This window comes from Chenopodium album, chromosome 11, assembly GCF_948465745.1.
Source record: "Chenopodium album chromosome 11, dcCheAlbu1.1, whole genome shotgun sequence".
NCBI lineage: Eukaryota > Viridiplantae > Streptophyta > Magnoliopsida > Caryophyllales > Amaranthaceae > Chenopodium > Chenopodium album.
In genome coordinates, this window is record NC_137844.1 from 5,355,125 (window position 1) to 5,427,213 (window position 72,089).

At 36.0% G+C, this 72,089-nt stretch overlaps 4 protein-coding genes across 4 annotated transcripts in view; 2 read left to right on the plus strand and 2 right to left on the minus strand.

Moving 5' to 3' along the window:
- Window positions 1-7,276: 7,276 nt before the first annotated feature.
- Window positions 7,277-8,246, minus strand: LOC145566119 (polyamine oxidase 1-like). The gene is made up of 3 exons (XM_081625651.1): window positions 7,962-8,246; window positions 7,736-7,817; window positions 7,277-7,362 (listed from the first exon to the last, which is right to left on the minus strand). The coding sequence occupies exons 1-3, from the start codon at window positions 8,244-8,246 to the stop codon at window positions 7,277-7,279; spliced, it is 453 nt and encodes a 150-aa protein (XP_081481777.1).
- Window positions 8,247-11,430: 3,184 nt separating this feature from the next.
- On the plus strand, window positions 11,431-21,727 carry LOC145568349 (uncharacterized). The gene is made up of 2 exons (XM_081627779.1): window positions 11,431-12,676; window positions 21,381-21,727. The coding sequence occupies exon 1, from the start codon at window positions 11,545-11,547 to the stop codon at window positions 12,184-12,186; it is 642 nt and encodes a 213-aa protein (XP_081483905.1). The 5' UTR covers window positions 11,431-11,544; the 3' UTR covers window positions 12,187-12,676; window positions 21,381-21,727.
- A 9,215-nt stretch (window positions 21,728-30,942) lies between these two features.
- LOC145566120 (uncharacterized) lies at window positions 30,943-33,262 on the plus strand. The gene is made up of 3 exons (XM_081625652.1): window positions 30,943-31,713; window positions 31,818-32,577; window positions 33,135-33,262. The coding sequence occupies exons 1-3, from the start codon at window positions 30,943-30,945 to the stop codon at window positions 33,260-33,262; spliced, it is 1,659 nt and encodes a 552-aa protein (XP_081481778.1).
- Window positions 33,263-68,117: 34,855 nt separating this feature from the next.
- The window catches only part of LOC145566122 (polyamine oxidase 1-like), an 8,595-nt gene continuing 4,623 nt past the window's right edge, over window positions 68,118-72,089 (minus strand). The window contains exons 4-9 of the mRNA XM_081625653.1: window positions 72,038-72,089; window positions 71,104-71,247; window positions 69,221-69,370; window positions 68,842-69,096; window positions 68,422-68,503; window positions 68,118-68,194 (exon numbers count right to left, since the gene is read on the minus strand). The exon at window positions 72,038-72,089 is cut by the window's right edge and continues 192 nt beyond it. Coding sequence (XP_081481779.1) covers window positions 68,136-68,194; window positions 68,422-68,503; window positions 68,842-69,096; window positions 69,221-69,370; window positions 71,104-71,247; window positions 72,038-72,089 — 742 coding nt within the window. The 3' untranslated portion in view covers window positions 68,118-68,135. The remainder of the gene's footprint in view (window positions 68,195-68,421; window positions 68,504-68,841; window positions 69,097-69,220; window positions 69,371-71,103; window positions 71,248-72,037) is intronic.

A 72,089-nucleotide genomic window follows, 5' to 3' on the forward strand; every position in this document is an offset into this window, starting at 1 on the left:
GACACAAAACAAGTTTACTCAAGAGTTGTTGTCTGACTGCAATTTTCCCTTAGATAGAAGTGATGTGACACCTTTGCCTTAGAATTTGAAACTTTTAGCAGAATTTGGAGATTTGTTGTCTGATGCTTCCTTATACAGAAGTTTAGTAGGAAAATTGAATTTTCTCACTAATACTAGGCCTGACCTTGCCTACATAGTTCAACATTTGAGTCAGTTCATGCAGAATCCTAGAACTGCTCATTGGGATGCATTACAACATACCCTGAGGTATGTTGCTCATATTGCAGGACAATGGATATTGTTAAAGGCTTCAAATGTTTTAACATTACAAGCATTTAGTGATTCAGATTGGGGAGCCTGCCTTGATTCCAGAAAGAGTGTTACAGGTTATGTTCTACAGCTTGGTGCTTCACCTATCAGTTGGAAATCAAAGAAACAACCAACCACTTCAAAGTCTTCATCTGAATCAGAGTATAGGGCGATGGCATGTGCAGAAGCAGAGGTAACATGGATGGTTAGGTTACTGCAAGAACTGGGTGTGGCAAATTTGCTTCCTATCACTCTGCATTGTGACAACCAGTTAGCTCTACACATTGCAAGAAATCTAGTATTTTATGAGAGGACAAAGCATATAGAGATAGATTGCCACTTCACAAGGGAAAAGGTATTGGAAGGATTAATACAATTGACTTATCTTCCAACCAAGTCTTAATTGGCTGATGTCTTCACTAAGATCTTGCCATCTACTCAGTTTTCTGATCTTTTTTCCAAGCTAGGACGGTTCAAACCACAGTCTAGCTTGAGGGGGGGTTTTGAGAATACTCTGGATCAAGCCCAAGCCCATCTCACAAGTGAGGTCCAGTCCACATGTTTTTGATTAGTCAGCATAAGTTTGTTAGTTAGTTATAACCACTTTTTCTATTATTTTATTATTTTCTGATTTTATTAGCTGGCTATATAAATGCCATTTATTGCTGTAATATAGAGTTAGTTGTAATAATTTCTCTTCTCAGGAATTATAAAATCCTCTTTTCTTCTCTCCTTTCTTCTCTCTTGCTCTAGCATTTTAATGGCAGATTGATAGTTTTGACAGACTTTAGCCTATATAAAGGCCTTCGATGTACGTTATTATTTGCTCATGAATGTAGTAGCTTTATTTACAACATTTTATTCTTATATTTGCATTCTTAGTGCAACACTAGCAACTTCAGATATTCTACAGTCATAGAAAATTTACTGTGCTGTGTGCAGGAGAGATTATTGGATTCATGATGCGCCAATTTTCCATATTTTGCGTGCATCTTTAAAGGGTGGTTAATGAATTTCAGACGGAGGGATGAAGTATCATTGAAAGTTTACGGATTATATCTTATAATTAATCCCGAAATTATAAGATATAATCCATAAACTTTCAAGAATGTAGATAATTAAATTGATTGCAAACCCTGATTTTAAAAATCGAAGCATATATTAATGATTATACATTAATCTTATTGAATTCATATAAATTTGGTAATTTTTAGATGTGTGTTGGATGAATAATGAAGGTTGAAGATGAAGTGTCCATAAAAATAGGTTGAAGATGAATTGCATCATTGAAGATACGTGAAGCTATCAAAATGGAGATGAAGCTGTACAAATGTTTTTTTTGGACGACTTTTATCAATTTTATAATTTATTTGGATGGTTGTTTATAATATTATAATTTGAAAAATAAAAAATTACCCTTTAAAAGTAAGAAAACAAACAACACTTTATTGATTGGTCATGGCTTAAATGATGTGTAAAATAGATTTTTGTTAATTTTATAAAAATAATAATACTCAAAGGCTAAGATTAAACAACAAACATAATAAACGGTTCAGATTTAATCTCTTAACATAGTCGAACATAGTCGTCCATAGTCGACGACTATACTAGAAGCTTCCTTAAAAAGTGGGAAAATGAAAAGACGTAATCAATCACAAACACAACTTAATTTGGAAACTTAATCTCTTGCTAATGAAGTAGGGGGAAAGCAACAACCCATATAACTAAAAATAAAATAAAAATGTGAGCAACTTCAACAATGTACTTACTGTTTAGAATTATTCGACTAACTCGATGATTAATAGGGTTTCTGTTTTTGGATTTGATTCCAATCCTCTTTGCTATTTTAAGTCGGTTAAATTAGTTATTAGTTTAATGAATGTCCGGTTTTTTTTTTTTTTTTTTTTTTTTTTTTTTTTTTTTTTTTTTTTTCGTGCTCAGGTAAAGTACATATGGATTATTGTTGGTTTTGCAAAGTGTACATTGTGGGTTTCTCCAATTAATACGACGATAAGTGATCGGAGAAGGATTCTTAGCTTAGAATACGCGCGTCTAGAACGATCGATGAAGAATTTCAGATTTCTTCAAGAGTGAGGGCACAGTACGGTGCGTCTTAATGTTAAGGAGTGTTAGGTTTTCATGGTTGTTGGGTTAGTTGTTGTCTTCAATTTAGAAAAACAGATTTTCTGTGTACCTAACTCATTTTCGGCCTTTTTTCAAAATTTACTTGGTACTCCGTATATAGTTTCTCCATTTTCACACTTTATCACGGTATTTATAAAAATGTATCTCATATGATATAATACATTTAAAAAAAAATACACTTAAAATGGGGTTAAGAAGTTATTAAGAGTATAATCAAGTGGGCCATGAGTTTTTAAATAAAGGTAATAATATAATTTTCACTATAAAAACCTTTCTTTTATAGTGTGTTATAATTATTATAACATTTTCATTTTAGGAAAGTGGTGTGAGTATAAAGAAGCGGAGGAAGTATAATAATGCATGTCTTCATACTATTACTCAGTAAAGTAAAGCTAGTATTTTAGATTAGAATTTAGCTAGCAAGAGTACTCTCCGTGGATTTAGAAACTTAAAGGAAAATATTTCCTAATATGGTTGACAAATAGGAAATACAATACCAAGAATTATAAGCAAATAATTAGAAAGAAAAAATTACACAATTTGAACGGTAAACAGGCTTAACTTCGAATGAAGTACGTACATTATTATTGTGCATGACCGATCTAGTACACTACACAACCTTAGCTTTAACTTGTGGTGTATCAGAATCAGTAGCATAATACACATTCATGTTGTATAAGCACCACTTGATTTTTTGTTGTTTCATTTCGTTTTCACTTTAATTTGTCCATATTTATTTGTTCGTACCGGACTTGAATTGTACCTTTTTCCATTTTTTCTTACTACGTATTTATTTGTCCATACATATTTGTACTTGATATAATTTGAAACTGAACCTAAAAAAAAAAAAAAAGTAAAGTGGAGGTATTAGTAAAACCTTGTTTGATTGAACTTATTTTAAGACATTATTATTTATTTTGGATTTTTATTACTTTTTTACTCATTTGATAAGCCAGTAATAAAGTAGTACTCCCTCAATCACTTTAGTTTTGCCCTTGTCATTTTTTGAGTCAAATTTTGAAAGCTTTGTCCATAATTACCGTCAATCTATAAAAGAAAATATAGTTATGACTTATGAGTAGTCTTGTTAGATTCATCTTATTGTATGCTTTATTATTATTATATTTTTATACTCCGTAATTTTTACGTATAAGGAAACATAGATATAAACGTATTAAAACGCGTCTTGAAAACCATTTATAATCGAATGGAGCAAAAAAATTGGAACATAGGGAGTAATAATGACGACAAAAAACACAAAATTTATGGTCGATTATTATCATAATTTCTCAACGTGGACCATGCATAATAACCTCATCTACGTTGTTGATTTGACGTGTAACGCTATCAATAAATGCATAATAACCTCATCTAGGTTGTTGATTTGACGTGTAACGCTATGGATAATTTGCAAAGCTGGAATTATTGATAAAATAATAATTGTAATATTTTCATCACGTTTCCTTTATAGTAAGTAATAATGTAAGTTTGTTATGCATTTGCAAATACTAAAATATTGAAAATTACATGGGGGTGAGAGAAAGGAGGAGAGAGACGAGTAATTGAGACGAGTAAAACACAACTTAATTATGGGGCGTCTCTTGAATCGTTGAAGTAGGAATAAACAGTGTGACATTTGACATGAAATTCAAACTAAGGTGGCACATAATTGATCAGACATTGACGATGAGGTCTACGACACTATCATTGAAAATTATGTGGCTACTCGCTCCCTCCATTTCTTTTCTATAGTTAAGCTTTCATTTTTTGAGTTTTCTTTTTATGAGCCCTTTCCCAATAGTAAATAAAATTTGTTATATACACACTCATACACTCGGGTAATTTGTTCATTAAATGAGCAAAAATTAATGAATAAATTACCCGAGTATACGGTACATTCGGGTATACAGAACAGGCTCTCTATAGAAAATGAGTACTCCCTCCGTCCCTAAATTACATTCCTACTTCTCACAATTATCATGAGTCAACCTCCTGTATAGATGACTTGGACTATACCAATTGATTGTTGGTGTAATGATGATTGGGCCTACAGTTGGTAGAGAGGACTGCGTGTTTGAGAGGGGACTGGTACCTAACTACATAGAACTGATCCTCAAATCCAAATTAGCCCAAAAGGTGGAATGGGTAGAACACACACACACAAAAAAAAAAAAAAAAAAAAAAGAAAAGATGACTTGGGCTATGAAGTTTCCCAATTCCACCTCTATGATTAAACTATTGCATTAATTCATACGTTTCCTTCCAAAAGTTTGGAGAGTTTACTCTCAAACAAATAATTATGCATGTTTTAGTGGATTCATGGTCCCCCAATCCAACCTTTATTATGGCTTCAAGCCTTCAACTCAAGAAGTGTAAGTAACATCGTCCTATACTAGTCTAGTAACTACTACACATTTTCTTAAAGACAATGGTCCTAAGCCGTGGTCCTTTTGACGATATGACCTGAACCCGTCTAGAAAATGTTCCACTTTAATTGTCACGTAATTATTTTGATCATAGTATTTATATGAGTATAAGAAAATCAATTGTATTGGGTGGGAAAGAGTTCATTTAAGGCCACGTGACATGGTCGAACGTCAGAGGAATTAGTCAACGACAAGATTCCAACCTATGAAAGTCTTTTACAACATTTTGTATTTTAATATACAGATAGTTTTTCACAATAACTGGTTTTTAACAGGTAGTTATTGACAAAAAATCCTAAAGAAAGTTCATAAAAATCTCATTAGTAATTGAAATTTGAGACGAGACATCTTGTTTTTATGCACGAGACACCTACATTGGCTCATCAAACCTCTTTTCCAACTGACATAATTGAGATTAATTACACTTGCTGTGATATTTTTTTGAATTAGTAATCCAACTTGAGATTAATCACTCTCTCTGTCACTGAAAGAGGATTATATGTTTATCATTTTAAGCGTTCTCTAACAAATTACTCCATTAGTCCTTCAAAGATTAATTGCATTGTGTAGTTGAATCAGTTGTTTGGCCAGAAAAACCGCCGTGCAATAGAAGAAGTAATATAACTATATATAATATATAATTATATACCATCTCATATAATCGACATTTGCGAAACAACCAGTCAAGGTGTATGTTCTAGCAACTTCAGATGTTCTACAGTCAGAGAAAATTTACCGTTATATTCCGTGTTGGTATAGGTTGAAGTATATAAATGTACTGTGCTGTGTGCAGGAGAGATTATTGGATTCAATGATGCGCCAATTTTCCATATTTTGCGTGCATCTTAAAAGGGTAATTAAAGAATTCAGACGGAGCGATGGAGTATGATCGAAAGAGAGGAGCACGGATTGGAGAAAGCATCGGAAGAGAAAGGGACGAACGCCATGAACAAGCAAGAGGGAAAGTATGTGACTAATGAGACTGCTGAAGTCTCAAATATTTCCTTGTTGATTATCCATTTTTATCTTGATTAATGAATAGATTGGGATAAACTAATACAAGTATGAAATAATGGAGATTGAATTTGAAGTTGGGTTTATTTATATTATTAGAAATGTTCAGAGTTACAGTAAGAAATAGTCATGAACAATAATGTGAATTCTAGGACTAATTTTTTGAAGTTTTTAGGAAAATTTCTGGAAAACTGCCTTATAAAAATCCATTTTTATGAAAAAGTTATCTGGATTAGCTATAATTCTTGGTATGGTGACAATTTTAGTAGTTTTGCATTAGCTCCTAAAGGCTTGATCAATAATGTATTCCACTAGAAGAGTATCAAATATTTTTAATTTAATTATTCAATAATACACATGCTTAAATTTTAGTTTCTTCTTTTACTCTTGTCATTTAAGTTTGGTAAGGAGTATTGTTTACTTGACATGAGAATTAATTCTCATAGATAGTTGTATTTCATTGGAATATAAATCGTACAATAATTTATCTAGAGATTGGCTAAGCCTATTTGTTTGTTAAGAATATATATACTACTCCCTCCATCCCCGAAAGAACGATCTATTTGGGTTGATTTCGCGGGTATTAAGAAAGTTAAATAAAAAGAAGTAAAAGTATATTGAAAAGATAAATTTACATGAGGTTTATAAAAAAAGTAGAGAGAGAAAGTAATAAAAGTACATAGAGAAAAAAATTTTATATGGGGAAGCTAATTTTGCACAATTATTATTGCAAATTGGTGGGGATTTTAATGTAAATGGGTCATTCTTTTTGGGACTAAAATTAGGCCAAATGGATCGTTTTTTCGGGAACGGAGGTAGTACAAATTATGAGAATTTTGCTTTATCAAGGGTAGCTTATTTGTAATTAATTTCTTAAATTTTGTGGGGTTGATTAATCAAAAGAATCTATCATTTTCACTTTTTTATGGTCAACCGACAAATCCCTATTTTCGATTTTGTATAATTTTCCAATCAATCCTTTTCTTCTTTTTCAACCAACAATATCAAATGTCATTAAATAAATGAAATGGATTTGTATAGATCTATTTAAAAAAAAAAAAAGAAGACAAAAGAAAATAATTAATGCGAGATTCTAAACGTTCTAAAATAAAAAACCATGTGGGTCCACAAACACCTCAATTTTATTTTCCAATACTCGAATCAGTCGAATGTTGCAATTACAAACATAAACTTCCAAAAGCCACAATGAAAATGAAACCTAAATAAAGAGTCCACTCAATTTGCAATTCCTAATCAAAACCCCAATGATTTTATCTCTTATTCTTTGAAATTAAATTTCAAAAGAACATAATCTAAGTTTGGATTTTCATAAGCAATTGGACAAAACTTTATTCTTAAAACATAAAACTCGGTACAATTAATTACATCCACCAATAATATAAAGATCTCAGATTTGGTGACTTCTTTTTCTTGAGCAAGTTGTTGACATCATTTGGTGCCCTCTTACCTACAATGATCTACCCGACAAATTTAGATTCATTGAATTGAAAATGTTAAAGTTTTAAACAATGCAAAAAATGTCTACATAATAATCATGTACTTTCGTTTTATACGATCTTAACTTTTTAAAAATGACCTCTTATCAAATGTGCCCTGAAATATTTAGGGACGCCAAAAGGAAGAGGCGGCCGGAAGAAATGTCTATATAAGAATGAGGCTACAGTCTTGTGATTGATTGTATTATTCGTTTTTGAAGTGAATCAAATTTTGCTTAATTATTTGCAAACAAATTCAATTCTTGAAAAAAATGACCTCTAATAAAATGTGTTTAATTATTCAGGTCGGGATGCGAAAAGAAGGGGGTTCGACGAAAGAAATACCTGCATAATAAGCACCATCTGCATATCCAAAGAGTTGTACATGTGTATGCTCTCCAGTGAAGAAGACATTTTCAACTGGAGCCTGATACATTTGTACAGGATCATATATATACATTCATTATATAGTCTTCCAAAATTTTGTCGTATGAAACTGATTACTTTAAGGACTACATAAAGCAAAACCCTTAAAAAAACTTATATATCATGAGGTACAAATAAAACCTACCTTAAGGTTGTTATGCTTTTCAATTGAGTATCCAACAGGCCAATTAGTGAAAGTGCCCCTGTATAACCTATCAGAATACCATCTTGGGATCAAAATATCAGTAGCATCAGGAATGTCATCTCCAAATATTTTGCGCAGGACTTCCATTGCTTCGGCTTTTGTTTTCTCATCTGGTTGTGCCTCTATCCTCTTTGACTCGTCGTCTGTTACTGTAACGAACATAATGTTGGATCCTGGCCTGGATACTCCATCTCTAATTGCTGCGATTATACAAAAGTTATACATGTTATTATTTGAGAAATATAAAATATTCCAAAGTTGCAACTAAAAAAAATCGGAGGTAGTAGTTATTGTGTAGTGCCAAATAGAGAGGTACAGTAGAATGCCTATCATTAAAACAAAATAAAAGATAAAAATTGATCTTATTTCACTTAGCTTTTTTTTATTTTTTTTTATTATTATTATAATAGTTCGACCCTTTTACAAAATATTTTCCTTACATAAATTTCTCAATGTAATGTGCAAATTATAGCATTAATTATTTCGTTACTTCAAACTACTATTTAGGTTGTCCCAAAAGTAACATATAGAGTACGATTAATTACTTTGATTTGTTTAATAAAATTATGTGTAAGATTTACCTAAAGCATACATAATTAATAAGGTTATATCAAACAACATGTTTTGAGTTTGGCTAGCCACACCATGTGGACAGTTGACACACAAGTAATCCTTGACCGATCGAGTAACTCCTCGAGTAACCCCTAACTGACCGAGTAACCCTTCGCTTTTGAGTAACCCCTGACCAATCGAGTAACCCCTGACTAACCGTGTACCCCTTTGAGTTACCTTTGACCAAGTAACTCTGACCAATCGAGTAACCTCGTGTGGGTGTAGCCAGCCACATATGAAATTCATAAAGGTGCCATTGTTGGTAAATTGTTAAAAATGCAATTTAATATCAATCCCTCTTCATCGTACCTTATAAGGTGGGAATATCCGCCCATGATTTGGGATCACAATTAAAGTGATTTGAAAATCCCTAATTATATATATATATATATATATATATATATATATATATATATATATATATATATATATATATATATATATATATATATATGTATGTATGTATGTATGTATGTATGTATGTATGTATGTATGTATGTATGTATGTATGTATGTATGTATGTATGTATGTATGTATGTATATATATATGTATGTATGTATGTATGTATGTATGTATGTATGTATGTATGTATGTATGTATGTATGTATGTATGTATGTATTTTTAATTTTTTTGAGGATGAATGGATTTAGGCATTCCATGTAATTGTTGGCATTATTAAATTGATAACATATGTATAAATCACTTGACATTACATTTCAACTTATTTTTATAACATTAATATTTAAGAGTGCCCAAATAAAATTTAGGCATGCCTAATTTTTATTGCTGAATAAATAGAATTACCATTCTCCAATCCTAAATAATTGTTAGGTGTTACTAAATGAATAACAAATATATAAATTACATGACATTACACTTTTTATATGATATTAATATCTAAGAGTGCCCAAATAAAATTTAGGTCTACCAGTTTTTTATCGATTAATAAATGGATTAACCATATATTAAATACTATTGGGTTTATTTTAGACAATCATTAAGTATTTAAATTAATACTACATTAAGTAAATTAAATTGAAAAAATAATATGTCGTCCACCAAATGATAAAAAAAAAAAATGAAATGTTTTATGAAAAATTAAATGGCTTAGGCCGTCCCAAATAAATATTAGGCAGTTCCAAATGAATAAAATATGATTATTAAGCTAAAATATGACTTAGGTCGTCCCAAATAAATATTAGGCAGTTCCAAATGAATAAAATATGATTATTAAGCTAAAATATATGACTTAGGTCGTCCCAATTCACAAATAAATATTAGGTAGTTCCAAATAAATAAAGTATGATTATTAAGCCAAAATCTATAAAATAATTTAATATAGTGTTTTTTTTTTCAACATCCAATTATAAGCTTTCAAACCCCTTATTTTAATTTTAGGATTAGAGATGGCTACATCATATGGAGTAACACATAAATATGGTGTAACTTGTAATATCAAGCAATCTACATACGTAGCTTTTTATTGGATGGAGTAGTGTTGTTTAAAAAGGTGTGATTTTTAAGCAAAGTAGTAAAATTAAGATATTCCAAAGCTCATGTAAAAAACAAAATGCTAAAGCTTTTCTTTTTAATGTATGTTGCTAGGTGTGCATATGAATGTACGTATGTTGTTTTGTATTTGTTAAAAAATTAAATATAATCATAATGAATATACAGAGTAAAAAACTTAGAGAGATGAGAGAGAGAGTCCTAGATAAAGAGAATGCTCCCTCTGTTTCCCTAGCCCCAAATCGGCCTCCTCCTCTCTCGCCGCCCCCATCCACCAACTCCGATAAAGTATCCCCTTCAATTCCATCCACCTTAACACCAATCCCACAACCACTCCATCAATCCACCCTTTCTCCAAACCTAATCCAATCAAACAAATCCTTCCTTCAATTGCTAAAAAAACAATCCCCCAAAATTTCATCTCCGCCATCTCCTCCTCCGTCGCCCCTCCGCCAAGCTTTGACCCAAACTGCCATCTCTTCCTTGCTATCAACCCTGTTCATACCCTATCCCTGGTATCACCTTGGATACACTCAATCAACTTCAAAGTCATAGGGAAATCCTTCTCTTTCGACTATCTAAAACAAAAAATTGTTGACCTTTGGAAGTTACAAGATTCAATGAAGATAAACACTCTTGGGAGGGGTTTTTACAACCTATGTACTCCTTCAAGTCATGAACAACAGCAGATCCTAGCAGGGGGTCCCTGGTTTATTGAGAAATCCCGGAAAAAATGTGAAACAAGGTGGGTACCTTCATCAAAGTGGATACTTACCCACAATCATCGAACAGGTTCCTCTTTGCAAGAATTCTGGTGCTTCTCGACCTTGCAAGTACCAAAAAATTCTCAATCTGGATCGGTAACTTCAAACAAAGCATAACTTATGAAAACTCTATTCCGATGCGCACCACTTGTGACTCCATTGACCACGACAGGTTGCACTTTCCCAAATCGGAAAAGCCTCCCTCACCTCCATCTTCGGGTCCAACCCAAGATAAGCCTACGCCGGAACCAGAGGACGGCGAATGGATTCAAGTCACTCGGAAAAAAGCAAAAATTCAAAAAAGAAGGTGAAAGGTCTAAAACACCCCCCTAACACAACTATGGGCAACGCGCCAAAACCCGTGTCTCAGCTTGGGGGACAAGTAAAGTTGACTCTCCCAAAAGAAAAAGTAAGTGACGTGGCAACTCCCCAGTCATTCGATGCCACTGCATCACCTTCAATCCAAGCGGTTGAAACTGAGGTTCAAAATGAAATCTCAGCGGTCCCCCCCCCCCCCCCCCCCACTAACCCTATTTTATTCACAAAAGCCACCCAAGTCAATCCTCAAAAACCTTCTGCTAACCCTTCCACTTCCACCCCTCAAAATTCAACCAGTAACTCTCCTTCAACCAAAAATGGTGTCGTCCAACGGATCGAAACAGTTTTCGGAGAACGAATGTCCTTTCCAGTTCGGAAGCGACTCGGAAGAAGAATCCGTCCACTACACTCCTTCGCAACTAAGATTGCTTCATATTCGGGGCTCAATCCCAAACCCTCGATACACCACTACCACTCCCTTTACCTCTTCCGATTCTCGACGAACGTGCCATCCATGCACCGAAGGAAATAAAGTTCCTGGATTCGTCGATTTCTCATTACCTAGAGTCGAATGTCAACGAAAAGAAATTCCTGTTGAAAACTTCGTCGCGCTGGTTTCGGGTCTCCCTCAAGGAACTTCGAATGTTCATCCTCGACCAACTCCTAGTGTCACCCCCGTAACAAGAACTGTTGATGGTAGAAAAAGAGGGAGGGAGCTTATATCCAGTTCACCTTCCGGATTTGAGAGATCTCAAAAGTCCGTGTCCTGTCTTGGAAGCCCATCTCATCTGGTGGCTTCAAAAGGCGCAAAGGGAGAACCTCCCCTGGGTCATTCACCCACAGCTGGCCATCTTAGTGGACCCAACTCTAATCGTCCCTCAATCGCAGCCAATCTACACATTGACCTCTGCATCTATGAAGATGATTATGGCTTCCTTCGCAAACGCCCTTGGTGGTAGCTCAAACCCAAAGGGAATTCAAATAGATGGAGATATCAGCTTAGTTCCTATTCGATGTGGATCTCAAAATCGACGTCATGGAAGCCACTCTAACTCCACATACCAGCAGCCTACACAACAGGACCTAATGGAAGTTCGTGGAACTGGGAAGCAACACTCCACAGGAAGTGAGGAAGGAATTCTTTAAGGAAAAGCCAATCCCTAAACCAATAATATTGTTGCTTGGAATGCCCGGGGTATAGCCAGAGATGGCTTCTTAACTAACATCCATCATATCATCAGTGAACACCAGCCTGATATGCTCTTTCTATCTGAAATCAAAACTAGCCGATCCCATACTGAACACATAATTAAGGGTCTCCCTTTCGATAGCTATGCTCTTGCGGAACCAAGGGGCTTTTCTGGGGGTGTTCTCCTTCTGTGGAACAAAGAGGTTCTCCATTTCCAATCTATTAGTCGTGACATTCATGGTATTCATGGCATAGTCAAGGTAATAGATTCTGACTTCTCTTTCTTTCTTTCTTCTATTTATGCTAGTCCTAGATATAGAGTAAGACTTGATTGTGGGCTAACCTAGTCAATATGTCACACACTATCTCTGTCCTTTGGGTATGCATAGGGGACTTTAATGAAATTTGTTCTGCAGCTGAAAAATTGGGGGGTAATCCTATCAGACAAAACAGGGCTAATAAATTTTTAGATTGCATTGACTTTGCAGGCCTCGTGGATTTGGGCTTGCATGGTAACAAATTCACTTGTCCAATAAGAGGAAAAGAAGCCCTGTCATGCAAAGACTTGATAGAGGCTTGGTTAATTTGGCCTGGATTTAAAAAATTCTCTGATTCCTCTATAACTCATCTCCCTAGGGACTCTTCTAACCACTCACCAATCAAGTTAAGCTGCTTTAATTCCCCCCTACCATTCCTGTAACAAAACCTTTCAAAATGGAAACCCACTGGTACTTTGAACTTTCCTTCAAGCCTTTCATTGAGAACTCCTAGACCCTCTCTGTAGCAGATTTTCAAGACAAGCTAACCTCCTTAGCTCCTCAAATTACTACCTAGGTGTAAACAAATGCTCCTGACCCTAAGGGTAAAATCTAAAAGCTCAACAAGAGACTTCTTGGAACCCAAGCTGCCAGAGAGAGGGAACCTAATAATGCCTTCAATTCCTCTATCATTTAAAAGCTTCTGTTTTAGCTGAACTGTCTAACCTCTATATCCAGGAGGAGGCCTTCTGGGCCATTAGGGCTAGAGTTAACTGGCTTACTCAAGGAGATAGGAATACTTCCTTCTTTCACCAATCTGTCCTAACTAGGAGAAGGAGAAACAAAATCCAAAACATGAGATCTGAAGTAGGGGAACCAATCCTAGAGCATCAAATTCATGATCATGATGCTGCCTATTTCTCCTCTATATTCACCTCTGAACTCCCACAAGACCAATCACTTACCCTTAACTACTCTCCTGACATCTGTGTGGCTGATATTCCTTCCCTTTCTGAAATCCACCAAGCTATCTTCACTACTAGAAAACAGCCAAATTACGACGGAAAAAATTCGTCGGAAACTCCTTGTTTTCCGTCGGAAAAGTCGTTTCCGACGGAATTTCCGTCGAAACCGGTAGTCACAACATAGTTTGTAGGAAAAATGACCTTTTCCGACGGAAATTCCGTCTGAACCACTTTTCCGACGGAAATTTCGACGGAAATCAGTCCGTCGGAAGAGGTTTTCAGGCCCAGAAAAGTCCGTCGGAAATTTCAAGGGAAAAAATTAAAAAAAAAACCACCCACCACCGCTGCCAGCCCCATCGCAACCACGCCTAACCCACCCCCCAGATGCACCGCCTTAACCCACCATTTCCACCGCCTTAATCCACTTATCCCAAACCTACCACCCTAACCCAAAATTCTCCACCACCACAGCAATTCCCCCACCTACCACCGAAATTCACCACCACAACCTAACAAAACCCTAACCTAAACATAAAAAAATCCGACCTAAATAAAAACAAATGAAACATAAAAAAAACGTCCAAAATTTTCAAAAAAACCCCTAAAACCCGAACTTGAACAGCCACAACCATCAATTTTTAAAAAAAATCGAAAAAAAGACAAATAAAATCAAAATTAAGAAAAAAAAGAGAAACATACCTGAATTTGACCACACAAAACCATGAAATTAGGTTTACAAGAGCAAATTCGACCATGAAAACTCTAGATCTAGAGTTTTCAAGGTCGAATTTGACCTTAAAACCTTTGTTTTCGGCATGAGAAGAGAGAAAAAGGGCGAAAATGATAATTGTTGTTGATGTTGATGCCGGTGATGGTGTTATTGATGTCGGTGTTGCTGGTGTTTTTGTTGATCTCGGTGGTTAGTGGTTAGAGAGAAGGAGTAGGTTAACGAGAGAGAAAGAAGAAGAGAACGAGAGAGAGGAGGAGCAGGAGAACGAGAGAGAGGAGGAGCAGGAGAACGAGCGAGAAAAAGAAAGAGAAGGAGTGCGAACGGGAGAAGAGGAGAAGGAGAGGAGAGAGAAGGAGAGGAGAGAGAAAGGGGCGGCTAATAAAGAAGAGGGGGAAATAGAACATGGGTGTTAGGGTTTTTAGAGATTTAAGTTTTTTTTTTTAATTATATTCCGACGGAATTTTCCGTCGGAAATTTCCGACGGACTATAAATCCGTCGGAAAAAGTAATTTTCGACGGAAATATCCTTCGGAAAGCACATATATTCCGACGGATTATTATTCCGTCGGAAATTTCCGACAGATTTAAAATCCGTCGGAAATTTCGAATTTTCCGACGGAATAATGGGTCCATCGGAACCAATCCGTCGCTATTTACCTGTTTTCTAGTAGTGCTTTTCCATGGGCAAATTTAAAGCCCCAGGTCCAGATGGGTACCACCCTTTTTTCCTTCAAGACCATTGGCACCACTTATGGCCATACATCCAACTCTTCATCTCTAAAACCTTCTCTGAAAAAGCTGTTCCTCACTCCATTAACCAAACCTCCATCTGCCTAGTTCCCAAGGTCTTTCTCCCTGAGATTGTTAAGCAATTTAGGCCTATCAGTCTCTACAACTCCTCTTATAAAATTGTCACCAAAATCTTGGTGCATAGAATAAGACCTCTCCTAAATGGAATTATATCCCCTACCTAGGGGAGTTTTCTGCTAAGTAGAGGCTGTCAACATAACTTCATAACTGCAACTGAGATATTGCACTCTATGAAATTAAAGTCTAGCAACAAGTCCTGGTTTGTTTTGAAAATTGACTCGGAAAAGGCCTATGATAGGCTGGAATGACCTTTCATAAGGTCATGCCTTGTGAGGAGTAAAAATATAGAAATAAGAAAAATGAAAAAATATCCCGTAAAAAGAAAAACGGAATATGAAAAAATATCTACCCAACTAAATTTTCAAGTAAACAAAATATTTTTTTTCTAAAAATTGTACTCAATTGCTAAAAACAAGGGATTTTTTTTTTTTTTTTTTTTAAAAAATATAGTTTAAAAAGTAAAAGAAAACAAAAACAAACGTGAAACTAGGTAAAATTTTAAAATTGTTCAAAAAAAAGGTAATTTTTTTTTAAAAAGTGAAAAACTTCTTTTTTTTTTTACTAAAAAAAAAACAAAGGTTAAAAAATGATTTTTCATTTCAACAATTTTTTCATTAAAACAAGTTTTTTTTCTTAAATTAAAAAGGAGATGATAAAAAATACAGTGAAATTCAATCAAAAATAAATAAAGAAAAAGATGATATTGAAAATTATACATCCTTCTTCTAAAACCCTACCTTCCAAAAAAAAAAAATTATTGATTACCATATATCAGAAATAAATATCTTGCAAAATTGATACATGTGAAGCTTTTACAATTGGTCTACTTATTATAAAATTTATTCGTCGAATAATGCTGAATCTTCAAATTAAACTGTTGAACAATGCTGTCCCCACATTACAATTTGCTTTAAGCTTAATTGTGATGAATGAAAATAAGCGAATTGAAGGAGATAGGCAAATCCGCAGAATGAGTGAGCAGATAACAATATAAAGAAGAAAAAAAATGTGAAAAAAATAAAAGGGGTAAAGTTCATTTTTTTAATTATTTATCTATTTATATAATTTAATAGTACATAGCGGTACATATCATTTACAGTACATAAGCGGTATTTATCATGTACTGTAGACTCTCCCATAAATTACGCTAATTGGTCAAAACCTTAAATTGAATATTTACATTATGTTAAATCTTTTAAATTAATTGTCTTGGCTAAAAAAATCTAAATATGAATATAATCATAAATTTGTAATTATATATATAAAACATTTTTTTTAAAAAAATATTAAATGTAAACACACAAATTTGGTGTAAAAATCAATTTTTAAATATATTGTAACAAATTATTTGTTGGTAAAGAATATTAGGATCCCTTCAAAAAGGTAAAGTATATTAGGATAAATTTAGTCAAAGCTATCCCCCAAAATCCCCAATTCACAGCAACAGTGGCGTAATTATTTATTTATTTATTTATTTTATCTATTTTCATTATTTCTAAAACCAATATTATTATTTTTATCAAAAATCATATGACCACCTTCCTATTTTACGGTTATTATCTTTGAGATCTTGAACCTTCAACAATGACATATTTATACTGAAAGCTTCAATTTTCAACAATGGTGGATAAATAAAAAAAATATAATTAAAATTAAATAAACAAGAAATCATAAGATATAATATAATACAAGATTCTTTAAATGAAAATATTCATGAAGATAATCATATTGATTATAATCTACTATAAATTAGTTTGACGTGAAATTGAAGAATAATCATGATAGTTATACATTAAATTTATTAATTTCATATCATTTTGGATGTGTTTTGGATGAATAATTAAGATTAGAGGTTGAATATGAAGTGTCCCATTAAAATATGTTAAAGATAAATTGCACCATTGAAGAGGGATCAATTTTATAATTTATTTAGGTCGTACTTTATAATATTATAATTTGGGAAAAAAACTACCCTCTAAAAGAAAGAAAACAAACAACACTTTGCTAATTGGTCGCTGACTGGTCATTATTTAAATGATGTGTAAATTAGATTTTTTTTTTTTAATTTTTTAAAAATGTAATATTCAAAGGCTAAGATTAAGCAGCAAACATAATAAACGGTTTAGATTTAATCTTTTAGTGTAGTTGACCACATATAATGATTTATAGGTAAAATAAAATATAGTCATGTGGGGTCTTGTTAGATTCGTCTTGTAAAATAGTTTCACAATATCAACTTTTTAAAATTTTTACTCTTATATATTTATGAATATTTAACATAAAAAATATGTTTTACAATGCGTAATTTCATCCTTATTGCAATATTTGTAGTATAAAATATATACTTCGTAAATGCTATTACGTACTCCTAGTATATACTACCTCCGTTTTTTATCAGTTGACACATTTTGACTTTAGCACTATTCACACACCTCCCTTTGACCATGTTTTGTAATTTATATATAAGGAAAAATATAGTCAAGTGGGATCTTGTTAGATTCGTCACAATGTATATTTTCAAAATATCAACTTTTTATAATTTTTGTTTATCGGTAATTAAAGATATTAATGATTTAATATGTTCATTAGCAAATGTGACTAAAGAAATATGTCAAATAAAAAGAAACGAAGGAAATAATATTTCAATTCGTATATCATTAAATTAGTCACAAAATTTATTTTCATTAAATATGCTAATTAAAAACAAAATATGGAGTAGTGGGATTATCTGCAAATAGTACTCCGTAATATTGTGATGTAAGATCGGCAGAAGTGTGAATTAAGATCACGCATGTTTCACGAGTAGTGTACATTAGGTAGGGTGTAGGTAGGGGTGTCAATTCGGTGAAACAGTTCGGGTTTGGGTTGGGTTTATCAGTTTCGGGTTATAACGGGTCGGTTTATAACGGATTGAAATAATAAGCGGGTCGGTTTGGGTCGGTTTTGAAAAATTATCAGGTCAGTTCGGTTTGGTTTTTTTAATTGCAGTTTCTATTCGGATCGGGTCCTTATCGGGTCGGGTTCTAGTCGGTTCGGGTCATAATCAATTTGGGTTGAACTGAGTCGGTTTGAAAACGGGTTTAGCCCATTTAATGTGGGTTTCGGTTAAAAACAGTTCGGGTCTTAATCAGGACGGGTCGTAATTGGTTCGGGTCATAATCAGTTTGGGTTTAACTGGGTCGGTTCGAAAATGGGTTTCGGTTCAAAATAGATCGGGTGAAATCGGGTCCAACCATTATTGTTTCGGTTATAATCGGTTTAGATTGAACTTGGTTGGTTTGAAAACGAGTTTACCCAATTTGAAACGGGTTTCTAATCAAAATCATATCGGGTTAAAATTGAGTCGGATGATTATCGAGTCGAATTAGTCAGATAATGGGTAGGAACGAGTCATGTTATAATCAAGTCAAGTCATAAATAAGTTGGGTTTATCGAGTAGTGGGTTGAAACAGATTAGATCATAAACATATTGGGTAACAGGTTGTAAATGACTCAGTCATAACGGGTTACGGGTTTTAAACGGTTTGGTCATAACAGGCTACGGGTCGTAAACGGTTCGGTCACAACGGGTTACGGATTATAACCGGTTCGGTCACAACGGGTTACAGGTTGGAACGATTTAGGTTTATCGGATTTTTATCGGGTTTTAACGGTTTTCGGTTTAAAACGGGTCGGGTTACTATCGGGTTTAAACGTAATCGGTTTGGGTTGCTTTCAGTTTCGGGTTGTAACGGTTTGGCTTGATAACGGGTCGGGTTAGTAACGGTTTGCACACATTCGGTTTAGTTCAGTTTCGGTTTGGAAAAAATTGGGTCGGGTCAGTTTTCGATTTCCAAAAAACGGGTTTTAAACAGTTCAGTTCCTTTTCGGATCGGTTCGAAACAGTCGGGTTTAACGGTTCGGGTCAGAAACTGACAGCTCTAGGTGTAGGGCTTTTAAATTCATCAGTTGATCACATGCTTTTCATCGACGAGTCGATGTCACCTTTCACCATACTTTCGCTTTTCTGGAAATCACAAAGTTTGTTACTCCGTAGTACAGACTACAGTCCACAGAGGACGTAAATCAAGTTGGCCAGTTTACACCATCTTGCCTTCTCCCTTTTAATTATTGACGTACTACATAATTCCTCCATTTTATAATACTTCCTCAATTTTATTTTATTTATTTATTTATTTATTTTTTTGCACCACTTGGAGATACACAAAATTTTAAAAGAGTAGTATAATATTGTGAGTGGGTGAAAAAATTACGGAAATTTCATCAAATTACCGATCCGCAAAACTCCCTTTCTCCCTCGAAAATTCCTCTCCTTCCCACCAATGTCGTCCAAACCCCTCTTCCTGCACCGGCAAACAATGGTCGACCTTCAACCTTCCATCTCCACCCCTTGAGCCACCATGCCGGAACCCTAAAATAGAAAAACCTAAAATCAAAATCTAGGGTTTCGAATTTCTCCTTTACGATTTCGAGGTGGTGGATTTCGGCTAATTTGGGTGGCAGCGACATAGGGGAACGGGTTTGGGCTGCCGACAAAGGGGTTTAGGTTGTCGGCGAAGGGGTTTTGGGGTGGTTGCTGGTTTCGGCGAAGGTAGAAACACGCGGAAGGTTTTATGCAAGGGAGAGGGGGTATGGTGGTTCAGGGGAAGGGGAAGGGGGGCACCGGCGCGTGGCTGACTGGCTGGGGGGAAGGGGCGACGCTGGCGTTGGCGCGGTGGGGAGAGGAGTCTAGGCATCGGTGGCGGAGGGTGGGCTGGGTGGAAGGTGGGCTAGGTGGCTGGAGGTGGTGTTTTTTGTTTTTTTTTTTAAAATAAAATTTTAAAAGTTATTTCTTAAATAATTAAGAAAAATAATTTTAAATAACCAATACAATGTCGCTACGTGGCATAATTAACCCTAATGACAAACGGAATTAACTGCTGTTAGTCATTAAGGGCATGTCATGACATTTTTGTAAAGCTTAAGTGTATATGGTGAATTTGAAAGTTGATGGGTATATGGTGAATAAAAAATAACTCAGGGGCATTTAATTTTGTGAACTTTCCGTTTTATTATAGTAAAATACCATGAAAGAGAAAGTATGTGACAGAGGATATATATTTTTATTATTTAAGTGGGGACCATGAAATAGAGAGAAATGATAAAATAATTTGAGGGAGGTCTAAAGTAAGAGAGAGAAATGATAAAATATAGTATAAAGTTGTCAAATATATAAGTGATGCATTTAAAAAAAAAATACCCATAAAAGAAAAGTGATACAAATAAAAAAAACGAAGGGAGTAATTGCAACACTTTTTTTTTTTTTTTTTTCGTATTTAGTAATACTCACTTTTATATTATTCTTCTATCAATTTCACGTAAATTATTATTATTATTATTATTATTATTATTATTATTATTATTATTATTATTATATCTCTACTATTACTCCTTCTGTTTTTAAATACTTGCTCCATTTCTACATGTGCGGAGTTTTAGGAGAAATTAGAGAAAGTAATAAAATATAAAGGTAGTAGAGTAGGTGGAAGAGTTAAAAATTATATAAAGCAAAAGTAGTTGGGAGAATTGGCGGAGATGAGAGAGAATATAAAATTAATAAAATATGATTTGTATTGGGTTCACTAGTTGAGAGAAATGAATTAAATATTGTAAAAACTTTCTAAATAAGGAAATGGATTAAGTATTGAAAAACTGGTCGAAAAGAAAAGTGGAACAAGTATTTAAAACGAAGGAAGTAACAATTAAAAAATTCTTTATTTGGTTCCCACTTATAATTTTTTTTAAAAATCATGTACAATACCTTGTGTTGTGAATATATGATTATTAATAGACGAATAAAGTATAGTTAGCTGATTAGTTCATCATAGTGGGGCTAATGTGATTATTGATTGTTATCTTGATGAAAGTAGATTACTAAATAAAAAAAAAAGGATTAATCCTCCATATATTGGTCCCTATGTTGCTGAAGAGACCACAAATGTGTAAATGCAATGGACATCACAAAATTTGGGCAATGGGGCTATAAAAGGAGGGGTTGCTTACTCCATTTTTACACACCAAAAAACTAATTAACAACTCAAGAAAAAAAAATGAAAACATGGATAGTAATGTTAATGGTTGCTATTGTTGTGGTGATGAGCAGCACTAGTCGTGCAGCCTCTGGCCGACTCTGAGATGAATTTAGCGACGACGAGCGCGTTGCAATTACAAACATCTTGCTCCATGGTGCTGGTGCTGGTGCTGGGGCAATGGTGAATCATAATCTTGGTTGTAAAGAGCGATATGAACCATGTAATCCAGTCGCGGAAAATGATTGTTGTCCTCAAAAGACATGCGAGATGGTTAATATTGTGACGGTAGGTTATCAATGCAGATGGTGCCCAACAACTGGCGAGTCTTGTGGAATTAAGGACTCATGTTGCCCCGGCTACACTTGCGACGGCATTATCTGGGGCACCTGTCACCCAAATTGATTAATTTGGATGTGCACGGCCGTTATATATTGTGTTATATATTGTGTTGTATATGTTTACTCGTGTTTCTTTCCTAATTACTTAATTAACTGTGCTATGCTTACTCTTTACCATGTTTAAGCTTCGATGTGCACGGCTCGGCTATGTTTGTCTTTCTTCTTTGTTTCTGAAATATATATATATATATATATATATATATATATATATATATATATATATATATATATATATATATATATATATATCACTGTGTTTTCTAGATTTGCAAAGGTTTGTCAACAATGTTTCCTTGATTTGCAAAGACGTGCATGCTCTCTTTTGTGAGTGGCTTCTGTAGTAATCTACAGAGTAGCTTTTCGAATTCTAAATGTAATGAAACACCATAATAAAAATTCTAGCATAGTCGTCGATTACGAACGACTATGTTCGACTACGATAAGAGATTAATGTAAAGCGTTTATATTTATTTATCTAATCCTAGATATCCAATTCAACACCTATTTTACAAATTCATCAAGTGCTTGTTTGGTTACTAGATAATTCTTTTTATACACATGAAATTCTATTTTACAAAAATCAAGAAAAAAAAACAAATTTTAAACATATCATCTTAAAAATTAAATCATCTTTCACATTAAAATTCAACTTGATCTTCAACTTATGTCGTCTACATACTTAAACATTCCATCTTCAACCAAAAATTTATGTCGATGAATTTGTGAATCTAAATGCAGTATATAATCGTCGAATTATTCAATTTAGTTGTAGATAAAATTAATTGTATTAATCAATTATAGTAATGTAATTCGAATAATAGGTATTATATTCACTTTTGTTAACTATATACATATTTCTTTCGAATAAGCATGTCGGAGTATTATGTTTTATAAATATTATTAAATTAGTTACATATTTTATTTTATCTGCCATTATTGAATGTTGAAATTAAACTCTCAAATGTAAACAATATGCCATTGTTGAAGGTTGAAGCTCTCAAAGGTAAAAAAATTAAATTAAGAAGGTGATGAAAAGAATTTTGGTAAAATATTAAAATAAATTGATTTGTTTAATTAAAGAAACCGAAATTAGAGAGAATGAAGGAGAATTTTACTAAAACAATTTTTATTTTTTAGAAATAAAACTCCCTCGAAATAAAGGGTTTGGTACCTCGAGAGAAAGGCCGTTCTACCATTGTATGTGGTTGATCTCTGGTCATTATGGCTGAAGATCTAGCGATACAATGTTCTAATTTGACATTAGACGATGAGGAAAAAGATATTGTAGATGTAGGAGGCGTTACATCTAGCGATCAGGAGGCTAAGGCTTCACTAATGTTGATCGGGAGACTCCTATCCGATCGAGGTGTTAACCTTGAAGCCTTTAAAAAAACAATGACGAGAGCCTGGGGCTTGGTTGGACAAATTGCTATTTGCTCAATCGGTGCTAATAAATTTGCTTTCCAATTATTCCATTGAAGGACAAGGAGAAGATTATGGCAGGGCGCCCTTGGTGTTTTGAACAAAACATTCTAATCCTTAACGAAATAGGCGAGGATGAACAGCCGAACGATGTTGCTCTGATAAACTCTCCGTTCTGGATTCGGCTAGAGGATTTGCCATTCAATTGTCGCTCTGATGACCATGTTAGGGATGTTGCTAGTAATCTTGGTGAGGTGCTAGAAATTGAGAAAGATACCCTGAGCATTTAAGGTAACATTGCAAAAATTAAATTGAAGGTAACATTGCCTTGATGTCCGTAAACCTTTACGTCGATTTCAGAACATCATGAACAAAGAAGGTAACATTGCAAAAATTAAATTTAAGTATGAACATTTACCTTTCTTTTGCTTCATGTGTGGAATTATGGGTCATAGTGAGAAGGACTGTCTAAATGTTTCTGAAGATGCTCAAAATCGGGGTATGGGTTGGGGTACTTGGCTGAAAGCATCTCCAAGGAAGGGGGTGGATAAGTAATATGGAGGAAGTTAGTAGAATGACTTGCACTAAAAAGCTGACTTTTGTTACCAAAGCTGCCACAGAAACTGCAACAAAGGAACCTATGCATAATGAATCTATGACTAGTGCTTTTATTATAAATGAGGGGAGGAAGAAAGTTGATAGTGTGAGTGAGGTGGAAGGCATGGAAGTGAGGGATGCTGTAACTGATGGGAGGGGTGGGAATCCAGATAAAAATTATGTTGACAGAAACGAATTGTTGCAAAGTGATGTGGGGTTGTGAGGTGAGAACTTTAATAGGGACACACCTCAAAAATTATTTTTATCTCCTTTTTTGTCACCTATTTTGGACAGCAATGTGGGTTTAAGTGAGAAAAGAGTCGTGAATGAGGGGAGCCATAAAAAAAACCTTCAGAAAAATCCCAAGAACACTAACCTTTGATGATCATATGGTGAGTGCTGATGGGGAGAGGGGTCTGTTAGGAGTTAAGAGGAGTAAGAGGGAGAATGTGAGTGGGATGGGAATGGAGATTTTGGTGGGGAAGAGAGTGAAAGAGTGTGGCATGGCTGTTTGTGACGATAATCCATGCAAAGTAGCAAGGTTGGCATAACCCAACCTCGCGAACAATAATGAAAACCTTAAGTTAGAATTGCAATGGGCTTGGTAACCCATTACGAGTTAAAGCCCTCCAAGATTGGTGTTAGAGGGATAGGCCAGAGTTGGTATTTGTGATGAAGACAAAGACTGATGCTGAAAGGTTGGAGTTGATACGTAATAGGTGTGGTTTTTCGAATGGCGTGCGTTTGAGTAGTAATGGGAGATCAGGGGGTCTTGGATTATGGTGGAGGGACTTGAATGTGAACGTGGGATCATACTCGGCACATCATATTGAGGCATTGGTATGTGGAGTGGATGGGGACCCTATTGATGACAGCTCGGACGATGAGTCAGCGGAGGATTAGAATTATGTAGTAACAAGAATTATTGTATTAGCTGGCTAGTTAGTTATAACAAACTATGATATAAATGCTTGTAAGAACTTAGTTGCTAATTTATTCAATACAATTTTAATCTCTTTCTCTCTCTAAATTTTCTCTCTATGAATTCTCTCTACTTCTTGAACTTCACTGTAAATATTATCATGGTATCAGAGCCAAGAGAAAGATGTTCTTCGATCTTGCGCTTCATTACAGTGAATTCAGTAAGTTTGAATCGATTTCTTTTCCACAAATTCTACTCTGAATCTTGAGAGTTTGATCGAATTTGTTTCAATCAGAAATATAATTAGTTCGATTGAGGTTTCGATTCAAATTTCTGCAGATCTAGTCATAATCTTGAGAGTTTGATCGAATTTCTTCTGGTTATTTGTTTGATTAAGTCAATCAATCGATATTTCAGTTTATTTGATATTTCAGCAAAATTCGATTACTGAGTTTTTTACACAGTTGAAGGCTATTTGGGATCAGATAAATCAAATGAATCCTTTGCCTACTTGCAACAGTCCAGGATGTACTTGTGTTCAAGTCTTCTTGAAGCAGCAGCAAGAAGAAAGGCTGGTACAGCTTCTGATGAAGTTAGACAGTAAGTTCATTGCTGTGAGAACTAATATTTTGATGATGTAGCCCTTGCCAACTATGTCTATGGCATATAAGTTACTGGTGCAAGAAGAGAAGCAAAGGCAGGCTAGTAATGCAGAAGAAGAAAACAATAGAGCAATGGTTTTTGCAGCAGATTACAGGAAAAATTATAAGAGTCAGTATCAAGGCTCCAAGATGACATTTCAGGCAGGAAATGGAAACAAATTGGTGGTGGCAGGAAAACGACCTTTCTGTGAGCATTGTAGAATCCCTGGACATGTTATAGAAAAGTGTTTCAAGCTGAATGGTTACCCTCCAAATTTTGCAAAAGGGAAGGGTAAAAGAGTAGCTGCAGTTGCTCATGCTGATGATGGAGAAGATTCAGGGGATTGTGTGACACAAATCTCTCAAGATCAGTTTAACAGTATTATGAAGGCACTTCAATCTCAGAGTGCTGATGATCCTGCAGAATCACAGGCACATGTAGCAGGTACATGCTTACTGACTTGTTCAAATGCAAAATGGATTGTTGATTCTGGTGCAACTGATCATATTTGTTCAAACTTGAGTTTGTTTGAGTCATATAAATGCTTTGGTAAAACACCAAGTACAATCATAATAGCAGATGGTAAACATGTGATTGTAGAACATATAAGGACAGTTCATTTTGATAATGGGATTGTCTTGCAAAATGTGCTTCATGTTCCAGGATTGAAATTCAATCTGATTTCTACACATAAGCTATGTAGAGATTTGAACTGTGAAATTGTCTTCACTCATGATAAATGTTTAATTCAGGGACCAACTTTGAGTCAGTCAGTGGTTCTTGGTAATCTGGTGTCAGGACTGTATGCAGTTGATGACAAGACAGTTGAGCAACAAGTTCAGCATGATGAGAAGTTCGCTAATTCTGGAATGGTTAGAAAAACAGATGATGATGCTAAGCTTTGGCATCTTCGAATGGGGCATATGCCATTTAATAAGTTGCACCTGATTGATTCTTGTTTTGATAATAAAATAGGAAGTGATCTAGTATGTCAAGTGTGTCATAAGTCTAGACAAACTAGAAAACCTTTTCCTGTAAGTATGTCTAGAGCACAGGACTGTTTTGAGTTGCTACACATTGATACTTGGGGGCCTTATAAATCTGTAACTCATGATGGTTTTAGCTATTTCCTTACTATTGTAGATGATTTCTCCAGAAATACATGGACATTTCTTATGAAAAATAAAAGTGATGCTGTGAAGATTTTCATTGATTTGCTTGCTTTTGTTAAGATTCGGTTCAGGAAAATTGTTCTATGTGTGAGAACTGACAATGCTAGAGAGCTTTGTGAGGGTGAGATCCTTCAGGTTTACAGAAGTAATGGAATTAAGCATCAAAAGTCTTGTGCTGATACTCCACAACAGAATGGAGTGGTGGAGAGAAAGCACAGACACTTGCTTGAAACAACAAGGGCTTTATACTTTCAGTCCAAGGTGCCTGTAAGATTCTGGGGAGAATGTTTGCTGACAGCAACACATGTGATAAATAGGATGCCTCTGAGTTCTGTGAATTTTATTTCACCATATGAGTTGTTACATGGTAAGAAACCAGATCTGTCACATTTGAGAGTCTTTGGTTGCTTGAGCTATGTGTCTACATTGAAATCTGGTAGGTCAAAGTTTGATGCCAGAGCTTCTCCTTATGTGTTTTTAGGCTATCCACCAGATCAGAAAGCCTACAGGGTATATGATCTGGAGTCTGGAAAATAATTGTTGCAAGAGACATTACATTTTATGAGAGACATTTACCTTTTCATTATGAATCTCAAACAAAAACTACAAGTCACCATATTTTCTTGCCTGTGAACACATTTTTTGACCCTAATATAGACTTCATTATACTAGAACCTTTTGTTTTTCAAGCTGAACCAAACACTAAACCTATACAACTAAACACTAAACCAAACACTGAATCTATACAACCAAATATACCCACCTATAAGCTATACATGTTAACACTTCAAAAAGATCAGCTACAGAACTCAGACAGTCAGATAGACCCAAGAAGAGGCCTAGCTATCTGGATGGATATATTTGTTCAGCTGAGCTTGCCACAGAACACTGGTGTAATATTGTGACATTTGAGGTACTTCCTACTTCAATGAAGGCTTTGATCAACCAAATTGTGCAGATTACAAAACCTGTGAGCTTTCACAGCATGAAGGTTGGGTGGAAGCAATGAAAAAGGAGCTGGATGCTTTAACTAGCAATGAAACATGGGAATTAGTGTTTTTGCCTAAAGACAAGAAACCAATTGGCTGTAAATGGGTGTTTAAAGTCAAGTTAAAAGCAGATGGGAGTGTAGAAAGACTAAAAGCAAGGCTGGTTGCTCAAGGGTTCACACAAAAGTATGGGATTGATTATCTAGAAACCTTTTCACCAGTGGTTAAAATGGCTACTGTGAGGTGTCTTTTGGCCATAGCAGCAAATAAAGGGTGGACTTTGTACCAGCTTGACATCAATAATGCTTTCTTGCATGGAGATCTTACTGACGAAGTCTACATGAAGGTTCCTCAAGGTGTTGCAAATCCAAATAATCTTGTCTGTAAGCTGAAAAAGTCCTTATATGGACTTAAGCAAGCCTCTAGACAATGGTTTGCAAAACTGAATACAAAATTGCAGAAAATGAATTATGAGCAATCTAAGAATGATTACTCATTGTTCATTAAGAGGTTGGGAGAGCATGTTACTGTTGTAGTGATTTATGTTGATGATATAATAGTAACTGGGTCTGATGAGTCAGAAATTAGAAGATTCAAGGATCATTTGCATGAAGTTTTCAGCATCAAGGATCTAGGAGTACTAAACTATTTTATGGGAATAGAAGTTTCTCATTTGCAACATGGGATTGTGATGAGTCAGAAGAAGTTTACAAAAGAATTGCTTGAAGAATGCAATATGGATGTTTCTAAAACAGCTAGAACACCATTGTCTGTAAACATAAAGCTGTTAGCAGATGAAGGTGATCTGTATCCTGATCCAGAGCATTACAGGAAGATAGTTGGGAAGCTGAATTTTCTATCACACACAAGACCTGATCTCTCCTACTCAGTTCAAACTCTAAGTCAGTTCATGCAGCAGCCAAGGCAGACTCATGTAAAGGCGCTGAATCATGTGTTAAGGTACATAGCTCATACAGTTGGACAAGGTATTCTATTACATGCCTCAGATCAGTTAACACTAACAGCATTTTCAGACTCAGATTGGGGAGCATGTCCAAACACAAGAAGATCAGTAACTGGATATGTTATGTTACTTGGAAAGTCACCAGTTTCTTGGAAATCTAAGAAACAACCAACTGTTTCAAAGAGCTCAAGTGAAGCAGAATATAGAGCAATGGCAGCCACAACATCAGAAACTACTTGGTTAGTCAGGTTTCTTACAGAGTTGGGAATGAAGAATTTGAAGCATGTTGCTTTACATTGTGATAATCAAAGTGCAATTCATATAGGCAAGAACCCTGTGTTTCATGAACGCACTAAACATATCGAAATAGACTGCCACTTCACTCGAGACAAAGTTTTAGAAGGGCTGATTGTTCTGACTTATACTCCAACAGCAGAGCAGTTAGCAGACATCATGACTAAGGCACTGAGTTCATTTCAACACAACAAGCTGAAGTCCAAGCTAGGAATGTATCCAGATACAGTCCCTAGCTTGAGGGGGGATATTGATGACAGCTCGGACGATGAGTCAGCGGAGGATTAGAATTCTGTAGTAACAAGAATTATTGTATTAGCTGGCTAGTTAGTTATAACAAACTATGATATAAATGCTTGGAAGAACACTACTAAAATTCGGTCAAATTGCGACCGATTTTTTACGACCGTCACAAAAACGGTCGCAAAATATAAGATTTGCGACCGGTTATCAGACGGTAGCAGATTTGCGACCGTTTTTAAAGCGGTCACGGATTTGCGACCGTTTTTTAGCTATAAAACGGTCGCAAAAGTAATTAATTAATTTTTTAAATAAAATTTATATGAAAAATAATTCAAAATTAAATTAATTGCGACCGTTTCAGAAACGGTCGCAATTTGCAACTAATTGCGACTGGTAAAACGGTCGCAAATGTGTTATTATTTTTATTAAAAAATAGATGTATATAAGTGTGCATCCTAACCCTAAAAATGTTGAATAGCCGCTCCTCTCCTCTCTTTCTCTCTCTTCTCATGCTTCTCCTAGTCTCCTCTCTTCTCTTTCCTTTCTCTTTCCTCTTCTCACGCCAGAACTTTCACCTCTCACGCTCCAAATTTTAACCTCTTCTCCTTCTATTTCCTCTTCTCCTTCTCTTTGCTCTATTGGAGAGTCAACTTCTTCCTCAGGGTCCGTTTCTCTTTCTTGGTTCGATTCGTAGGCGGTGGTATAACAAGTTAATGGTTTTAAGGTGGAATTCGACCATGAAAACTCTAGATCTAGAGTTTTCATGGTCGAATTTGGCCTTATTAAACCAAATTCGAGGTGAATTTTGAAGTCAAATCGGGGTTTGAGGTACGTTTTCTTGTTTATAAGTTATTTATTCGAATTTAATTTGATTTTTTTTGTCGAATTCTGTTTGGGTTTATGTTCGAATTTTCTTGTTCAAGTATGATTTTTTATGTTTGATTTTTGTTCAATTTAGATTTGATTGTCGTTATTTTTTTTTATTGTTTGTTAATTTTGTTCTGGGTTTGATTTTTTGTTACATTTTTTTCTGATTTTTTTTTTAATTTTTGTTAATTTCGTTTTTCTTGTTTCCGTTTTTTTATTTTTGTTAATTTTTTTCTGGTTTCTATTTTTTTGTTATATTTTTTTCTAGATTTGATTTTTTGTTAGTTTTTTTTTTCTGGTTTCTTTTTGTTTTCTATTAATGTTTTTTTTAATTGGTTTAATATTCAGTTGATATATAGTTTGATTTTGTGCGTTTTTGTTTTTGTTTTTGATCTTTGTTCAATGTGGCTTTTGTTTGATTTTTGTTGTTTTGTTTTGGATTTTTGTTGTCAGATTTTGTGGGCTAGTTTAGTGTGGTGGTGGGGGGTTAAGGTTGTTAAGGGTGAGATGCCGGCAGTGGTAAAAGTTTCTGGTGGGTTGTATAGCAGTGGGATGGGATGGGATGGGCTGGGTAGGGGAGTACATTCAGTTTTTTTTTTTTTATTTTTTTCAATAATTTTTGCGACCGCCAAGAAAGTCGCAATCTGATTTTTTTTGCGACTGTCCACAAAACATTCGCAATAAATAAAAATTGCGACCGTTTTTCAACCAGTCGTTGAAAATTAGGAAAACGGTCGCTAAAAAATCTGCGACCGTCAACCGGTCGTAATTTTTAATTTTTGCGACCATGAAAATTACGACCGGCTTGTTGCGACTGTTGACGGTCGCAAATACTGTTAGCGACCGTTTTCCCTATTTTTTGCGACCGTTTGAGACGGTCGCAAAAACCTTCATTTTTAGTAGTGGAACTTAGTTGCTAATTTATTCAATACAATCTTAATCTCTTTCTCTCTCTAAATTTTCTCTCTATGAATTCTCTCTACTTCTTGGACTTCACTGTAAATATTATCAGACCCGAAGTGGAAGATTGTGGGGGCTGTATGGTTGGCCGGAAGCGACTAATAAACATCTCACTTGGAGCTTGATGAGAAGAATAAGATCGAATACTTCAATTCCTCTTCTAATGTGTAGAGATCTGGGATTAAAAGGTAATATTTATACATGGAAAAGGGGCACTTCGATTGAGACTCTTGTTAGGGAACGACTTGACAGATACATTACGTATACTTTGTGGTTTACTATGTTTCCCTTTGTGGAGGTCATTAATCTTCCAATTTGTTACTCTGATCATGCACCTATTTTATTGAAATTTAGTGACAAATTGGATGAGGAGAGACAAGGTCGAATTTTCAGGTTTAAGGCATTATGGTTATCTAGTGATGCGTGTGGCAAGGTGGTTAAAAGAGCGTGGGAAGAGGGGTGCACTGATCCTATTCATATCCGGATTGGTAATGTTGCTGGGAAGCTGTCGGCTTGGGCTAATTACGAGTTTGGTACTCTAAAAAAGCGCATTGAAAAAGCTGAGAAACGGCTAAATGCATTGCAAGGTGGGAGACTTGATGCTAATAAATTGGTGCAATGTAATAATGTGGTGAGCGAGATAGCAGAGCTCCAAAGGTTGGAGGAGTCTTATTGGCATGCTCGATCCAAAGCCAATGAGATTCGAGATGGCGACAAAAATACTAGATATTTTCACCACAAGGCTAGTCAAAGAAGGGCTCAGAATAGAATCATGGGACTCAATGATAGCTCGGGGTGTTGGCAGACTTCGAAAAACGAGGTTAATCAGATTATTGCATCATACTTTGACGACTTATTCAATACGTGTGACCCTTCAAATTTTGATGATGCTTTGGCTGGAATTAATCACCTTGTAACCGACAAAATGAATGATGTCTTAGAATGTGAACCTACTACGGAGGAAATTAAAGAGTTTGTGTTCTAAATCCATCCTAATAAAGCACCCGACCCTAACGGTATGCACGCACTTTTTTTCAGAAATTTTGGGATGTTATTGGTGGGGATGGAATTCGATTTGTGCAGGGTTGGTGGAGGAGTAATTTGTTGTTGAATGATGTTAACTCTACTTGTATTGTGCTTATCCCAAAGTGCAATGATCCGAAGAGTATGTCAGAGTTTCGTCCTATTAGTTTGTACAATGTTTTATACAAGATAATTTCAAAGACTCTTGCAAACAAACTTAAACCCCTTCTTGAGTCGATAATCTCTATACAACAGAGTGCTTTTGTTCCAAAAAGGTTAATTACTGATAATTCTCTGGTGGCCTTTGAGATTTTTCATGCTATGAAGAGAAGGGGGGAAGGTCGGGATGGTACGGCGGCTCTTAAGTTAGACATGAGTAAGAAAAACAATAGAGTTAAATGGTGTTTTTTGGAGAGGGTGATGCTCAAATTTAGATTTCGGATCGCTTGGGTTAAACGTATAATGCAGTGCCTCACAAGTGTTTCTTTCTCCTTCAAGTATAATGGCATGATTAAAGGGTCTCTTATTCCGTCTCGTGGACTAAGACAAGTTGACCCAATTTCTTCGTACCTTTTTCTTATCTGTGCGGAGGCTTTTTCTACACTTATCTCAAAGGCAGTGACAGATAGACAGATAAGTGGGGTTCGAATTTGTAGAGGGGCTCCCAGAATATCTCATCTCTTTTTTGTCGATGATAGTATCGTTTTTGCTATAGCAAATTTGCAAGAATGCTCTAAAATTGCTGATATAATTAGTACCTATGAAAGGGCATCGGGTCAGAAAGTCAATCTAAGCAAGACTTAGGTAGCTTTTAGCAAAGGTGTGTCAATCGACCAAAGAAATCTGATTGTGGAAACTCTTGGGGTTCGAGAGGTAGTATGACATGAAAAATATCTTGGATTGCCAACTATAATTGGGAGATAAAAAAAAGCTGTTTTTGCCTGTTTGAAGGAAAGGATCTGGAAAAAATTGCAGGGGTGGAAGGAAAAATTATTATCTCGCCCGGGGAAAGAAGTGTTGATTAAAGTCGTTGCTCAAGCCATTCCTACATACATGATGAGTATTTTTAAAATTTCGGATGGTCTTAGCTTATTGATGAAATCCACTCTCTTCTTGCTAGATTTTGGTGGGGTTTGAGTGGTATGGAAAGGAAAATTCATTGGCATAGTTGGGAGAAATTCAAAGTCTATGGGGGGGTATGGGATTCCAGGATTTAAAGTGCTTCACTCAAGCGTTGTTAGCAAAGCAAGGTTGGAGGCTCACACAAGAAGGCAACTCCTTACTATATGCTATATTGAAGGCTCGGTACTATACGAATTTCTGATTTTTTAGGGGCTTCAAGAGGGCATGATCCGAGCTATAGTTGGAGAAGCATGTGGGGTGCAAAGTCTCTCCTCCTTGATGGATTGAAATGGAGGGTAGGGAATGGCTCTTCAACTCGGGTGTGGGAGGATTCTTAGGTCTGTGGTTAAGGACAACATTATGTGCCAACTGCGCTTCCTAATCATAATCCTGAGCTTCGTGTAAGTAACTTGATTGACTTTGACGAATGTTGGGATATAGGTGATTTAAAGTGCCCATTTTAATGCAGTTGACAGGAAAGCCATCTTAGACATTCCGTTGTCTAAACGATGGTTGTAGACACTTGATTGTGTCTCCCCAAAAACCAAACCCAGTGATGAATATCTTTCACGTCATGATTATCGAACAAAGAGAAATGTGAAAGAGTCTCGTGAATTCCTCTGTTTTTAATAAAAAAATACTTCTTTCTGTTTTCGAAAATCTTTCTTTTCATATCCTATTTATAAAAAACGTCCATTCCAATTTAGTTTGGTCCATGATATGGGTCCAATAATGGTGTAGTTGGATAGGGCTTGAAAAGATATTTCCAACGATATATTATAAGCCCAATTTCGATGAATAATGAGGAAGTTATGGCCAAAATACTAAATCGGGCTCAAACCGAATTTTACCTACAGCCCAATGATCATGCAGAGGGTCCAAAGGTTTAATCCCATTCCTAAAACAATTAGGATTAATTAGAATCTTCTATAAGTTTCTAAAATATCTTAATTATCCTTTTTGAAAGATAAAGATCAAAGAGTTTGAAATTGAATAAAACTTCTCTTTTTGAGAGTCCTTGTTCTATTTGAAATGAAATATGTTCAGATATTATTTTAGTTCCTCATAATTTTTAACCAAATCTTAAATGGTTGCATAGCTCTTGAAATTATCTTTCTAATGATATATTATAATATTAATTTCGAGCTATAACGAAAAAGATATGAAAGAAATACGAAACTCTATCCAAAACTGACAGCCTTCCACTATTTCAGCCATATCTTTTATTTTGCAAAATATTTTAATCTGATTTTAATTTATTTGAAAATTAGACTTCAAGAGCTTTACAACAACATATTATATGTCTTATTTGGACTTCTAAATTAAAAGTTATGATAAAAACAAAATCCGCAAAAACTGTTTTATCGCGCCGCGATACTTTTTATCTTGCTGCGTTAAAAGGAATTTTAATCTGATTCGAATTCTAACTCTTTTCTAATCATTTACGGTCGTTTTTCTCTATACATAGGTTCGATTTCCTCCGTTTTAGTCACCAACAATCATCAACAACCATCTCTCTCTTTTCTCTCTCAAAGTTAGAAGCTTATTCTTTCCCCCTCTTTCTAAGCCTTCCCTTTTCAAAACACCATACGTCCATCACGAGACTTAGACACACATAGCCAAGCTCGAAGTTGCCTTCGCCCTAGACGTGAAAGGTTGATAATTTCTAAGGGTTTTGTCCCAAATCCCTATTTCAGTTATTTAAATTAATTGTTTGATTTAATATTTTATTGAAGTTACTAACATGCGTACTGTTTTGATAGAAAGTGATACGAGGCAACAAAGTAAGTTGTTTTATTGCTATTTCTTTAAAAAGCATGTTTATATTATTTTAATTCCTAGTATCATGTTAGGATGTTTTTATTGTTTTCTAGTATCATGTTTAGGTTGCTTCCTATTTCTTATATCATGCTAGTATCATGTTAGGATTAAAACTTTGATTTTTATTGTTTAGTGACATGCTAGGGTTTGTTATTAATCATGTTAGTAACATGCCTAGGATCTTGCTATTAATATTATGCTTTGAGATTGAATATATTATGATGATGATGATTCGTTGTATCAATATTTATATGTTGCTTGATATTATTGTTACTGCTTCATCACGCCCTTTCTTGCAGGTTTAAAGGGAATTTGTACTTGAAATCACGCTTAATATGATAATTAAGAATTTATTTAGGCTAATGTGATTTTAATTCAAGTGATCGCCAATAATAGATTTATTTGTGCATAAATATCAACCCACATAGATTAAACAGGTTTAGGATTAATATATTGATTGCATGTTAGTCAGAAAGCGCACATGAATATGAGAAGAATAAAGTAGAGGCCTATTTAAGGGCAGGTTCAATCTCTTTTAGGTTGGATTTGTACCTTCATCCCCGAATATCCAGTCATGGTTCCATACCACTATGGAGTTAGCGATCTATAGGATCGTGAAGGGGTGTAACCTTCACCCTATGAACGGTTTACAAGTTCCTAAAACTTGTTGGCGACTCTTTTGCTCTAACTTCCTTCCCTTTGGATGCCACCATACTTGAGTGTATGATCACAGTGGGGCTCAAGTGTGGGATGCTTGAAATATTCACAATTTTTTTTACGACTCCACTGGGGAGGATTTCTATTTTAATTCCGTAAATTTATTTTGGCAATAATTTAGAATGGGTGGATGAGACTCAAAACGTTTTGAGTATTCATGTGCGTAATTTTGATTGACATTATTGCCATAAGCATAAAAAGGTCCGTATTGGATAGAACATCTGTAATGCGTAAAAAACATAGACTTTTTACACGTAGGAAAATTGGGAAATATCTTTCACAACTAGAATCGAAAAAACGCTACGAAAATTGGAAAATTCTAAGAACACAGAAAGCTGCTGAGGCATGTAGGAAGTAGCGCAGAGAAAACAGTGCCCATTGCAGTGCGATGACTCTGTCGTGATACGATAGAAATATTGCAACGCAACAGGTCCATCTCCTCGCGATGGTCCCTGTTGTCTCGCGCCAAGTTCTTCCAATACCGAGCCAGAAATCTGCCTTCTTGCTTTGACCAGTTCTAGTACTGTTTGCTCGATTTTAGTTCTTGATTGACTTTTTTCCCTCTTTTCTGAAACCCATATGTGTTCTACATATGGCTATAACCCTCTGGGAATTCACCCTCCATCTACCCAATCGACCGCTCATTGCAACGAAGGGTACATCCGAGTTTGTGAATTCTCTAAACCCTGGAAACAAGTTTAACTTGTGGGGTCCCATCCATATGCGCCAACCCTTCCAAAGGTAAGGCTTCCGCGCCATGCATCCGGACTCATAACCATGGACCCTCTTTTGACTACCCTTATCCTTGAACTTTAGAGAACTAGAGCCATGGTTAGGTTGCAAACTCATTGCATCATGTTGTGACTATTTGACTACTTGTGCATATTTATATGTGATTAAACTAACCACTTGTTTGACTTGTGATTATAAATATGCTTAAATAAGCTAACCAATGATTAAAGGACTTTGCTTAATAAATTGATTAATTAATTTGAGCTGATAAATATGTCTAAAATTGAGTCATATTTCCTTTGAGTCAACCCGGATTTTTTATTCCCGTATACTGCACAAGCGTCAACTTGTTTTGGTCATAGCCGGAGTTCTAGAAAGAGTTAAGAGTCGTACGATATGGATCTGTAGCCCGAGTTTTATCCTTCATTAGGCGTTGGTTTCGTCCCAACTAGAGTCACAGATCGAAAGTTATGACTGAAATACTACAGCCTTTCCAGTTTAGTGTACATACATGAGGTTTTAACTTAGTCTTTGTTCGAGTCTAATCACATGTCTAGTCACATGGTCATGACATGAGTCTTGAACATATCACTTTCACTCACTAGTCAAAAGCACACACTTTGGATATGTCACCATGACCATGTCTTAGGTTCATGCATGAGTTGTCCTTTTCGTCATTTGAGTTGAGGGTCCACTCCATTCCTAAATTCTTCCACATCTCTCCATCTACATCATCTTTCCACTCTCCACATGCTTTCTCCATACATATCATTCACCTCGTACACCATGATATTTTCCCATCCATGCATGTTGAATCGAGTTTGAGTTATGTGATTGACAAGAAAAAAAGGGTAATGATGAAACAAAGCACGATGCAAGCTTCTCACCAAGATTTCATGCTTTTTTTCTTCTTTTTTCAAACCCTTCCCTAATAAGTCCAGAATAGGCACCCTCCATCTTTTTACTTTATGAGTTTGATTTTTTTACCCTTTTCATTTTAATAACATGAGCATTTCTTTTCTTGCATATGATCATTGCATCTCAAAAAAAAAAAAAAAAAACACTCTGGACTAAACACAAGGTATACTAATGATTTGAGGCACCCTTTGTAGCCATATCATATCACTTTCACCCTTTCAAATATATAACTCCTTTCTTGATAAACCACTTTGACCCTCGTCTAACGATAGACCTTTCTTTCTTCAACCCACTTTTACCTAACCTTGGGATGGGATGGTGTGCAATTCATGCAATCTTCAAAAATACAAAAGCTTGAGTAATTTTTACAAAAATTTCAAAAGCAAAAGCCAATAAAAGTGTGTAAAAGGGCAAGTGTTCCAATGTCAATGATATGAACATGTCTTTGATGTGAACACGTCTCAGATTGCATCTCTTATCGAGTGCTCGGCACCGTGCCTGAGAAACATGAATGCCAAGTGAGTGATAGACCGCATGATCGGGATTGCCCAAACTTATCAAAAAAAAAAAAAAAGCAAAAAAAAAAAGAGCAAAAAATAAACAAAAGGTATTTTAAAAGTGAGAAAAACTCAAGCATAAAAATACCAAGATTCAAATGCAAGATTGTACACTTTGGGGGCTTATCTAGCCAATCTAGGGTTTTGAGCCTTTATCCCCTTCTTCTTCAACCTTTAGCCTAACCACATTATAACCCTTTAAAGACCTCTTTGAGGTATACAAATACTTGTGCGAGGTTCGGCTAGAGCTACGTTTGGCCTGATTCCTAACGGATACGTAGGCAACCTCACATTGAGGTGCGGCCGTAATAAAAATGCATTCATACATTTACATTCATGCATGATTATATCAAGGGATATCCAATGCTCATCCCTGCCCATTTAGAGCTAGACTTGGGGGCTTGATCCCTACATCATTAGCCTACCTAGCCTAAGAGTCACCATCATTTGACTTTTCTCAAAATATTTTCGATACACTTAGTCTACCTACGCGTGGACATTCAAAGCTCTTGTGTATGCATGTTAAGGATAGTGGGAATGTAGTTGCTCATACTGTAATGTTGATCATTGGGATACTTATCACTCATCGGAGCGTATTTGTTTGTCCTCTTTTCCCCAAAGTTTAACAATTTTGGCAGAAATTGATTTATTATAATAAAATCCCCCTTGCTTGCTTGCTTCAAAAAAAAAAAAAAAATAAAGGAGGAGGAGGAGACTTTTACATTAAACTATTTTAGGTAAAATTAATATTAAAATAGATTTATTTGTTTAATTAAAAAAATAATAAAACTATTTTTTTAAAACAAAAAAAACTGAAATTAAAAAAAAAATTAAGAATAAAAAAGAAGCGTTATTTAGGGGAGGAAATATATAAAAATAATTAAATAACTTAATTATCTTTTCCTAAATTTAATTGATTTACTTCAAAAAAAAAAAATCTTTTACTGAAATAGGCACTATATTTTTTTCGGGAAACCTCTTCCATTAAATGATAAAAATTTCCTCTAAAAAAAATTACAATAAAACGTATCAAATAAACCACAACACTCCCTGCTTTTCCACAAAAAATAAATAAAAAAAATAAACCACAACACACTACCCCTTATTTTAAGGAGAACCTATGTTCATCTCAATTTATATAATTAATTAATTACATACAATCCCTCAAAAAAAAAAAAAAAAAAAAAAAATTAGACAAAATAAAAGTATATGGTTATTAGTTACTTTGTTCAATTGTCTCGATTCAATGTATTTACTTTGACAATAAATAATTTGCATCAAGGATGTTGATTGCTCCGTATTAGACAAATCCTACCAAGTATAAAATCTGAATTTAAGAAATTCTAAAATGCGTAAGTATTTCTACATTTTCTAACGTTTTCTTCAATAAAAATAAAATAAATAATAAATAAAAAAAAAAGAGGTATTTTTAAATTTCAAATATTAAGAAGAATTTTGACCTTTTTTTTAGATAGAGAATTATGATTAGAGAATTTTAGTTTAGTAAAAATTAGATGAAAAGATTGAGTATGGACCTTGAGATTGATATATATTTTAATATTTTGTATCACACATGCTATTTTATAGAAATATAAAGTCAGTTGTTTTATTAAAAATATATATATATTGTTTTGTTTTAGAAATACCGAAATCAAAAACATAAAGTATTGTGTAGAACGGATTCACGTGAGTCCAGTCATATAACTGGAAAAAAAAATCGAGGAAAAAAATCTTAATTATTAGAAATTAGATAATAATAATCAGATATTAGATTATAAATATCAGATATCAGATTATAAGTGTTAGAAATTAGCTAGATAATAGTGGTCAAATATTAAATTATACTTATCAGGTATTAGATTATAAATATCAGATATTAGATTGTAAGTGTTAGAAATTAGATAATAATGGTCAGATATTAAATTATACTTATCATGTATTAGATTATAATTGTCAGATATTAGGTCTTAATCGTCAGAAATTAGGTTATAATGGTAAAATATTAATTTAAATATATGGCAAAAACTCAAAATTCATGTTCCTGTTAAGTTGTCATATCATGTTGTTGTAACGCGCAGTGCGGATTCTGGTCTCATGGATATGCTTGTATTACTACAATGTGTACTACTGCAACTCTTTCAAATAGATAATACGAGTAGGAACTTCTCCTAGGAGGTGCTCACCATGTTCGATCTCTTGACATCCGCAAAACTTCTCCGTTGTTTAACAGAGGTAGGGTCGCTGACGCCGGGGGGTATGGATGGGGGAGGGATGCCGACACTGGGGAATAGGAGGGAGAAGGTCACTGGCCACCGGCAGTGGCTGGGCAGTGACAGTGGGTAGGGGATGGGAGTATGCATAATAAATCGGACTCACGTGAAACGGATTCACACAAAACCTTCTCAATCGAAAAACTTCATTTACACGGTCACCATACATTTTTTTATAAAAAAAAAAATGTAATAACAACAAAAATCAACTGTAATGAGTTAAATTCAGCTCAATAGCTCATGTATTGTGAAACTAGTTGTACACTTGTACTTTCACTGCAGGACGTTCCTTTAAAATTCAAGACATTCAAAACCTCCTCGAGTTGCCAACGATAGATTTGTCTTTTTTTTTTTTTTTTTTTTTCTTTTTTCATTTTTCTTTGTTATCCTTTTATAGCAATTCTTATTTTGATGATTAATTAAGCTGTTTACACTACTTAATTTTTATGGGGTGTGTCTCAATCAATTCCATTCAAGTAGGATCAGACAGATGAAATTTGGCATGAATTCAGTCCCAAAATAATTAATGTGATAGAAGCTTAATTGGACATAGATAGACTATGACACTCTCATTTACTCATTATGAAAAACCCAAATGTGGCTACAATTCATTTCATACAAACCTCACGTTGATTTTTCCACTCCCAATCAGTTAAATAGGTCTTACTTCACAACTATCAAATTAATTGTCCTCGTAGTACTCATATATATAGAATTGAAATTAACACAGTACAATCATGTAACAAACATATTAGCTAAATTTCATATTGGATTTGGCACTATCTATATCCTCCATTTTTTATTTTTCTCCTTTTAAAGGCAGGCCTAGATTAAGGGTAATATATTAAGGGAGCAAAAAAGTCAAACTTGAAAAACCATAAATAATTAGAGTTGTTGTTGTAGGAGACAAGGTGTTTACAAATCAATAACTTAATACTAAAACAGACACCAAGATGTGACACACATGTTGGTGTTGTTTTTTCCCTCCAATTTTTCCCTTCCTTTTTGGCAAATTTTTTTTTTAAGAATATTTTTATAATACAATTATAATAATATTCTTTCAAATCTTTTATATTATCTTTGTAATAAATATTTTTCTTTTTTTTTTCCTTTAAAAAAAATATTTTCCTTTTTATTTGATGTTTTTAATTGTTCCATACACATTTACAGTAAATGCCTAAAATCTCAATCCAACTCTTTTTGATTGATTCATATAATTGATATTAACAAACTTACTTTAACCGGATTATTATTTGCCAAAAAAAGTAATATACTTCGTAATAAAATTGATTCATTTAATTGATATTGATGAAATTACTTTAAAAATAACATGACTTAAATCTTTAAACCTGTTTTGTGTGCGGTGTAACCTTTATAACACTGACCACCCTGTAATTTTTTTAATCTAATTCATGATATTTTATATTAATCCTTTGCTTTGCCTTTTAATATAGATTATAACAATATAATTTCTATATATTTGATGTGTATGTTTATCAAATTTTATTTGTTAAATTTAATTACTTTTTTAAAAAAAAATTGGACTTACCGTGCATGGCACGGGGCCTAAGCTAGTGAAAAAGATAGTTCTGCCATGAGAAAAAGAGAGAAATGGAGGAATTATTATTTCCAAAATGAGGGTATTAGTTCTTCTTTCTTCACCTCATAACACACCATCACTACATAATTTTCCTTACAATCACACCATCACTATCTCCTCCTTCCCTATATTCACTTTCATTTTGCTTAGTTTGACTTTTATTACCCTAGTAATACATCCCCTCAATCCAAGTATGCTATAAATGTATCTCTTTAATGGGTAGTGGTTTGTCCAAGTCAAATCACAACCTTTTTTTTTTGTTTTTTTGAATATTTGGTAATGTAGTGGCCTGATGGAGGTAGTGCACTGTTTAGTGATGGAGCTACCAAGTTGAATAAACATTTATGATCAAGTGAGTAGTGAAATACAAAATACAAAGTATAAACTTTAGGATTTGAAAATTTATAGCTATGTGATATAAGAACCCAGAGAGAGAGAGGGAGGGAGAGAGAAAGAGAAAGAGGCTCATATAAGAACCCTCCTCTATATAAGAACTCAATCTTATATAAGAACCAATATCAGCCTTTTATTAAAATGATCCTTTAGTAATGACATTTTCTGTAATTTTGAGGAGTTCATATTTAGTTTATAAAAAAAAAATTTAGAACATATGAAAATTTTTAGAACATAAGCAGAAAAAATTTCGAACATAAGCAGAAAAAATTTAGAACATAAGAAAAAAAAATTAAAACATAAGCAAACAAAAATTTAGAACACAAGCAAAAAAAATTTTAAACATAAGAAAAAAAAATTTAGAAGATAACAAAAATTTAGAACATGAAGCAAACAAAAATTTAGAACATAAGTTGAAAAAATAATTTAGAACATAAGCTTAAAAAAAAAAATAGAACATAGGCAATGATTTGGAACATAAGTAGAAAAAATTTAGAATATAAGCAGAAAAAAATTTAGAACATAGGAAAAAGTTTTGAACATAAGATGTTCTTACATAAGAAAGGGTTCTTATATAAGGAGGAGTTCTTACCGGATCCCTATTTATATATATATATATATATATATATATATATATATATATATATATATATATATATATATATATATATATATATATATATATATATATATACAAAAATTTGTTTAAAAAGATAGTTAATGACAACATAGCCTTATTTTCTTACATTATTTAAAAAAAAAAAAAAAGGATTTTCTGTATAGATTTTCTTTAAAATGTCAATTTGGTGAGTGTTAGATTATGTACATAATCTAGTGTATATAATTTAGTTTCTATATCACTAATGTACCTTTAAACCTAACCCTAGCATACTCTTGTATTATATATTGATGTTTAATCAATGAGAAAGCCACGACAAATATTCACATATTCTCTCATGGTATCACGAGTCTAGGCTTCGATCTTGAACCCTAATCTTTTCCGCACTTTTTTCTCTTCTTCTCCCTTCCTTACTTTCGGCCCTCCTCATCCATGGCTGATAATTCGAAGCTCCATTCGGCCACCATGGTCCCTAATATCAAGGCTTGCATACCCATTGTTCTTGATTACAAAGGCTCTCAATACAACAATTTTAATGCATCATTTGTACACCCGGGTGTACCATGAGCATGGTACACCCGGGCAAAAACGACGCAGCCACAAGATAAAACGCAGACATCAAACAAATTAAAAAATGCGGAAAGAACATACTGTTTTGGAGCAAAGAACATACAACTAAAATGAACATGTAGCTGTGAAACAAAGAACGCGAGAAATTTTGGGTATATTCATTAAATTTCGGAAACAAATCACCCATGTCCCACATTAATTGATACTATTTTTCCAAAATATTTCAGTTTCCAGAATATTTGTCTCTTTCTAAAATTATTTCTCCAAAAATAGTTCGATATTTCATTTTCAAAATCTAAAAATTCAAAATTCAAAATCAAAACTTCATTTTCATTTTTAAAATTTCAGTTACCAAAATATTTTGTTTTAGTTTCTTTATTATTAAAAAAAAAATCGCTACTAAAATCATTCATATACTTTCACCTTTTCTTTTTTCTATGTATTTAATTATTATGGGTCTTAAGTATATGGTTATGTGTAATTTTTGTGTTCTTTTTATACTTTCATAATGTTCTTTACTAGAAAACATGATGCTCATTTATATTTGTTTGTAATGTACAATTAATTATTAATACTATTTTTCTTCCATATGTCCACTTTAATATCATATAATGGGATCTTTATTAGATCTTTGATAATATATTTTAAATGTCCATGTTCATTGATTGTAATAATAATGTACTTTCATTGTCATATAATATTCATTTCTCACAACAAGAAAAGGGCCGTTTTGCGACGGAAATAATTCGTCGCAAACTGGCAAAATTCCGTCGCAAAGTGACTTTGCGACGGATTTCCGTCACAGGCATGGCGTCGCTCGAACTTTCGTAGCAAACAGTCCTTTTGTGACGGAATATCCGTCGCAAAACGAATTGCGACGGATTTTGCGACGGAAAGGTAGTTGTAGCTGAAAACAACATTTGCGACGAAAATTCCGTAGCAAGAGGAATCATTTTGCGACGGAATATTCCGTCACAAATTTTGCGACGGAATGAATTTCCGTCGCAAAATGGATTCTTTTGCGACGGAATAGTCCGTCACAAATTTTGCGACGAATAATCCGTCGCAAAATACTCCATTTTGCGACGGAATTACATTCCGTCGCAAAGTTATTGTAATTTTAATTTTTTTTTTTTATGTATTTTGTTTTTTTTTCCTGGAACCTGTATTCCTGCAATCCTGTTTAATTTTTTTGTATTTTGTTTTGTTTTCCTGGAACCTGTATTCATGCAATCCTGTTTAATAAAATACGTGCATTTAAAATAATTTCAGTCAAAAAGTCCACGCCCTAACATAATTCAAATATATACAACACGTAGCCGTAACTACCAAGTACGGTACATGATATAATTTTTTAAACTACAATGTCATCCATATACAAAAATCGAAAAATGACACCTAACTAAACACAAGCTGGCTGTCCTTGGCCTGCACCACCACCACCACCACCACCCGGGTCGTTCCTGGGGTCTCGAATCTGAGGCTGAATCGTAGAACAAGTGAAAGGAGTGGTCAATCCTGTAAATCTACTGGCTAACTCCTCTAAGAACTCCTTGTTCTTCCTCTCGATTTCAGCCATCCGTTCTGCCACTCGAGCCTCCACTCGAGCATCGAGCTGTTCCGCCACACGGCTATCGATCTGGCTCTCAATTGCTTCCACCCTCTCATTCAACTCCTTGTGGAAGTTTTCCTGCATTTGAGTTATGACCGACGGTACGTATTGGCTGGAAGAACCCGATCCTCGTCCCCTAGATGTGCCGTAGTACAAGTCAGCACCAACACCAAGACCTCTAACACGACCCTTCTTATTACGACCACCAGCCGCCTCAAAGAAAATTTCATTTTCAGACAGTTGGGAACCCTGGGTTCTTGATTCCTCCTGTCTGTGTTGGTACGCCTCCTGTAACAAACAAAGGATATACAATGCAGAAATAAAAATAAAGAATGAGAACCAATAGTTTGAGGCTTGATATAGTTCATAAGTGGCAATATAGGTTCACTAGGTCCTAAAACTAGGAAAATTGGGTGAAAATGGGGCGTTTTTGGTTCTAACTTGTCTATTTCTCACATTTGTTATCTAATGAACCTATTTTTGACCTTAATACACCTAACTAACATAGTTACTTGAGTTTGAGGCTTGAAATTGTTTATAAGTGGCAATATAGGTTCACTAGGTCCTAAAACTAGAAAAAATGGGCGAAAATGGGGCGTTTTTGGTTCTAACTTGCCTATTTCTCACATTTGTTATCAAATGAGCTTATTTTTGACCATAATACACCTAAATAACATAGTTACTTGAGTTCGAGGCTTGAAATAGTTCATAAGTGGCAATATAGGTTCACTAGGTCCTAAAACTAGGAAAATTGGGTGAAAATGGGGCGTTTTTGGTTCTAACTTGCCTATTTCTCACATTTGTTATCTAATGAACCTATTTTTGACCTTAATACATCTAACCTACATGAGGTTTTAGATGACATATATCCAGGGGTCCTTACCACTCCAACCTAACCCATCCTTGGACATCTTATCTCACTAGTGAATGTATGCCTACTTTTCAATTCTATAGAAAATCCGACAGCATATCCCTACAGTTCTCCAAGTACACGATGTAGGTAATTAAACACACCAACATATGTACCCAGAAAACATTGTAGAGAAATGAGACGCCAAGATATTCCATAGAATCAAAAACATTGCATACATTCACCACCTAAAGTGAGATTAAACGTCAAAGGACAGTCCCAACCGGGGACTATTCAAGACATACTCCTAATGTGTATGTCTTGAACGGGTATCTAGGAATAAGAAGATGCAAATGCTTTCAAATCTTAGTGAACATATATAATTAACATACATACCATAATTGTTTAATTTAAACAAGTTTAAAGCAAGTGATGAAACACATATAATTAACACACAATTACCCACATTCAAATAAACATACATACACTAACATGTATTTTTAAATTAACATATATTTTAAACTAATCTAACATATATTTTAAACTAATCTAACATATATTTTAAACTAAACTAACATACATTATAAACTAACTAACATATATTTTAAACTAAAATAACATACATTATAAACTAATCTAACATATATTTTAAACTAAACTAACATACATTAAACTAATTCTAACATTGCAATATATCTTAAAAATTAAACTAATTCTAACATTGCAATATAAATTAAACTACACTACACTAAACACAAGTAATTAAATAATAAAATTTAGTTACAAATTAAATTAAAAAACATAATTAGAAAAAGTTAGGGTTTACATTAAAATTAAATTGAAAACAAAAACAAAGGGGGATAGTGGAATACTCACCGGGATTTGAGGGTGTTGTGGCGGAAATCCGGCTGCCGGAAGGAGGGTGGTGTGGTGGCTGCACACCGCCGGCGAACGGAGGGGCGTGAGTGGGCTTGAACGGAGGGGGTGGCGTGGGTGGGCGTGAGTGCGCGTGAGTGGGAGTGAACGGAGGGGGTGGGCGTTAGTAGGTGTGAGTGGCCGGATTCCGGTCGTTCCGGTGGCGACAGCGGCGGTGAAGTGGCCGGATTTTCTTTCTCTCTCTACGCTTTCCTCTATCTCTCTCTACGCTTTCCTCTTTCTGTTCTTCGTTTTCTTTTTCTCTCTCCTTCAGCGAAACTTCAGTTTTTTTTAAAAAAATTTAAAAACTTTTTGCGACGGAAATTCCGTCGCAGAATCCGTCGCAAAATGTTTTTTTTATTTTTTTTTTAATATTGTTTTGCGACGATTATTTCCGTCGCAAAAAAACTTTTGCGAGGGAATAAATTCCGTCGCAAACTTTGCGACGGAATTTCCATCGCAAAAGTTTGTTTCCGTCGCAAAGTTGCGACGGAATTTATTCCCTCGCAAATTAACCCTTTTTGCGACGGAATTGTAGTCCGTTGCAAGGTTTCCGTCGCAAAATGACCTATTTCTTGTAGTGTCTTATTGTGAAAATGTTTGTTAAATTTAGTCTTTAGACCGTGATGGTTATTAAATTTAAATACTGTTCTTTATTAATATTATGGATGTTCTTTGGATCTGAAAATCAATCATCAATAGACTATGTCAAAAAAATTGTATCGTCAACAACCTTCATGATCCTGAATTCCAAGGAAAAAAAAACAATTATTATATGTTAATTAATATAAAAGAATATAGAATATATAAATATAATTCAAGATGAATTTTAAAATGATATGTGCTATAAACGAAAATGTGTATATCACTTAATACCTCAAAGAACATAAGAACAAAATCAAAGAACATTGGGGATAAAAAAAAGAACATAAGTGATGTAACAATGAATACCCAAAATAACATAAGAATTAAAACAAAAAACGTGAACGTAGAACATATTATTCAAGTAAAAAGAACATATTTCATATTATTGAAACCTAAAGAACATTATACCATAAAGAACATAATTTGTAATGTAAAGAACATATAATTTAGATAAAAATAATATATTAATCAGACTTAAACCCATTACAATTAACAAAATGAATATGAATAAAATAAGTGATAAAAGAACATTCATCATAATTAGAAGAACATCATCTTCAACCTTAGAAAATTATGAAATCTCCGAAATCTATAAATTATGAAATTTAATAAAAAGAAATTATCTCCTTTGATTACAAAACCTACAAATTATGAAATTTAATAATTTAAAATAGCAGTATCATCATCATCAACATCATAGCTATAATTATGAAATTTAAATACGACCGAAAAAAAAAATAAGAGGTACCTTCTTATTTTATTAAAAAATCCTCAAATTCACCATCATCATTATCAAAATGTTCATTCTCATATTGTATTATCAACGGATCTACATTTGGAATCTTGTTGAAATTTATACTACGCTGCCATTAATTCTTCCTGCTAAAAAATTTCTCTTTCTAAAAATTCTCTTTTTGTATTTCAAAATTGTATTTATATCTCTCCAAAGATTTCAAATCTAATTTTGTTAACTATTAATATGGAAAATAACAAATCCCTTAAATTAAGGATAGAATCATTTTGATTATTTTTTTTATTATTTATTTTATAAATAGTCATCTAAGAATGCTGTTATTTTTAGCAAGGTGTATCATGAGCATGGTACACCCTGGTGTACCATCTAAATTTCACAACAATTGGTCTACCCTTTTCCAACTTCACTGTCATTCTAATTTGGTCATCGACCATATTGAACCAAAACCTAAGACCGTTGTTGATCCGGACGCTAAGGATGCTGAACCTGTTGGCATGGCTCTCTAGCAAAGACTTGACAATATTGTGCGTCAATGGATTTATGGGACAATTTCCAATGACCTTCTCAATTCCATCATTGATTAGGATGATAAAGCGGTTGGTGCATGGAAACGACTGGAAAATTTTTTTCTACAATAATAAGTCTGCTAGAGCATTGCAACTGGATGCTCAATTCACAAATACCAAGCTTGAACATTTTGATGGTGTAAAGCCCTATTGCACCCATCTCAAAACTCTTCCTGATAATTTGAAAAATGTTGGAGATCAAGTTTCTGACAATCGTATGGCGTTACAGCTTTTGAAAAGTTTATCGGAGGATTACAAACCTTTCTGCACCTCTATCCGTCATCTAAATCCTTTGCCTTCTTTTGATGCTTTACGTTCGATGCTAGAATTTGAAGATCAAAGCAATGCTGCTGACCTTCAATCCGAGTCTCTTAAGGAAGCACATATGGCTCACTCCTCTGTTTAGGCTTCCCGAAATCAGGCTGAACATTCCCAAAATTCTGGTGGTTCTCGTGGGAATAATGCGAAAAATGGTGGACGGAAACTTAACAAAGGCAAGGGTGGTGGTAGCAAAGGAAAAGGCGGTGGTGTTTCTGCTGGCCGGAACACCTAGCCGCAACATCAGCAGTTACAGCGGGGATCGGCAGCTGCATCTCAGCAGCAGCAGCAAGGGGGATAGATGTTCCCTCCCCCGTGGGCCTACTGGCAGCAGGGGCCATGGCCTACCCTCCCCTGCCCGTACCCAGCACAAGGTCCGGGGCCAGCACAGTGGGTGGCAGCCAAGCAAAGTTAGCCACCATACTAGCAGCCCAGTCTTCTTGGGCCTAGGCCTCCTCAAGCCTACTTCATGACCAATCCGTCATCTAGTTCGGAATATGTGCCAACTAACATTGAGCAGGCGATGCATACTATGTCTCTTGCCGACCCGAACTACTACATGGACACCGGTGCTACATCGCATATGACGAACTCCCAAGGTAATTTAACGTCATATTTCAATTTGAGCAAAAATAATAATAACTCTATTATTGTTGGTGATGGTAGAAAAATTCCAAAACACGGTTATGGTCACGATTCCTTAAATCACAACACACTTCAACTCAAAAATGTCCTCCATGCATGTTCCCAAACGTGTCAAAAATCTTATCTCAGTTAGAAAATTCACTATTGATAAACAATGTGTCTATTGAGTTTGATCCTTTTGGGTTTTTAGTGAAGGACTTGCAGACGGAGAGAAAAATAGTGAGATATAATAACAGTGGAAACCTCTACCCTTTTTTCACCAATCGTCAACTCTTTTCAACCTCTATTCCATCAGCTTTTGCAGTTATCTCTCCTAGTGTGTGGCATTCCCGTTTAGGTCATCCGGGAAATGTGATTTTAAGCTCTCTGCGTAGTAGTAATCTCATCAATTGTAATAAGGCTAATAAACATATTTGTCATTCTTGTCCATTGGGAAAATTAATAAAATTGCCTTTTTATGGTTCCTAGTCTCATACTACTTTGTCGTTTGATCTTGTTCATAGTGATTTATGGACCTCTCCTGTTCTTAGTTCTCTTGGCCACAAATATTATGTTCTATTTCTTGACAATTACACGAATTTTTTTATGGACTTTTCTGATCTCATCTAAGTCTCAAGTCTATAGTTTGTTCAATCATGTAGAAACATATAATAAAACCCAATTTGAGAGAGATATTAAAGCTTTTCAATGTGACAATGGTTGTGAATTCGACAATGACTCTTTCACTAAGTTTTGTCACCAAAATGGCATGACTTTTCCTCTTTCTTGTCCATATACTTCTCCTCAAAATGGTAAGGATGAAAGAAAAATAAAAACGATCAACAACATTGTTCGTACTCTTCTTTGTCATGCATCTTTGCCTCCTTCTTTTTGGCATTATGCTTTAGAGATGGCTACCTACCTTCATAATATTTTGCCCACGAAAATTCTTGGCTACAAATCACCGACTCAATATATAAAAAGAATCCCGACTATTCTCATCTTAGAGTTTTCGGTTGTTTGTGTTTTGCTCTTTTCTCTTCTTCTAAAATATACAAACTTCAAGCTCAGTCAACTCCTTGTGTTTTCTTAGGTTTTCCTTTAAACCATAAGGGGTATAAGTGTTATGATATGTCAAGTCGGAAAATATTTGTAGCTAGACATGCATGGTTTGATGAGACGATTTTTCCATTTTCTAAAATCCATTCCCCACAAACACACACTTATGATTTTTTGGGCACTAATTTTCCTCCTATAGTGCAGCAGCTAACAGCATCACAAGGACAACCTCTAGCACATAGCTCACCCACAGCACAGCTAGCGCGCGCTGGTGTGGGGAGGGTAGTGCAAGCGGCTGCTTCTACGTTACTCGGCCAACTGGTTTTCCAGCACCCGCTGGCTCGGCAGGTGCTGTTGCACACTCCACGCCATCCTCTTTTGCTGGGCAGTCCTCACACAGCCAGCTCCCTTCACAGGCTGCCTGCGGGGATAGCCCTCATGCCGCAACTACCCTGCGGAGTACACTGGCTCCCTCGAACCAGCAACACTCCCAACCTCTTTTTCACTCCCCTACCCCCTCTTCGCAATATCATACTCACGGCTCACCCTCACCAGCCCGTGACAATCCCCCTAGCACTCGACAGTGTGGTTTCTTACCACCTTCTGCCATCCCTGCCGGATCACAAACGGGTGCTAGTATGGAAGATGTCCATTCTGGTGAAATCGAGCACCATGACTTATTTCCACCATTTTCAATCACCTCACACTCCTCTTCGACCCCTACAACATCTCATTCCATGACTACTCGTAGTTAACATGGAATTGTTAAATCGAATCCAAAATATCAAGATCGAGCACATTACACTTCTACCTCCATATCACCTATTCCAAAAAATCTTGTTCATGCCCTTCATGACCATAATTGGAAAATTGCCATGCAGGAAGAATATGATACTCTCATTGATAATGGAACTTGGGAATTAGTTTTGCAACCGTCTAATGTGAATATTATTCGTTCATTATGGATATTTTGGCATAAAACGAAGTCTAATGGCTCCTTAGAGAGACATAAGGCTCGTCTAGTTGGCCGGCGATGGTAAGACTCAAAGGGAAGGGATTGATTGTGATAAGACTTTTAGTCCGGTGGTTAAACCGGCTTCTATTTGGGTGGTTCTTAGTGTTGCATTATCCAAATCTTGGCCAATTCATCAATTGGATATGAAGAATGCTTTCTTACATGGTAATTTGAATGAAACAATGTACATGTATCAACCTCTAGGATTCAAGGATCCTACTCGCCCTGATCATGTTTGTTTATTAAGGAAGTCACTATATGGTCTGAAACAGGCACCCAGAGCTAGGTACCAACAGTTTGCAGATTTTGTGGCTACTATCGGTTTTGTACACAACAAATCTGATAACTCATTGTCTGTTTATCGCTATGGTAATGATACTGCTTACATTCTTCTATATGTTGATGACATTGTGCTTATAGCTTCATCGAAGTCTCTCGATATGTTAGTTCACAGCTTAGCTCTGAATTTGCGATGAAAGATTTGGGTAAATTGAGCTATTTTTTGGGTATTGCTGTTACTAGAGATAAAAATGGTTTATTTTTGTCTCAAAAGAAGTACGCACGGGAAATATTGGAAAAAGCAAGAATGGCTAGTTGTAAGCCTTCGCCTCCGCCTACTCCTATTGACACCAAGGGCAAATTGAGCACTCAGGAGGGTGCTTTATATGATGATCCTACTTCTTACCGGCGTCTCTGTGGTGCCTTGCAGTACTTAACTTTCACTCGGCCAGATATCTCTTATGCAGTCCAGCAAGTCTACTTATTTATGCACTCACCTCGTGTTGAGCACATGGATGCATTGAAATGTAGTCTACGATATATCCAAGTTACGACAAAATTTGGTTTGCATTTATATAAATCCTATGTGTCTGCTATTCTGTCATACACGGATGCCGATCACAACTAAAAATTATGGTTTTTGTGACCGCCTCGAACGGTCGCAAAAAGTAGTAAAAACGGTCACTGAAAATAATTGTGATCGTCAACGGTCGTAACAAGGTGGTCGTTATTTACTTGGTCGCAAAATGTCATTATTATGACTGATTGGCGGTCGCAAATTTAAATGCGACCGTTTTCTTATTTTTAACGATAGTGTGTGAAAACGGTCGCAAATATAATTAATTGCGACCGATTTAATGGCGGTCGCAATTTTCAAATTAGTGACCTTTTTGGCGGTCGCTAAAATTTTTTAAAAAAATAAAAAAAAAATGAAAAAAGCGCACCCACAGTTCTCCACCCTTTACCCACGCACTTCCCAGTTCCCACCATACACCTCAACCCACCACTGCTCACCCGAAACCACCTCAACCCACCGCCGCTCACCCGAAACCACCTCAACCCACCACCATCGCCCACAAAGTTATCAAAAATTCAGAAATTTACCCAAAAAATCAGAAATAAAACAATTATACCCACAAAATCAGAAATAAAACGATTATACCTACAAAATCAAAAACAAAACAATTATAGAACAATTATACAAAATACAAAAATTACCCACAAAATCAAAAATAAAACAATTATACAACAATTATACAAAATACAAAAATTACCCACAAATCAGAAGTAAAACAATAATATAGATCTTTCTAAATTTATAAACTAAAATTACAATAAAACAATTATACATAATCAGAAATTAGAAACAATAAAACTAGATTAACAATATAACCTAAATTAAATATCAGATTTAGAAAACCTTGAATTCTCTTAGGCTAGTTCTTGTGACGATGGAGGTCGTGACGGTGGCTCGAGTACGTGTGTGTGGTGATGAGCAGCGTGGAGGAGAGAGAGAATTCGCGAGCTTTGTTTGATTTTTCAATCTCGAAGTGCTTTGTTTGATTCTTCAATCTCGAAGTGCTTTGTTTGATTTTTCGGCAATGAAAGTCAGAGAATAGGAGATTAGAGTGAAAGAGGAGAATGAATCAGAGAGAGCAGGAACGTGAGAAGGAAGAGAAGGAAAGAGAGGATCAGAGGAGATAAGGAAAATGAAGGAAGAGCGGCTTCCTAAAAAAATTAGGGTTAGTGTGAGTTGGAAGTTAGAACCCCTTTTATACCCTATAAAAATTAATAAAAAAAACAATTATGACTGCTAAAAACGGTCGCAATTTTACGACCGTTTTTGGTGGTCGCAATTTTTTTTTTTGAATTATTTTTCACATGGTTTTTTTAAAAATAAATTATTCAAAAACCATTGCGACGGTTTGATAAGTAAAAAACGGTCGCAAACTTGCGACCGCCTTTAAAACGATCGTAAATTTGCGACCGCCTCGAAAACGGTCGCAGATTTCTAATTTTGCAACCGTTTTAATGACGGTCGTAGAAAAACAGTCGCAATTTGACCGAATTCTAGTAGTGGATTGGGGCGGGTGTCCAGACACTCGTCGTTCTACATCATGGTATTGTGTCTTCCTCGGTGATAATCTGATCTTCTGGTCCTCAAAACGCCAACCCATTTTGTCTAAGTCTAGTGCCGAAGCCGAGTACAGAGGGGTTGCCAATGTGGTTTCCGAATTCTGCTGGGTTCGAAATTTGTTGCTCGAGCTACGTCTTCCTATTTCGAAAGCAACATTGGTTTACTGCGACAATGTTAATGCGATTTACCTCTCTAGTAATTCGATACAACATCAGCGCAGTAAACATATTGAGATGGACATACACTTCGTTCGCGAGAAAGTCCAACGGGGCAAAGTTCGTGTTCTACATGTGCCTTCCCGATACCAGATTACTGACATTTTCACAAAAGGTCTGCCTAAGGTTTTATTTGATGATTTTCGAAACAGTCTCAGCATTCACATTCCTCCCGTTTCGACTGCGGGGATATGTTAGATTATGTAAATAATCTAGTGTATATAATTCAGTTTGTATATTACTAATGTACCCTTAACCCTAACCCTAGCATACTTTTGTATTATACATTGATGTTTAATCCATGAGAAAGCCACGACAAATATTCACGTATTCTCTCAGTAAGTAACTATCTTTTTTTTTAAAAAAAAAAAATTCTGGAAAATTACCTAAAAAATACACTATGTTTGGGTAGGACTACCTTTAACAAAATCAGCAATTTGTGGGGCCCATCTTCTCGTTTCTCTTCTTGAACTTACAAACTCTTAAAAGAAAATGTCATTATATTTTATTAAAGGTTATTATGTTGAAATAAAAGTCATTTTGATGTTATAAAGGCAATAACAAGTTTAACTTTTTTTTTTTTTAATTTATGTAGTGGTTTATATGAATAAATAAAGGTCATTATGTTCAACGTAATGTCGTCGTACTTCAGGTTCATAATAATATTAAAAGTCACATATACAAGTTTTAATAAAAAAATTTATGTTAAAAATAAAGTTATTATGTTAAAATTAGGAGACACTACATTCAATATAAAGTCAGTTACGTGCGTATAAGCACCAGGTGGATCAGGTCCACGCAAAATTTTCCGAAACAGCCCTTTTATTCTGGAATGCCATATCCAATTATTATCCCGATAATATATACATTGTTTTTCCTCATTGCTTCTACTATTCGTCTTTTCTTACACTTAACAAGAACTTTCTTAAATCTCTGATTTCTCCCTATATATTACTTTAACCATTTTTTTCTTAGATCCACTCACTCTTTTACACTCTCTTCTTTTATTTTGCCTTAATTCGATCTTGTGCAGACAAAAAAAGTTAAGAGCATTTTAAAACGAATGTATTACCTTTAACAACTTAATTACAACTGTTTCGGTCTAATCCCAACCCCTCCAAGAACTCGGACTTGAGATTCTGATACTCCTATCGGCAAGCTGAGAACCTACACAATGAGAAGAAGTTAGCTAACCCCGAGGTGATCCGGGGATAACCACTCCGATGATAAAGTCAGAAAGTGTTTGAGAAAAGAAGATAAGTAAGAGAGAGGAAGTAGGGAGAGAGAGAGAGAGTGTAATTCATATCCTCATTAATGAGGTCTTACCTACTTATTTATAGTAATCTACCTCGACAGGTGGCTTTCACCCATGCACAACCTTTTGTGCCAAGTGTCGAGCTTCTGTTGCCACGTGTTAAATTGCGGCAGGCCGACATGTCCTCTTTCTGCAACATATCAGCATCTTCTTATGATCTGGTCATGTTTTTTGGCAAGATATCGGTCATGCCCAGATATCATCCCATACAATTAGCCCCCCAAGTGAGGACGTATGATCATTCATCATCGTGCTCAGTTAATCATGGGAGACAAGCTGAACCTAACAAAACAAACTTTGGGTTCCACATCTTATTCTTCAGACTCTTCCTTGAATTGGAAATTTTATTGTAACATCGTTTCTTGTACTCTGTCAAGTACTGCTTACCAACAAAGTTTCATTACTAATCTTGTCGTTGTCATAATTCATTTGAATCGCTTGGCCTGTATCCAGGCAAATTAGCTTCTACATATTCATATATCTTTAAGCTCTATGTTCTTTTGCTGAGAAGTGTTATTTTAATTTGCTACTTTTAGTGCTTTTTATTATTACTATTTACGTAAGAGGATAAATTTTGTGCCGTAACGCCGTGTTCTTCATCAGTTTTATTAACTCATCAGTTTTATTAACCCCTTTCCAAACTCCGTTTTCCTCGCCAAGTGACCTTGTATGCCGATAGCGTACAAGGTCAATTCATTATAAAAATCCTGGCAGCGAAAAAACTCCGTTTTCCTCCCCAAGTGACCTTGTATGCCGATAGCTTACAAGGTCAATTCATTATAAGAAGCCTGGGAGCGAAAAAACTCCGTTTTCCTCCCCAAGTGACCTTGTATGCCGATAGCTTACAAGGTCAATTCATTATAAGAAGCCTGGGAGCGAAAAAACTCCGTTTTCCTCCCCAAGTGACCTTGTATGCCGATAGCTTACAAGCTCAATTCATTATAAAATTTCTGGGAGCGAAAAAACTCCGTTTTCCTCCCCAAATGACCTTGTATGCCGATAGCTTACAAGGTCAATTCATTATAAAATTTCTGGGAGCGAAAAAACTCCGTTTTCCTCCCCAAGTGACCTTGTATGCCGATAGCTTACAAGGTCAATTCATTATAAAATTTCTGGGAGCGAAAAAACTCCGTTTTCCTCCCCAAGTGACCTTGTATGCCGATAGCTTACAAGGTCAATTCATTATAAAATTTCTGGGAGCGAAAAAACTCCGTTTTCCTCCCCAAGTGACCTTGTATGCCGATAGCTTACAAGGTCAATTCATTATAAGAAGCCTGGGAGCGAAAAAACTCCGTTTTCCTCCCCAAGTGACCTTGTATGCCGATAGCTTACAAGGTCAATTCATTATAAAATTTCTGGGAGCGAAAAAACTCCGTTTTCCTCCCCAAATGACCTTGTATGCCGATAGCTTACAAGGTCAATTCATTATAAAATTTCTGGGAGCGAAAAAACTCCGTTTTCCTCCCCAAATGACCTTGTATGCCGATAGCTTACAAGGTCAATTCATTATAAAATTTCTGGGAGCGAAAAAACTCCGTTTTCCTCCCCAAGTGACCTTGTATGCCGATAGCTTACAAGGTCAATTCATTTCAAAGTGTACGTTATGGTAGTATAACCGTTTTTCTTCTTCTTCTCTCTCTTTTTTTTTTTTTTGTTTGGGCGGGAAAATTTTTACACGTGTCACAAATCCTGCCGCTGCTTTTTGAAAAAGTTTGTCAACTAACAGCCGTCGGATCTCTGAACCGCCTTTCACTTCAATTGGCCATTCAGTTTTTCCTCTTTAGATCAAAATTCCGCCATTTTCTTACTACTTCGCATTCTTTCCTAGTTTTCTCTCGAAAAAATTTAAGTTGCCGACCAAAGTTCTTTCCTTTCTTATCTTCCTCGTGCTCGGTTTGTGCATTCCATCTCCTCGGGCGTACCTTCTCTTTCTTCGTCGTTTCTTTATCAGTTAGAGGCATTAAATCAGCGATTTTCATCGAAGGTATTTTCGTACCCTAACCCCTGATTTTTCATGCTATTTTTATTTTCGTATATTCAATTAAATGTCTGAAGATAGTGTTGAAGAGAATTTTCCTAACCTTAGTACTGCTAGGCGTCGTTTAATTAGACAATCTTTAGGCAAAGAAACTGGTAGTAATCAGGGTAATTCGTCTTGTCTTTCTGATAATATTGACTACCCTTTTGAGACGTTAACTTCTGAAGAAGAAAAACGCGCTTTTATGATACATAGGACCATTGCCCACCGTGAAAGTGCCCTTCACCCTACTAACCCTGATATCCCTGCCGATACTGAAATTCTTGACGTTGAGCCTGTTAGTGTCCGTTATCACTTACGCAGCTTTACTGGGAGACGATATTTTAATCAATACGGCACTAACGTTGGCAATATAGGTATAAACACTATGCCAAGGGTAAAGAGTACAAGTTATCAACCCCGAGCCGCCGCCCGTGAAGCCGCTGAGGCCGCCAAAGCAGCTAAAGCAGCTGAGGCCGCCAAGGAAGCGGAATCTTGTAAAAGACCTGGACAAGGTCAGGTTGTAAGTTCTTCTGAAGAAGAACTTGAGGATGACATCCCTTTAACCCCTGAAGAAGGTCCGTCATCTCCTGTTCATGATTCTGCCGTCAACTCAGTTTTAAGAGATGACGACGCTCAGGAAGACAGTGTAAATAATGAGAGTAGGGATAACATTGTTGATTTAACGGCTGAGGTTATCCAGGAAGAGAATTTGGACGATATGTCAGTAACAGCGTGAGGCAGAGAACTTCTGGAGAATTGATGGCTGTGGAGCAGAAATCAGATGAATCTTTGAGGGATTACATCAGGAGATTTAATAATGAAGCAAACACTATTCCGAAGTTACAACAGGAGATAGCCGTGATGGCTTTGATGAATGGGTTAGTTGATTCGGATTTCAAAAGGTATCTTACAAGGAAGAGTCTGCCGACATTGGCGGCGGCGTTCAGCAAAGCTCACGATTACATAAAGAGTGAGGAGCTGTTGAAGACGAGTAGTAGACATGTGATGGTTGGAAAGGGGCGAAGTCAAAATGAAGGGACCTCGTCTGGAGGGAGCAGGCCGAGAACTCCTGCCCCAGGAAGGGGAGGAGGAAGTCGGCAAGATACCAGACCGACAGGGCTGCCAATGAGATACAGCACCTACACCCCCCTGAATACACCAAGGGCTGCAATCTACTCAGTGAATCAGAACAGAGAAGATTGGTCAAGGCCGATTCCCATGAAAGCAAGGTCGAGGGACGTGAAGAAGTACTGTATGTTCCATAGGGATGTGGGGCATTATACAGAAGAGTGTGCCCAATTGAAGGACAACATTGAGGAGTTGATCAGGAAAGGACACCTAACACAATACCGGTTGAATACCGGCAGAAATCAGCAACCGACACAGGCTGTTGAGAGGCAACAGATAGAAGCAAGGCCTGAAAGAACTCAAGGAAGAATAGTCCGACAAGGGGACGCAGGAATACCACCGTTATCTACTGGAAGAGTAGATGTGATAACGGGAGGACCGATTCACGGAGGAACGATTAGTGGGGCAAAGAAGCATTTAGCGGAGCACCGACATCTGGTTTGTGCTTTAGATATAGATAATCGTCCTCGGCCGGCATCAATACCACAAGTTGTGTTTACGGAAGAAGATGCACGAGGTGTAGTGTTCCCACATGACGATCCGTTAGTCCTGATAATCAAGATAAATGGCGCCGACATCAAAAGAGTGCTGGTAGATGGGGGCAGCTCAGCAAATGTTTTGTTTGTTCAAGATTTTAATGAGATGAATATCGGAAGGCAATATCTGAAACCGGTGTCATATCCAGTGATCGGGTTTAATGGATCAACTGTAAGGCCGGAGGGGAGCATCGTGTTGCCTGTAAGGATGGGTGATGGACCACAAGCAAGAGATATGATGGCAGAGTTTCTGGTGGTGGATGTCAAGTCGGCTTATAATGCAATTATCGGCAGACCGATAATTCACGACATGCAGGCTGTTGTATCAACCTACCATTTGGCAATAGCCTATGTGTCAAACTTGGGAGCTGTGGAAAAGGTGTATGGAGGTCAGGTTATGTCAAAAGCCTGTTATGTTACAGCTTTGAAGAACCCCGTTGGTAATGCCACAGTTCCATGCAACCCGACAAGGGAGGGTGAGCCGACAGTGCAAGATTTGACAATGAAAAACTTTGATGCAAGACCTGAGGAGACACCAAGGCCATTGTCGGGCGGGGAAACCGTCCAAGTTGAACTGCAGCCAGGCAACCCCAGTAGAACAGTGAAAGTTGGGGCTGATATGGATGTGGAGACCAGGTGTAACCTGATAAGCTTGTTACGAGAGAATGCCGACGTCTTTGCGTTTTCGGCTAGTGAGATGCCAGGTATACATCCTGAGGTGATGGAGCATAAATTAAATGTTGATAGAAAGTTCAGGCCGATAAGACAGAAGAAGCGCAATTTTTCAACTGAGAAGATAGAAGCAATCCAGGCTGAGGTTAACAAGCTCTTAGCGGCAGGGTTCATTGAGCCTTGCACATACCCAGAGTGGTTAGCAAATGTGGTAATGGTGAAAAAGCCGACAGGGAAGTGGCGAATGTGTGTAGACTTTACAGATCTCAATAAGGCTTGCCCCAAGGATTGCTACCCACTACCCCGAATAGACAGGCTAGTAGACTCAACCTCTGGTCATGCTACGCTCAGTTTTTTGGATGCGTTTTCGGGATACCATCAAGTCAGCATGCATAAGGCTGATAGGAATAAAACGGCTTTTATAACAGATGTTGGTGTATATTGTTATAAGGCAATGCCGTTTGGACTGAAAAATGCAGGGGCAACCTACCAGAAGTTGGTGGATAAAATTTTTGAGAAACAGAAAGGGCGGAATGTTGAGGTATATGTGGATGACACAATAGTAAAGAGTAAAAACAAAGAAGACCATATAGCCGATCTGAAGGAAACATTTGAGACTTTGAGAAAATACCAAATGAAGCTGAATCCGGAGAAATGTGTTTTTGGGGTGAGATCAGGGAAGTTTTTAGGCTTTATGGTCAGTGAACGGGGGATAGATGCGAATCCAGATAAGGTGAATGCGGTGCTTCAAATGAAACAGCCAAAAACCATTCGTGATATACAGAGGTTAACGGGGAGGATGGCAGGGTTAACCAGATTTATCAGCAAATCAGCTGATAAGGCTCTTCCGTTTTTTATGGTGCTAAGAAAGAACAAGACATTTGAGTGGGGAAAAGATCAAAGTGATGCCCTGGAAGTAGTAAGAAATCATCTCAGATCTCTGCCCACAATTGCCAGGCCTGAGAAAGGAGAAGTGTTGCAGTTGTACATCTCGGCATCACCAAAAACAGTAGCGGCCGTTTTGTTGGTGGAAAGGAAGAGACAACAACAACCGATTTACTTTATCAGCCATGTCTTGAATGCGGCAGAACGCAGATATCCAGTTATAGAGAAAATGGCGTTAGCTGTAATAGTGGCAGCCAGGAAGTTGAGGCCTTACTTTGATGCACATCCGATAGAGGTACTCACTAATCATCCCTTGGAGAAGTCACTGCGAAAAATGGATACATCTGGTAGACTACTGACATGGGCAGTAGAGTTATCGGAGTACGAAATAAGTTATAAGCCTCGAACATCAATCAAGGCTCAAGCATTGTCAGACTTTATTGTTGAGACCACATATACAGATGAAGAAGAGGAGTTGGGAACGTGGCAAGTATCAGTTGATGGATCAGCCACAGCAACGGGGGCAGGGGCTGGAATTGTGATAACGGCTCCAGATGGAAAAATGTTTGAATACGCCATGAAATTTAAGTTCAAGGCAACAAATAATGAGGCCGAGTATGAAGCTGCAGTAGCTGGAATGCAGCTGTCAATAGCGGCAGAGGCAAAACGTCTAGTTTTGACAACTGATTCTCAGCTGGTATCGAGCCAGTTTAGTGGAGAGTACGAAACTCGAGAGCCAGCAATGGTCAAGTATTTGGAGAAGATGAAGCAGTTAGCAGCTCAGTTGCAGTACTTTGAGATCAAATTGGTTCCGAGATTGAAAAATGCTCAAGCAGATGCACTGGCAAGATTGGCAAGTTCAAGCTTCAATGACTTAGAAAGAACAGTTATGGTTGAGATTTTAAAACAGAGAAGCATAGATGAGATGTCGGTGGATGTCTGTTGTGTTGAAGTGAGGGACCAATGGTATGACAAAATACTGGCATACATTGTTCATGGTGTAGGGCCAACAGATAAAGGGGAGCTGAAAAGGTTACGGAAGGACAGTGTGTGGTTCGTTATGTACCAAGGCCAGTTGTACAAAAGGGGGTTTTCACTGCCGTTGCAAAGGTGCATAACAGATTTTGAATCGACAAGATTAATAGAAGAATTGCACGAGGGAAGCTGTGGTAACCATCTCGGAGCAAGAGCCTTGTCCAGAGAGGCAATGAGAAGAGGATACTACTGGCCGACAATGAATGCAGATGCATTGGCTTATGTTAAAAAATGCGAAAAGTGTCAAAAGTTTGCTCCAGTTATCAACTTGCCCCCAAATGATCTAACTCCGATATTGAATCCAGTCCCTTTTGCCCAATGGGGAATGGATATAGTAGGCCCGTTCCCATCAGCCACAGGTGGAAGAAAATATCTGATAGTGGGAATTGATTACTTCACCAAGTGGATAGAGGCAGAACCAGTAACGAAGATAACGGCATCGGAGGTGAAAAAGTTTATATGGAAAAACATCTTCACGAGGTTCGGGTTGCCGATGGCGATGGTTTTTGATCATGGAACTCAATTTGACTGTAAGCCAGTCAAAGATCTCTTAATGATGTATAAGGTAAAATTTGCTTATGCAGTAGTATGCCACCCACAGTCTAACGGCCAGGCAGAAGCAGCAAATAAGCAGATAATAACGGCAATTAAGAAAAAGATCGAAGACGCAAAAGGTTTATGGGCAGATTTGATACCAGAAATATTATGGGCCAACAGGACAACGATGAGAGGAGCCACAGGTAAATCCCCTTATACTCTAGTTTTTGGAACGGAGGCAGTCATACCAGCAGAAGTCGGGTTGCCGACATTCCGGACTCAGCATTACTGTGCAGATCAAAATGATTTACTCCTACGGCAACAGTTAGATTTCTTGCCAGAGTTAAGAGAAAAAGCAGCAGTTAAGTCAGCTGTCTTTAAAGAAAGAATGTCACGGGCCTACAATAGAAGAGTATCATATAGGTCGTTAAGTAAAGGAGATCTGGTATTACGAAGAACCGCAGCAACCGGTAAGGGGAATGAAGACGGGAAGCTGACTGCAAACTGGGAAGGGCCTTATCGTGTTAGAGATGTCGTCATCCAAGGGTCATTTTACCTGGAAACTATGGATGGAACACCTCTAAAGAATGTATGGAATTCAGCTGTACTAAAGAAATATTATGTGTAACAAACATTTTTAATGTGAAGCTGATATTGATGTCAGTGATGAATGAAGAAGTATTCAGACAATGCGCAATGAAATAGGCATCCTCCATTTAACAGAACATCGTTAAATGGGACGGACAGCTCAAAACCGCTTCCATGAAGATAACAGTTATACAACCTGATCAGTTGTATACGTTAACTCATGAGGTTGCTGGTTCAAAATATAAATACCGGCCAAATCAATTCGAGTATATGCCGACATGAGGCGTAGCTCAGAAAATGATCGCCGAGAGGGTACCTAACTGGCTAAAACAACACAGCAGTAGGTGATCAATGTTATAATCTGAACCAGAAACAACTGTTCGCAGCTCAGTGTGCATAGCTCTAACGTGAACTATGTACACTGGGGGGAACAAGGAATGATATGGCGTTCATATGCGTTGTGATACCCATAGTATGCTGATAAGTTTTTAAAGTATGCTGGTAATTTTTATATGCAATTTCTCGAGCCAGGTTTTAGATCTGGTATCTTCGGAAGCTGGCGTCTTTAAAAAGGTTTCCAACTGGAAGTTTTCGGATTTCAGACAAAGCATTAGGTAAGCAATTATTTTTTGCAATTTTTTATGCGTTGAAAACTAGCAAGGCAAGGCAACATGATTATCATAACCTTGTTTAAAAACAGGCAAACTAGAAAATGATAAGTAAAGAACAACACAGTTATGATAAAAGTGTAGAATTTTGTAGACAATCGGCAGACAGTAAAAACAAAAATAAGTTTACACAACAGATAAAATTAACAAATCGACAGGCATCACCACAAAAAGGGGTATATGCCGATAAAACAGCACTGCCAAAACATGTTCATACATACAAAAGACAATAAAAGAGTTACGGCTGGTAAGGCCCAATGATACAAGACCCACAAGAGGATGTCGGTGATGACTGCCCGCCCCTTCAAGATTGAGCATTCTCAGGCACTGGGGAATCCAAAATGCTGGGATTGCTGGGGCCGTCATCAACAGTTGGCGCCAGGTTATACAAGTCCTCATCAGAAAATTGCTGCGCCTCAAAGCCAGAAGGGATCTTGTAGGCTTCCTCGCCGAAAGCCTTTTCAACTTTTGCCCAATCATCCTTCTTCCAACCGGCGGCGTGGGCAATACATCTCTGAGCAGCGGTCCAACCTCCATCAAAACGATCTTGGAGTTTGGAGCAGAACTCATCGGAGGCTAGATAACGGCCAACCGCTCTCCGACGGATACCAGGTTTGTCGGCTTCCATTTTTTGAACCTTTTCTTCAAGGCTCTTAATTTTAACTCTGGCATCCTGAAGATCTTTTTCAATTAAGGGAAGCCGCTCAATGGCCTTATCTTTCTCAGTGATCTGAGTCTTTAAACTCTGCACCTCTAGCTCGAGATTGGCGACCCTTCCTGCCTTGACCTTCAGCTCCGACATCTCTTTGTCGTCTTTCTCTTTTATTTTCCTTAAGTCATCCAAAGCTTTTTCAGCATTTTTGATGACTTCCTGCATAGCACTTTCGCTGGCGGAGGCTTGATGATGTTTCTCCTGATAGTAACGATACATCTCAACCAGCTCTGTGCCAGACATGACGGCCTATAAAATGTATATTTAAGTAAAAATAGGGAAGCCGAGAACGCTACATAAAAATATATATATAAAGAAATAAAATAATAATATATATATGTACCTTCATCATGTTGTGCATGTGGGTAGCAGCAAGGGGGCCGATTGGACCAGCGGGTATGTCCATTGGCAGTGTCAAATTGCTCAACAGCCGATAACCGAGATTCCCACCTTGCATTGGGTCATCGGTTATCATAGATTCGTTCCGGCCGACATCCATAGCAGGTTTCCAACGGTCGCCGGAATGGCCGGGAGGGACAGCAAACCCCTTCAGAACTTCATCTGGAAACCTTCCAGAAACACGCTCAATCCATTGATTGGACCGATAAGTCAAGGCTGGGATGCTGGAATCCGACCTAACCGTTGTAGGAGCAATTGCGGTGGTTGCCTGAGGTTGATGGGGAGATTCAGCAGAAGTGAGATCTTTGATCTCAATACCCTGAATAACCTTCTTCACAACGGCCTCAGGGCTTTTAGCTTTGTTGGCAGTCGGGGTCTTTTCAGACACCGACTGGTCCTTCTTCTTCTCGGGCGCCGATTGATCCTTTTTCTTTTCGGCCCGCCCTTCAGGTTTCCTGGGGCTAGAGATCACAATGCCACCTCGCCGATTGGCTAGAGGTGTTAGTTTTCTTTTCTTGGCATTTTCATCGGCCATGATCTCAGCTCTTCTCTTGGCACTAATAGCTGGAGCACGCCCGCAAACGGAAGCAAGAGTATCGTAGGGGTCGGAAGCTTTGGGGCAGCGCCTGATAACCCTTGTCCCGTCAGAAGATAGGCCGAGTTGTCTGTTATCCAACTTATCAATACCTGGTAAAAAGGAATGTAAATTCAATTAGTTAAATGCGAATATATAAAAAAAAATAATAAAAGGGTAAGGAAGGTAACACTAAACAAGTAAACTACGCCGTTTTCATTATGAAAATAAGAAAATGAATAATTAGTGAATAAGAGTAATAAAACTAAGAGGGATAAGCTATACCATGCTGGTCAGTCCAACAAAGACCGACACGAGATAGCGGCGCGTTGCCCAGAATGTAACTCACATTCGGCACCCACACCGCAGGAATTAGACGGACTCTCGGCGCGTTGCCCAGAATGTAACTCACATTCGACACCCACACCGCAGGAATTAGACGGACCTTGCCGTCGCCTTCATCATGTTCAGAGATGTCAAAGTGATTGACAGCCCTTTCTTCATGCTTCCCGAGATCTCTCTCGGGGATTGAATCAAAATGGGGATGAGGCTTGAAAAAAGTTCTCCTCAAAGGAAAATCCTCTGGGACTGACATAAAGAAAAACTTATCCTTCCAACCTTTGCAGCTAGATAGTTTAGGATGGACGGTATATTTGTGAGGTTGGGTATATAAAGACCACCACCCATCTGATTGACCATCTCTCTTTAGGGTAATAAGCCGCCTGAATACATTAAGGGTTAGAGGGAAGTTCCGATATAGCATAACCCAAACTGTAGCAATAACGGCACGAATAGTTTGAGGGGTTAACTGAACCAGGCAAACGTTCCAAGCCTTCAAGATTTTAGCAACAAAGGGATGTAGAGGAAAACGGAGGCCAAAATCCAAGTGTTTCATGTAAACAGCCACGGAACCAGCTGGACAATCCAACACTGAAGCTCCAGATGGAGGGAGAGACAACTCGTACCCATCAGGTAAGTTAAAGAACTTTTTCGCACGACGACAATAGTCCTTTGTAATTGCCGTTTTCCTAAAAGCTTCACTTATCTTTTCCTTTGCAACTTTTCTGTCGTTGGCAAGAACTATAGGTTGTCAGAACTCAGCCCTATCAGTCTCAGAACTATACCCCTCCTTCTAGCGCCAAATTGTTTCGGTCTAATCCCAACCCCTCCAAGAACTCGGACTTGAGATTCTGATACTCCTATCGGCAAGCTGAGAACCTACACAATGAGAAGAAGTTAGCTAACCCCGGGGTGATCCGGGGATAACCACTCCGATGATAAAGTCAGAAAGTGTTTGAGAAAAGAAGATAAGTAAGAGAGAGGAAGTAGGGAGAGAGAGAGAGAGAGAGAGTGTGTGTGTAATTCATATCCTCATTAATGAGGTCTTACCTACTTATTTATAGTAATCTACCTCGACAGGTGGCTTTCACCCATGCACAACCTTTTGTGCCAAGTGTCGAGCTTCTGTTGCCACGTGTTAAATTGCGGCAGGCCGACATGTCCTCTTTCTGCAACATATCAGCATCTTCTTATGATCTGGTCATGTGCTTTGGCAAGATATCGGTCATGCCCAGATATCATCCCATACAACAACCGTACAAGAAATTTAATTAAGTTCGAAGACAATAAGGTCACTCTCCAGTACACCAATGCTGGGAGTCAGAATAACAAGGTCGGCTAATTGAGAAGATATGATATTTCTTAAATTTTCATCTTCCGTTTTTCATTTCACACTACCTTTTCATGGGTTAATTTCTATGACAACCATATTTTTTAAGTCATGCCCCCAAATTTCTTCGATTTCTAAACTGTGTCTATGCCTTTTCAAACGTCTAAGCTGTGCCCTCAACCTCACTAATTTTATTAACAATAACCTTTTACGTTAACAATAACCTTTTTTATTATTTTATTTTCTGATTTTTAAATTTTTTTTAAAGTGTTAAACCAATTAGAACGGGACACGTGTCAAATTAATAACGCCATGACACCATTGTTGATAAAATAACTTAACTTTCGTTAACGAATATGGCTGTCAAAAGATATTATTGATAAAATATCGTGTGATGAAAGGCACAACTTATAACTTTGAAAATGCATGGGTACAACTTGGAAACCGAAAAACTTGGGGGGCATATATAGCTTAGAAAAAACCCTTAAAATTATTTCTCAAAACACCTAAATATGAATATAGGAAAATCACTAGTACTCCAATAACAAATTGACATTTAAGACAGTTTAATAAACAAATTTCACATTGATAACTGAGATTGGCACATCAAAACTCTATTCTAGATCGAGACATAATTGAGATTAATTACCAGTAGGAACCAAAAAAATGTTTCAATTTGCGTGTTTACATTTTTAATATGTAAAATGAGGCATTTATATTATTTTTTTGCCAAATTGAGCTTAATTTGGTTCTTAAAGACCAAAATAACCCCCAAAACCTTTAACGGGATATTTTCAAGCACGAAAATAAAAAAAATTAAAAAAAATTAATGAGTAGAGAAACGGTCCCACTAATGGAATTTGTTAACGACGGAATAACGACAAGGTTATCGTATGCAAACAAAACGTAATTGGGAGTTACGGTATGAAAATTAAAATAGGGAGGGACACAACATTGAAAAGTAAAATTAAAAGAGGGTTATTAATAGAAAAACCCTAAATTAATTCTCGAACACATAAATACGAATATAGGAAAATTAGTAGTACTCCAATGACAAATTGACAATAAAGAAAGTTTCATAAAAAAATCATATCGAAAATTGAGATGAGATCGACATCTTAGCTTGTTGCCTTGTTTTTATAAAGACACTTAGATTGGCAACCTCAAAACTCTTTTCCAGAGACATAATTGAGGTTAATTAATTAGTATAGTACGGAATATTAATGAATTTAATTACTCCGTAATAATTGATTAAGGACAGAAATCCATAGTTATTCTTGTTTGGAGTTATCCACTGCAACTCTTATTCCTCAAGCATTTTATTACATCCTTTGCAGTATCAGCACCTGCAAAATCATATCCCACGTGATTTGTAAATCAACAAGCTGATTACTTTTACGTTCTCGTCTTTAAATGTTGTTTTTATTTTAACGGGTGATTGTTCGTTTTTTTAAAAAAAAAAAGTTATTAAAATTGAAACAACATTTAGATATAAAAGGCCGAGAAAAATAATACAATACTTCGTACAATAATTGATTGACACGGTCCTATTAATTAATTAGCGAGAAAGTACCTGAATAATATGCACCGTCTGCATATCCAAATAATTTTGGGTGTGTATGCTCTCCTGTGAAGTATATTTTACCAAATGGAGCCTATACCAACCACAAATAAAAACAGTTTAGTAAACAATCTTTTCATAAATAATCAAATCAGACATGTGTAATTAATCACATATACAATCACATATACTTATTAATTAAGGGTATCATTATAGTGTAAATCTAAAATTATCAAGTACGTTTAATTTTATTGTGCTAGAGTTTAGAGTACGCCCGGGCAATAATTTGCCCAAGCGTAGTCAAATCCTTGCTCCCGGTCAAGACCGGGTGTACATTCGTATTTTATAAGATTAATTGCGACTATAATTTAGCGGTGGTAAAATAAAATAGTTCGGAGTAATAAGAGGAAAAAAAAAAAAAAAAAACCTTACCCTCAACTGGTCATGGCGCTCTTGAGGATAGCCAACTGGCCAATTAGTGAAACAACCACGGTAAAATCTATCAGATTTCCAACGAGGAATCATAATATTTGTTGCTTCAGGGATGTTTTTCCCAAACATTTTTCTCAGTACTTCCATTGCTTCCGCTTTTGTTTCTTCATCAGATTGTTGCTCTACTCTTATAGCCTCGTCGTCTGCTAATGTTACAAACATAACGTTCGATCCTGGATATTCATTATCCAAATGCTGCAATTTGTTTTATTAGCACGTAATTAATTATACTAATTAATTAATCACGCACAACTTTAATCATCTAGCTAATTAAACATTTTATCATCTAGCTAATTAAACATTTTGATTGATAATGTACCTGCCAAATCGCGTAATATCCTCTTCGTTCATGAACATAAAAGAAAAATTCAGTGCCGTTGCCAACAGGCCAAAATGTTCGAGGAAACTTGAGGAATATCTTGGTATAAACTCCTATGCTAAACTCTGAGATTGCGCGCCTCTTCCATAGCTGTTTAAGTCAAGTACGTACGTGTACAACATTTACATAAATAAATCATGTACTCCGTATATTTTCTTGTAACAAGAACTACTTGATATATATTGATATATATATAATATACAACACGCCAGCTAATGAAAAAATATGAAGTAAAGTATTAGTGTTGTGGAATTTGAAGAGGGCAAGAGCAAGTTCTTCTAAAGTCGAGTGTGCGGTTAAGTGTTTATGTTGAGATTGAAGTACGTCAAGTTCAAGTTGTAATCCAAGGCAAAATCAAAATCGGGTGTTTAGCAAGAAGGCATGCTTTGGAGCAAAGGGAGTGTTGATTGATGCTCCAAACATCATGATAAATAGCTAGTTGCTATTTTCTAGTACAGGTTGGTAATTAGTGAATGACATGAACTTTAATCAAGGGGGTATGTTGGATGTATCATGGGATTAATGATTCAAAGTTGTTGTTTTGACTTTGCTTGAAATTAGGATTAATAAGTTAGTGGTTTTTGTCAGTTAGAATCCTAGAATTCATTATCTAAGAATTAGGATAGCATCATAGCAGTAAGTTTAGTGGGGCATGATCTCACGTTTATTTCCTTTGATTTAGCTTAAGTTAGTTTGTTTGTTGCCTATATAAAGGCTTATTTTATATGCAATCAATCAATGAGATCATCAAATATTTTTTCTCCTATCTCTCCTTATAGTTTCTACATGGTATCAAGAGCTTCAGGTTAGATCCGGGATAAGAGAAAAAAAAAAGGAAGGAAAAGAAGAAAAGAAAAAAGAAAAAAAGAGAGAGAGAGAGAGAGAGATAGAGAGTATTAAAAAAAAATATCGAGTAAGGAGACAAGCAACGCAGCTTGATCTCATTGTTTGAGAGCAATATTTTTCGAGTGAAATATTTTTGTGAGTATTTTTTTGTGTGTTTAACCATGGAAGTAATGGTTAGTGTGGTGTGTTGATGGGTTCCCTTTTAGCCCATGAAGGTGTGGAAGTCGTAATCAATGCATAGATGGTTTCCAAGATAATACCAAAGATGTTTGGTATGATGCAAGGTGACATGGTCAATTGGAGGACAATGTCAAAGAGAGTTAATGGAGAGATATGCTCCATTGAATGTAAGTTGATGATAATGTGCATCAACAAGATCAAGTAATTGATGAGAAGTGCATCAATAAAAAAATGTCGAGGATTAGTTGTGCGGAGAGAAGTGCTCCGAGAATATCATGTTGGTGATAATGTGCACCATCAAAATTGTGTGGGTGATGAGATGTGCATCACAAAATGCTGTAAAAGCAAAAGAAAATTTCGTCGAGATCAAGCATGAAAATCGAATAGTCATTGTAATCCAATTTGAAGCAAGGGGGTGTGTTGGAATATTTGCTTCAAATTGTTAGTGGTTAGTTAACTCCTAATGTTAGTGGAGTCATAATAGTAGTGGGTTAGTTTAGTGGGGGTTAATGTTAGCATGATCAATGATCATGGGATTATGTTCCTTATTTTTAGTTATATTTTGCACTATATAAATGTTGCAATGTAGTACAATTTTAAATGGATTGAATACAACCTTTATTATTCTTTCCCTGCACTCATCTCTATTTTATTATTTCAACAGGATTGTCATTATTATAAACAATTCCGTATATGATTACTGATCTCAAATATATACAACGATTACACGAGATATGTTTTTTTTTTAAAAAAAGTCATTGGTAAAAATAAGTTTAGTTGTATAATTAGTAACTTACAGGAAGTTGTGGTTTGTAGGTGATAAGTTCACTTTGTAACACACCAAGGCTAGGAGAGAGAATAACAAGTTTGGCATGGTATTGCTTCCCATCTTCCGTTTTTACCGTTACTCCACCTTTTGACTGGTCAATCTCTGTGACAACCTGTATAATTAAATACCTTAATATTAGATTTATGTACTTCTTAATTACGGAGAATATAATTAGCATAGTGGATGGAATCATGGAATGATGGATATAACACTACAGATTTTATTTTTTATTGTTTATTTCTCTGACATTCTCGATAAGAGAATACATTTGAAGTTGCTTATCATAAAAAATTATAAAACACAAATAAATGAATAAATAAATTTCCCGTAAAAAAATAAATAAATTAAAAACCGAGTAAATAAATTCAAGTTGCATGCACTTATTTAGTAAGATAAGATATTGTAAATACGGTAACATGACTAAATTCAAATGATTTGGGATTTAATGTCGACATTAGTAAATAATACGTAGTATGGAGTAATAATTTGTTTAGGAAAGAAAGATCTAGCCAAGTTCCTTAATTAATATACTCCCAAAAAAAGTTCCTTAATTAATATACTGTACGGAGTATTAAATATGAAGTACAAGTTAAGCCTTAATAAAAAATAGGGCAAAAGTTATTTAGCATCTTGAGAGCGTTTGATAAGAGAACTAAATGTGGAAATATTAAAGTAAAATTAACATCAATTATATCGATCGACTTGTGATTTTGTCATGCATTCCATACTTAATACGGAGTATTATTTTAAGTAATATAATAATACCTTTTTTTTTTTTTGAAAGATAATGTTATTGATATTATGATCCATAGGTGTAGTAATAAATTAATTGACGTCGAGAATTAGCTAAAAGTCTGTATCATATTATTGATAAAATTTTAGAGTAGTACACTAGTACGAACCTGATTCAATTTGACTCTTGGATCAATGATAGCACCATTTTTGAAGGAGAGG

Coding starts and splice junctions, on each gene's coding strand:
- LOC145566119 (XM_081625651.1), bottom strand. CDS start 8,246: ATGTATAACTTTTGTATAATCGCAGCAATTAGAGATGGAGTATCCAGG. Junction 7,818..7,961: donor AAAAGCATAACAACCTTAAG/GTAGGTTTTATT, acceptor CAAATGTATCAG/GCTCCAGTTGAAAATGTCTT. Junction 7,363..7,735: donor AGATGGTGCTTATTATGCAG/GTATTTCTTTCG, acceptor AGATCATTGTAG/GTAAGAGGGCACCAAATGAT.
- LOC145568349 (XM_081627779.1), top strand. CDS start 11,545: ATGGTGTCGTCCAACGGATCGAAACAGTTTTCGGAGAACGAATGTCCT.
- LOC145566120 (XM_081625652.1), top strand. CDS start 30,943: ATGTGTAGAGATCTGGGATTAAAAGGTAATATTTATACATGGAAAAGG. Junction 31,714..31,817: donor TAACCGACAAAATGAATGAT/GTCTTAGAATGT, acceptor ACTTTTTTTCAG/AAATTTTGGGATGTTATTGG. Junction 32,578..33,134: donor TACCTATGAAAGGGCATCGG/GTCAGAAAGTCA, acceptor CTGATTTTTTAG/GGGCTTCAAGAGGGCATGAT.